The 72089-nt window shown below is 42.3% G+C and overlaps 3 protein-coding genes across 3 annotated transcripts; all 3 read left to right on the top strand.

The window, feature by feature from the left end:
- The first annotated feature begins 16211 nt into the window (after positions 1-16211).
- LOC144283950 (uncharacterized) lies at positions 16212-19145 on the top strand. Its single transcript, XM_077848409.1, has 4 exons — positions 16212-16393; positions 16973-17032; positions 17931-18124; positions 18363-19145. The coding sequence occupies exons 3-4, from the start codon at positions 17944-17946 to the stop codon at positions 18869-18871; spliced, it is 690 nt and encodes a 229-aa protein (XP_077704535.1). The 5' UTR covers positions 16212-16393; positions 16973-17032; positions 17931-17943; the 3' UTR covers positions 18872-19145.
- A 10187-nt stretch (positions 19146-29332) lies between these two features.
- On the top strand, positions 29333-32266 carry LOC144283949 (uncharacterized). The gene is made up of 4 exons (XM_077848407.1): positions 29333-29514; positions 30094-30153; positions 31052-31245; positions 31484-32266. The coding sequence occupies exons 3-4, from the start codon at positions 31065-31067 to the stop codon at positions 31990-31992; spliced, it is 690 nt and encodes a 229-aa protein (XP_077704533.1). The 5' UTR covers positions 29333-29514; positions 30094-30153; positions 31052-31064; the 3' UTR covers positions 31993-32266.
- Positions 32267-42453: 10187 nt separating this feature from the next.
- On the top strand, positions 42454-45387 carry LOC144283948 (uncharacterized). The gene is made up of 4 exons (XM_077848406.1): positions 42454-42635; positions 43215-43274; positions 44173-44366; positions 44605-45387. The coding sequence occupies exons 3-4, from the start codon at positions 44186-44188 to the stop codon at positions 45111-45113; spliced, it is 690 nt and encodes a 229-aa protein (XP_077704532.1). The 5' UTR covers positions 42454-42635; positions 43215-43274; positions 44173-44185; the 3' UTR covers positions 45114-45387.
- The last annotated feature ends 26702 nt before the right edge of the window (positions 45388-72089 follow it).

The raw sequence follows: 72089 nt of genomic DNA, 5'->3' as shown, positions 1-72089 counted from the left end.
CACTGACTTTTCAGTATCCAGATTTTCTTGACTTCCCCTGGTATTTTACCAGTTGGTGTTTTCCATTTTTCTTTCATTCCCAAGGCTTATTTCTGCATATGCTTCTGTTCTCTGTCTGCACTGATTCTAGGTAATCTGTCTAGGTTTAGTAATCTGTCTAGGTTTATGGCTTTTAATATAATATATAGGATGACAACTCCCAATATATAACTCAAAGTCACATAGGTTTCCCAAATTCTAGGCCTGTGTATGCAGGTACATTCTTGACATCTCCCCATGGTTGTCTAGTAACAAATCAAAAAACAAACAAAAATCCCTACTTGAACTCCCATTCTTCTTCTTTTATCTGCTTTACTCACTTTCTTACTATGTTGGTTGATGATAACTAGTTCCAGTGGTTCAAGCCAATGATTTGGCAGAGGCCCCTGGAATTCCTGTCACAGATCACTTTCTACCTGCCATGAATTATCTTTTGTTATGCCCCAGAATCCAACCATTTCTCACCACATCAACTGTCATTATCCTGACTTGACATCATCCCTTCCCCAAATTTCTGTAGTAACATTTATCTACATTAACTGCTCTGTCCTTTCTTTCCTCCAGTCCATTCTCAAGATGTTAGAGTGTTTTTCTTAAATTAGTCATTAGATATACCATCCAAGCACCTTAAGCCTTGAAAATAATTTCCTCTTTCATTCTGTGAAAAGCCATTGTCCTGCCTTTGGTCAATAAGGCTCCTGAGATCTCTTCACCTTGTTACTGTTCTGGTCTCATATTTCACCTCCAACTTCGATCATTCAGCCCCAGCTGCACTGGCTTCCTTGTCCTTTCTCAAATACATTAGGCATATTTCACCTTAGAACCTTTGAACAGGCTCTTCCATCTATTTGGTATACTATTTCCCCAAGATTTGTGTGATTACCTCTTTCTCATTTCCTTCAAAATTTGTTCCAAAGTTGCCTTCTTATAAAAGACCATTCTAGCCACTCTGAAATTACTAACTATGCATGCCCCAGTACTAAACAGTAATCTCTCAGTAATCCTATATTTTTTCTTTTTCTCCATTTCTTTTTTTTTTTTTTTTAAGCCTCTTACAGTGTACTAGTAATTTACTTATATTGTGTGTTTGTTATTTATTGTTTAACTTGCTGGCTGCATGAAAGCAGAGATTTTGTCTATGTTGTTCAATACATCATCTCATTTGCTCTAGACAATAACTAGCACATAGTACTGGCTTATTAATTAACAATAAATAAACATATGATGCAATGAAGAACAAATGTAGGAAACGAATAAAAGTCAATTTACATGATGTTAAGTTTCATCACTTAAGTGCATTCCAGACATAGTTTAAGGAATTCCATTTATATTAAAATGTAGAATGTACTGGGTTCTCCAGAGAAACAGAACCAATAGGTTCTGTTTATATATTATAGAAAGAGACTTATTATAAGGAATTGGCTCAAACAATTTATAGAGGTTGAGATTTGAAGATCTGCAGTCAGCAAGGTAGAGACCTAGGGGAGTCAGTGATATAGTTCCAATATGAAAGTCAGCAGGCTAAGACCCAGGAAGAACAAATGTTTCAATGAAAACCTAAAGGCAGGTTGAAAAAAATCAATGTCCCAGAGCAAAAGCAGTCAGGCAATAGAAATTTTCTCATATCCCTTTTGTTTTATACAGACCTTCAACCATTATGAGACCCACTCACATTAGGCAGGGTAATCTGTTTTACTCAATCTACCAATTCAAATATCAATCTAATCCAGAAACATTCTCAAGAGACACACCAAGAATAATGTTTGACCAAATGTCTGGGCACATAATGTCAAGTAGACACATAAAATTAATCATCTCATAAAAATTTAAAAGTATTGATTTGCTTTTTTGCTCTTCGTGAATGTAGGAATGAATATCATAGAAATGTAGGTAAAAGTCATGGAGTACTTGAATGATTAATTGAGAAAACACAAATCTGTGCATGCCTGATTATATTTTCTGTAACATCAATAACAAAAAAAGTTAACTGATTTGATCAATCACTACTTATCAAACGTGACTAGTTTTCTTTAATTGGTCTAGTGTCTCAAACACTTATTAACTGAATTAAGAGCTATGAGTCATTCATTCCAGGTAAAACATAAAAAAGTCACTCAAACTTTCAACTCTAACCTCATAATAGCAATACAAAAGTAGCAAAATATCAAATGTTAATAAATTATAAGTAACAATTATAATCTGGTTCCTGCTTGTATATGACTACATAGATTAATCCATCAGGAGATAATAACGAGTTGATATGCCAGTTGAAACAACTGATAAGATGAAAGAAATAATATTTTATGGTACCCTATAACCTTGCCTATGAATTTTCCAGAAAGTCACAGTGTAGTACTTCCTCTCAAATATGGATTTATTAGATAATACTGTAAACTTGCTTCTAAAATAATTTTTTAAAGATTTTATTTATTTATTCATGAGAAACAGAGAGAGAGAGAGAGAGAGAGAGAGAGAGAGAGGCACAGACACAGGCAGAGGGAGAAGCAGGCTCCATTCCATGCAGGAAAGCCTGATGTGGGACTCAATCCTGGGTCTCCAGGACCACACCTGTGCTGAAGGTGGCAAGAAACTGCTGAGCCACCCAGGATACCCTAAAATAATTTTGTAAAAGAGCATGTGATTTTGTTTGATACATCAAACAGGAAATGAATATACATTTTTGGAATATCTCTTAACTTCTCCAGAATTTTGAGTGAAGTTACTCTTATTTCTAGTCAAATTATATTAGAGTTCCTAAAATTACTCTACTCATAAAAGTAACTCAGGTATATTAGAAACTTATGTCATTGTCAGCATAGTGTTTTCTGTTTGGTTTCATTGTTGACTATTTTATTTTGAAATGGTATGTATTTCCAGAAAATGAACATCTTCATTTGTTGGAATATTCTTGTCTATAATTTAGATCTTATCAGTAAAATAATAGAAATATGCACAGTGGCCTAAACTGTATCAAAGCAGAGACATCTATACTAAATGGGATTAGTATTAAGAAAAGTAGTATAAGAACATTGATAGGTGTTAGGCACTGGAGGAGAATAACTTTGGCTTAGAAAGATCTTCTGGGAAGTAGATGTGGAAGCAATTGAGATGATTGGTTTACAAACACTGGCATCTTATCAGTAGGCTACTAATAGAAGTCAGACAAAAAAAGATAAGGATCCTCTTGAAATGCAAGCATTGGATTGGAGGCAGATAAAAAGGGTCAAATTTGAGGGCTCAGGTGTAATTCTGATACTATTATATTCCATTATATTATATGAAATACATAACTTTTTAGCCAACTTGTGTTATGCATTCATCGTATTAAACAGGAATAAGGGATGAGTCACCTATTGTACTGCCATGTGATCTGCTATATTGGAATCCTTTTGGTCATGAGGAAAACAACTAAATGTTAACAAGTAAGGCCACAATGATCCAGGATAGTATTTGCCTAGTTGGGTAGCATCTAATCTTGGAGTCTGGTGAACTAACTTTCTATGACTGAAATGTTCTGAGTATCATCTTAAAATTACCATACTTTAAAAAATGATAACTAACCTATGTAATTTTTTGTTGCTTTTTAATTTAATTTTACTTACTTTTATATTCTTCTGCAAATAGCATTCTCTAAGAATTAAGTGTGATAAAGTCAGGGAACAGAATGTTCTTACAGTTAGGGAGAATAGTGAAACTATCATTATTCTGAGAAATATTGGTGGGAAACTTGGTAGAATCAGATATATTATACTTTTTAAAATTTTCTTAATATGATTTAATGATTTGTTTCTCAGAAATTTTTTAAATTTAAAAATCTTCTATTTTCTTCTAAGTGTTTAAGTAAACAGAGAAATGTAAGGTTGTGAAACAGATACCCAAATTATAAAAAGATATTTTAAAAAATCCATAGAATCATGCATTATTCTTTCATGAAGAGCTCAAATTTCTTGGGCTGGTTGGTATGCCCCGTACTGTTGTGAAACATACATAGTTTGACCAACATTTATAGAGAAAGACAGTTAACTGATCAATTGCACATTGAGTAGTATCACTGTAGACTAGGCCTTTAATTGCTTTGAAAACTTACACATGAAGTTAAAGATTTTCACCCTTTCCCAAGTAACTTAAAAATCAAACAGTACCAGTAAAACAAAGACTGCTGAAAATACAGAAATGTCAAATAACCAAATTGTAAGATTGTAAGCTTTATATACATTACTAACTATAGTTTATTAGATAATGTTTGGGTTTAAAATGTGGTATATAATTATATTTAGTAAACATGTATTTTTTACTAGCTTCAAGATCTGGGAAAGGAGTAGAGAGCACATAAGACTTAATCCAACACAGATCTTACCTAAGCTAGTGAAAGAGACAGGCATATAAATATCTAATTGTAATTCTTTTTCATCACCCGCTATTTTTTTTTTTTATCAGCAACCATGTGCATGGCACTTTGTTTATATACATTGGGGATTTTAAAAAACAGGACTTTTTTTTTTTTTTTTGCCTTTAATGAATTTGAAATCTAATTAATTACAGAACTAGTACCCCTGCAATACCTGGGGTGGGATACATTAATTACATAGGCAATGAGAATTTGTGAGCAATGAAGGCAACAATGAGTCTAAAGTATTTTAATGCCCTTCTTCTTTCCCAAGGATTTCATGTGGATTGAGGCCAACACTAGCCTGGCTTACAATGATGCACATGAACAGTAGCACTTAATAAATCTAAAATGGAATTTTCAGAATGAAGGATGGGGAAGGGATAGATTCATCATAGTTGCATGGAAATCTGTAGGTAACTCAGGGGTATCAGCGAGTCACTGGTAAATAAGCAGGGTCAGATCTAGAGATTTGGCTGTTCCTCTGAATTATTTCAGTGAGATTTGGTTACCCTATGTGGTTTGTCATCTCATGTAGGTTGTCACTCTAGTTAGGTAATCATGGTGACTGGAACATCACAGTCCTTCAGGTTGCAATTCTTACATTTATTTAGTTAGTTTTTCTTTTAATTCCAGTTATTTAACATACAGTGTTATATTCGTTTTAGGTATGCAATGTAGCCATTTAACATTTCCCTACATGGCCTGGTACTCATCACAACTGTCCTCCTTAATCCCCATCCCCTGTCTCTCCCATCCCCTACCCACCTTCCCTCTGATAACCATCAGTTTATACTCTATAGTTAAGAGTCTGTTTCTTGATTTGCCTCTTTATCTCTTTTTCCCTTTGCTCATTTGTTTGTTTGTGTTAATTCCATATATGAATGGAATCATATGGTTTTTGTCTTCTGCTGACTTATTTTGCATAGCCTTTTACTCTGTAGCTCCATCCATGTCATTGCAAGTGGCAAGATTTCATTCTTTTTATGGCTGAATAATATTCCATTGTGTGTGTGTGTGTGTGTGTGTGTGTGTGTATCACATCTTTTTTCAGTGAAGAGAGATGATTGATACTCTATTAGAAAATGTATCTTTATGATTAATATTTGTTAACCATATTTATCCTGTAGTTTCAAAAATGTGGTTATGAGGCATACCAAAATGACTTTATATTTAACTAAACAAATTCCTCAGTCCCAGTTAACAGTATTATGTCATGCATTATTGTCTTCTGTATTTTAATCAACTCCAACTGATGGATTAGTTGATGGAAGTTTTGTTGATCACTCACTGGGATCTTCCATTCAAATTCAAGAAAGAAAAGAAAAGAAAAATATTATAACCTACATGTCTATACTTTGAATGAGGGATTCTTTTTCTTTTTTCTTTTTTTAATTTTTTTCCCATTTGAGGAATTTACCTATTTTGATGGAAAGGGCCAATTTATGTTTTGTCATCTAAAGAATTTCTTGTGGAAATCTCAATTGCCTTGGAAACATATTTAAGAGTTATTTCAGTGGTGTTTGAAAAGCCTATATAGAATGTTGCTTCAGTCAGCTGTCTATCTAGCCCTGGCCTTACTGTAGATCTAAGTGCAGGAGGGTGAGTACAATTCTCTCTCAGAATGTCTAGGACTTATAGAGCAGGTGAGACAAAAGCCTGGTTTTAACTGTTAATCAGTTGCAACAAAAGAGAAGTCTCATGATCATTCCATTAAGTGCATTCCATAGAGGCCACAACGCCCATAGTAATCCTAGAAATTTTCAGTCTATGTAGGAGGAAAAATAGTTTAATGGATAGTTATTTAGGATTCTGTCCTTCATGTGGCCAAAACCTATTATTATCACTCATTGGATCTCAACATACTCTAAATTTCAAAAAAAAAAAAAAAAAAAAAAAACCCTATAAATAAACATTCACACATAGTTAGGCACAAATGAACAGAATATCCTGTAGATTCTAATACCCATTTTATCTTCACTGATAACCACCCAATTCCAAGCTACCATCTGTTCTCACCTCAACTATGTAAGAAACTCCTAACTGACCTCCCTGCTTCTGCATTTGCATTCCTAAATAACCATTACACATCATAGCACACCAACCCTGTAGTTCCATAAATTTATTGCCTTCTTAATACACTTGGAATAAAAGCCAAATTCGGAGGGGGGGCAGGACAAGATGGCAGAAGGGTAGGGTCCCCAAGTCACTTCTCCCCACCAACTTAACTAGATAACTTTCAAATCATCCTGAAAACCTACAAATTTGGTCTGAGATTTAAAGACAGAACAGTTGGAATGCTACAGAGAGAAGAGTTTGTGCTTCTAACATGTACAACTTGTTTTTAGCCACTCGCACTGAGCAAAATGGCTAGAAAGAAGAACTCACCACAAAAGAAAGAATCAGAAACAGTCCTCTCCCACAGAGTTACAGAATTTGGATTACAATTCAATGTCAGAAAGCCAATTCAGAAGCACAATTATAAAGCTTCTGGTGGCTCTGGAAAAAAGCATAAAGGATTGAAGAGACTTCATGACTGCAGAATTTAGATCTAATCAGGCCAAAATTAAAATCAATTAAATGAGATGCAATCCAAACTGGAGGTCCTAATGATGAGGGTTAATGAGGTAGAAGAACAAGTGACTGACATAGAAGACAAGTTGATGGCAAGGAAGGAAGCTGAGGAAAAAAGAGAAAAACAAAAGACCATGAGGAAAGGTTAAGGGAAATAAATGACAGCCTCAGAAGGAAAAATCTACATTTAATTGGGGTTCCCGAGGGCACCGAAAGGGACAGAGGACCAGAAAGTGTATTTGAACAGATAATAGCTGAGAACTTCCCTAACTTGGGGAGGGAAACAGGCATTCAGATCCAGGAGATAAGAGATATTTCCCCCACCTCTAAAATCAACAAAAACTGTTCAACACCTCAATATTTAATAGTGAAACTTATAAATGCCAAAGATAAAGAGAAGATCCTTAAAGCAGCAAGAGACAAGAGATCCCTAACTTACATGGGGAGAAGTATTAGATTAACAGAATACCTCTCCACAGAGACCTGGCAAGCCAGAAAGGGATGGCAGGATATAGTCAGGGTCCTAAATGAGAAGAACCTGCAGCCAAGAATACTTTATTCAGCAAGGCTCTCATTCAGAATAGAAGGAGAAATAAAGAGCTTCCAAGATAGGCAGAAACTGAAAAAAAAATGTGACCACTAAACCGGCTCTGCCAGAAATATTAAGGGGGACCCTGTAAAAGAAAGAGGAGGTCCAAGGGAACAATCCACAAAAACAGGGACTGAATAGGTATCATGATGACACTAAATTCCTACCTTTCAATAGTAACTCTGAACGTGAATGGGCTTAATGACCCCATCAAAAGGCACAGGGTTTCAGACTGGATAAAAAAAGCAAGACCCATCTATTTGCTGTCTTCAAGAGACTCATTTTAGACATAAGGACACCTACAGCCTGAAAATAAAAGGTTGGAGAACCATGGACCATTCAAATGGTCCTCAAAAGAAAGCAGGGGTAGCCATCCTTATATCAGAGAAATTGAAGTGTGTCCCAAAGACTGTAGTGAGAGATGAAGAGGGACACTATATCATACTTAAAGGATCTATCCAACAAGAGGACCTAACAGTCATGAATATTTATGCTCCGAATGCGGGAGCCGCCAAGTCTATCAATCAATTACTAACCAAAGTTAAGACATACATAGATAATAAAACACTTATACTTGGTGACTGGAATATAGCGCTTTCTACAATTGGCAGTTCTTCTAAGCACAACATCTCCCAGGAAACAAGAGCTTTAAATGCTACACTGGACCAGATGGATTTCACAGATATCTACAGAACTTTACATCCAAACACAACTGAATACACATTCTTCTCAAGTGCACATGGAGCTTTCTCCAGAATAGACCACATACTGGGTCACAAATCAGGTCTTAACCGATACTAAAAGATAGGGATCGTCCCCTGCATAGTTTCAGACCATAATGCTTTGAAACTAGAACTATATCACAAGAAGTTTGAAAGGATTTCAAACACGTCGGGGTTAAGGACCATCCTGTAAAAGATGAAAGGGTCAACCAGAAAATCAGGGAAGAATTAAAAAGATTCATGGAAACTAATGAGAATGAAGATGCAACCGTTCAAAATCTTTGGGATGCAGCAAAAGCAGTCCTGAGTAGGAAATACATTGCAACACAAGCATCCATCCAAAAACTGGAGAGAACCCAAATACGAAAGCTAACCTCGCACCTAAATGAGCTGGAAACAAAACAGCAAATAGAACCTACACCCAGCAGAAGAAGAGAGTTAATAAGGATTCGAGCAGAACTCAACGAAATGGAGACCAGAAGAACTGTGGAACAGATCCACAAAACCAGGAGTTGGTTCTTTGAAAGAATTAATAAGATAGATAAACCATTAGCCAGCCTTATTAAAAAGAAGAGAGAGAAGACTCAAATTAATAAAATCATGAATGAGAAAGGAGAGATCAGCACCAACACCAAGGAAATGCAAACGATTTTTAAAACTTAGTATGAGCAGCTATATGCCAATAAATTAGGCAATCTAGAAGAAATGGACAGATTTCTGGAGAACCACAAACTACCAAAACTGGAACAGGAAGAAATAGAAAACCTGAACAGGCCGATAACCAGAGGAAATTGAAGCAGTCATCAAAAATCTCCCAAGACACAAAAGTCCAGGGCCAGATGGCTTCCCAGGGGAATTCTATCAAACCATTAAAGAAGAAACCATACCTATTCTACTAAAGCTGTTCTGAAAGATAGAAAGAGATGAAGTACTTCCAAACTCCTTCTATGAGGCCAGCATCACCTTAATCCCAAAACCAGACAAAGACCCCACCAAAAAGGAGAATTAGAGACCAATATCCCTGAGGAACACAGATGCAAACATTCTCAACGAGATACCAGCCAATAGGATCCAACAGTACATTAAGAAGATTATTCACCATGACCAAGTGGGATTTATCCCTGGGATGCAAGGCTGGTTCAACACTCGTAAAGCAATCAATGTGATTGATCAGATCATCAAGAGGAAAAACAAGAACCATATGATTGTATATATATACATACACATATATATATATGTATGTATATATATACACACACTATGTATCTATATCTATATATCTATATATCTTTAATTTAAGATTTTTAGTTATTTATTCATGAGAGACACAGAGAGAGCAAGAGGCAGAGACACAGGCAGAGGGAGAAGCAGGCTCCATGCAGGGAACCCGACGTGGGACTCGATCCCAGGACTCCAGGACCATGGCCTGAAGGCAGGCGCTAAATCGCTGAGCCATCCAGGGATCCCCCACATCTTCTTTTTCCATTATCAGTTGATGGACACTTGGACTGCTTCCATAATTTGGCTGTTGTAGATAATGCTGCTATAAACATCAGGGTGCATGTGTATTTTTGAACTAGTATTTTTGTATCATTTAATACCTAATAGTGCTATTGCTAGTTCATAGTCATTCTGTTTTTAAGTTTTTGAGACAATTCCATAATATATCCATTTTTGAAGCTATTACAATTAATTAAAAAATTTTAAAAACCAATTTTAAAAAATAATTATACTGACTGGACAGTGTTATAGTAAAGTACTGAAAGTTGAGTCATCTTAATGCCTCAGAAATATTTATTTATAATCATGTATATACAAAGACACATAATTGCAAATGTATCCTTTCTATTGCTCATTGCATTCCCCACTGGTGACTACATAAAATATTTAATAATTAATATTTAATTAATTTCATTTAATTTACACAAACCATAATATACAAAGAAACTGGTAGTGGTGTTATAGTAAGTTTGTATTGTTGCCTTCCATATAAGATGAGAGAACAAATAAAGTCTACAGCTAACAATGTACAAGAGTACATTGAACTTTGATTGCTCATCAATATGTATCCAGAATAAATTCAGAGAATGAAGAAAAATTAACCAATAAAATTAATTCCAACTTATTGTTACAATAATTTAATCATAAGTTTTAGGTGATAGAAGTGATTTATACATATCATAAAAAACCTGGAAAATCTTGAAAAAAAAGAGAATAATAACAGTCACCTCAAAATGCTATCTTTCATCTCTCTGCAATATACATATTCTGTTTCAGTTTTTAACCCCTTATTTCATTTAACATTAACTTTGGAGTATTTTCATGTTAATGAATTTCACTAATAAAAGATTTTCGGGAACTCCTTATAATCTCTAACAGTGTTATTTTATCCTGTATTTTTATTTTTGTTCATTTAAGTTTTTATTTTAATTCTTGTTAGTTAAGGCATAGTGTAATGTTGTTTTCAAGGGTAGAATTTAATGCTTTATCGCACATATAACACATAATTATTTTTAAGTGCCTTTGTTTTAAATATGTAATTCCAGCTGTTATCTTACTGATCTAAATAATACTAAATATACATTCTGAATATCTTTAATGGTTTCTTTAGGATAGATTTCTAAATGTAGTCACCGTTCAAATGGTTTCTCATTTTTCATTTAACTCTTGCTGCACTGTGCCAAGTATCTCTGAAGAAGCACTGTGACAACACCATCTCTAGCACTGTATCCAGGTGTCTTTTTCACAAAATATTCTGTGGAGTTCTTTTTTGGATTTATATGCCAATTTAAATATCTTTAAGTTTCTGAAAAAAATAGTTAGAAAATAGAACTAATAATGAATTGATTGAATAGTGTGGGATATGCAGTACAGTGCAGTGCAATCCTTTATGAAAGGAGACTGGTGATTTCAACTAGTATTCCATCCAAAGAGGGATAATGTTGCATCCCCTGCACAGAGACAATATAGAATCTAGAATATGAAGTGAAAGATGCCACCCTTCCTGTAGAAGAAATATGATTGATATGAGCCTAATGGTAACTGGAGGTTGAAACAATTGTCTTGCCAGCCGCAGGTCTGCAAAGAGGATTCTACTACTGTGCAGTCAAACAAAGCGTATTACCAAGTATCATCATCAGCTATGGTTATTGACATCCATCAGATGGGAACTGACCTTGCCCTATAAATGAAAAATAATGGCAAAAAAGAGAATAGTAACATTCATTCACTTAGAAAAATTTTGCTAAAGCTTTTTAAAATAGAGATAGTAGGGGCACCTGGATGGCTCAGTTGGTTAAGCGTTCTACTCTTGATTTTGGCTCAGATCATGTCTCAGGGTCATGAGATGGAGTCCCACATCACACTGGGTGTGGATCCTGCTTATAATTCTCTCTCTCTCTCTCCCTCTGCCTCTCCCTCTCAACTCCTGTGGTTTCTCTCTCTCTCTCTCTCTCCCTCCCTCTCTCTCTAAAAATAAATAAATAAAATAGAATAGAATAGAAATAATAAAAATAATGTAAACTTTTCCCAGAATTTCAGAAGAAATAATTATTTAAAACATCTTATAATAATAACTGAAATAAAATAATGGATAAAAATAAAAAGTAGAGTAAATCCATTGTTAAGTATATTTATTTAAAATGTTTCTAAATATAAAATATTAATAAAATAAAATTATTAATTTCTAAATGAAATCTTAATCCACCAAATCTCATCAATCTTAATCCACCAAAAAGGAAGGAGGACAGAAATTTGAATGAAGCCTTATTATAATGAGAAAGGATGAAGATCTATAAACCTACATATGTAGGAGATTATGAAAATATAAGAATAGAACTTTGCTAATTATTCTGATCATTTAGAAAAAGCAAATATTTCTAGAAAACTTACAATTTATAAATTCAGATTCCTTGTAGTTGAAAAACTCTGAATAGACAAAAACATTAATATAATACTTAGTTTACAGCTCTAAAAGTCATCTTTGGACTTGTGGACTTAATAAAAGTTTGAGATGAAATCCTAGTTCTACGTCCTGCTCTTTGTAAAACTCTGATGAGGTACCTTTTCCTCAATTTCCTCATCTATAAAATGGGCACCATGATACCTATTTTATAGGATTGTCCTGAGGAACAACTGCATTGAGTATCTAGGAAGCGGCACTGTTCTGTACGGTGTGGTACATATAGGAGTCTATTTCACGGTATGGTTAGATGCTTTGGGAATGGATACAATGAAAATTGAAAATGTGTCGGGTATCTTGTCAAGTAATTATCAGCAATTTCTGATCTTCCTTGGATAAATGTCTATTTATATATCCTTTGCCCATTTTTTTTAAATTGAGCTTTTTGTACTTATTATTGACTTATCAGTGCTTTTCATATATTCTGGAAATAAGTTTCTCATTAGGTATATGATTTACAAACATTTTATCCCATTATATGGATTGCTTTTTTATTTTCATTATTATGTTCTTTGAAGAACAAGAGCATTTAACACTGAAGTCCAGTACTTTTTGTGCCATATTGAAGTATTCTATGCGAAAATCAAGGTCAAAAGATTATCTGCATGTTTTCTTCTAAGAGGTTTTAGTTTATTTCCTGCATTTAGATTTAATCCATTTTGAGTTAGTTTTTGTATTTGGTGTAAGGTGAAGATGCACTAAACCGCTGAGCCACCCAGGGTGCCCTCTCTTTCTTAGTAAACAGAAATTTCACCACATTACAAACAGAGTATTCACAATCACTTGTAAATTTTAATTAGCTTAGTCTAGACCCCCCAAGTGACTCAGGGGTTGAGTATCCACCTCCGGCCCAGGGCCTGATCCTGGGGCCCTGGGATCGAGTCCCACGTCGGCCTCCCTGCATGGAGCCTGCTTCTCCCTCGGCCTATGTCTCTGCCTCTCTCACTCTCTGTCACTCTCATGAATAAAGAAATAAAAATCTTTAAATCAAAACAACACAAAATAATCCACTTAGGCCTTTGCTGGAAGGTGCTGCTTGTTGCTTGACTTGTGTTCCGTGGAGTCCGTGAGGCACGATCATCCTGACATTCGAGGCTTGCCGCTTTGTGTCACCGATGTGCTCCTGCCTCTTTATCCCTCTTTCTGTTTTTTGGTTTGATGAATTATTTTTTCATGATTCTACTTTAATTGCTCCATTTTCTCCATTCGAGAATCAGCTTTCTTTCTTTTTTTATTTAATGATCTTCAATGATGTTGCTTCTCCTCTGCCAACTTCCTGGTTCTGCACATGTGTCTGCGTGTGTGTCCGTGTCTCTGTTTCTTGGTCAGTGTGCGTGCACACACCACATGATTTCAGTTCAGTCGGGGTCAGGCTGGAGAGTCAGGGCCTCCTGTCTACGTTCAGTTCTGCGACTGACGGCAGGTTTCCTAGGGCCCAGGTCAGGGCGACCCACTGGGGGCACCGCCGTCCACAGCTCACCCAGGGGAAACGAGGGAAGGGCCCGGAACGCACGACAGGCAGGGGTTCAGGATGAGGACGGCCTCACCCCTTCTAGGCCAAGACCCCGACACCTTCTGTAGGGTTTGCCTTGGATTCAGGAGCCTAGGATCGTGGGGAGCTATTGCCCATCCCTGCCCCGGGGGGACTGTCATCTTCTGGGCCTCCAGAATGAGGGTACCGGTGCCCGTGTGTGTGTGTGTGTGTGTGTGTGTGTGTGTGTGTTAGGAAAATAATCCCTTTATTTAAAATACCAAAAATTCCAACTACTATAAGATACCACATGTAAAAAACAAGACATAGTCTTGAGATGTAAAGGACACTGTCCCTAGAAAGTGCCTCTCTTTTTCTATTATTCTTTTTTTTTAATTTGGCTAATGGTGTCTACTGACACATATTTGGAATGTAATCTATTTATCAGCCAGCTGTTCTGGCCCAATGTGGATTTAGGATGTTAAAACATGTGTGGCTTTAGAGCTGTATAATAAAGTATAACCTTAAAATAAAAGTATCTTTTTAAAAGACTCTTATCATCAACATCACTGGTGACACCAATAAATAGCAGACATTGTAATAGGTAGTTTTTTGCAGTATTTTACAGCTAAACAGCCCTGCCATATAGGTAACATTAGTGTGTTAGTCCTGTGCACACAGGACCTCGTGGGCCTGGACGCATGTACACACCAAGGAAGAACGTGTGGGTGGAGGTATGTCCTGCAGGTGACACCCGCCTCCAAGGACATAGATATGAGGCCACAGTGGCCTGGGGACATCTGGGGGAAGCACCCGCTAGGACACTCCCTATCCCACAGGCAAGATGCAGACCATCCCCGACGGGCACAACAGCTTCTCCGGGGTCAAACCGGGGAAGACTGGACAGTCGTGTCTGAACCCAGGTGTGTGTCCAAGCTGGGGCCCTGGGTGCACACAGTCCTTCCCCGGGGCCTGTGGACAGGGGTGTGGTTGTGTCCCTGTGTGCACAGGCCATTGCCTACAGGGAGGGGGGCGTTGGCAGCACGAGCGCTGCCCCTGCAGCTTCCTCCAGGAGTGGGTCAGGGAGGGGGTCCCAGGAAGTGAGGTCACTGCCGTGTCACAGAGCCCAACAGAACTTGGAACCCCGGTAACCAGGCACCCGCATCCAGTGCAGCCCCAGCTCAGGCTCACTTGGCTGGAGACATCTGCTACTGGAGGATGTTCTCTTGCTGCCGGCCCACGTCTGGGGGCTCTGGCTCCCAGGAACCCCAGGGGTGCGGCTTGTTCCTATGCTGTAGGCAGTGGCTCCAGCATAGGTACCAAGGTGTCAGGGCGGTGATCAGGAGGCGCCGTCAGGTAACCCACGCAGGCCAGGCCAGGCCCCCGGTGCCACCATCCTGGGAGCCCCATCCCCTCCTCCTCAGGTTCAGGGAACCAGGGATGTGTGGGCAGGTCCCATCCAGGCTGGGGGACGCTGCAGGGCGGCAGGTTCCCCGGGGATCCCTTCAGGGTCACCCTGATGTCGAGGTGGGCAGGGGGGAAACAGGGTTCCTGAGGTCCTCTACCCGCCCCGGAGTCACCCCGAAGCCCTGCAGCCGCATCCCTTTGCTGTCCCCGGGGGCGGTGGGTGCCGCCTGCACTGTGGGGTGTCTGGGTGGAGGCAGCTGGGGGTGCGGCCCAGCCGAGGGGGCCAGACCGGGCGCTGAGGCCTCCTGCCTGGCTGCCGGGCACTGTCTCCACAGAGCTCCACCCGGGTCGTGGGGTGCGAGCGGGACGAAGGGGTCGTCTGCCCCACCGCCTCCAGGAGCAGGGAGGTGCCCTGTGCAGCTACCAGAGGCCAGCGCGGGCTCAGGGTGAGTGCAGGGGCTGGGCCCCCCGACACCCGGGCCCCGATGCGGCAGGAAGGGCCCCGGGTCCCAGAAGCCAGCCTGCTACCCCCTGGGCCCCCCGACACTCCTGCTCCCACATGAGTCTGGATCCCCCCTCCCCACACCTGCCCCCCTGGCCCTGCCCCTGCCTGGGCCAGATGCAGAGTCCCTGCGCACAGATGTGTGGGAACATCAGAATAGAGCCCTCAGGGGAGGCCTGGTCCCCCGGGGGTTAGCGCCTGCCTTCCCCCAGGCCTGATCTCCGAGGCCCGGGATCGAGCCCCGCCTGGGCTCCCTGCACGGGCTGCTTCTCCCTCCGTCTGTGCGGCTGCCTCTCTCGGTCTCTCTCTCTCTGTGTCTCTGGAGGTCCTTGTACTGATCCAAATATTTTGAACATTTATCCTCTGAGATTGTTTCTCTATTGCATAGTTGGTCCTGTTTGTGTAAGAGACAGGCAGGGAGCTTGAGCGGGAGAGGGAGCCCCAGCTCCTCAAGCCCACGGGGCCCCAGCGCAGGGCCTGCCGGGGCGGGATCCCAGGCCTCCCGGCGGCTCCCTGCAGGCTGCACGTCCCCTCTGTCCCACCTCAGGGTGCAGGGGCCGCGGCCGGGCAGGGGCATCGGATCGTCCTGACCAAGCTCACCCGGACGGAGCTGCTGGAGCACAAAGTCCGACAACTGCTGCTCGCCTTGCAGCGCAGGGACGTCATCTATGTCCACAGCTTCCTGGAAGATTACCATCAATTCGCCACCACGGACGAGGTGCTGGACCTGCTGTTCACCGAGTGAGCACCTGCCCCTCCGCAGCCCAGGGCTGGGCCACCTGCTGCTGGGGAGGCTGGGGATGGTGTGAGCTTCCCGGCCTCGGGCTGCTCCCCCGCCTGGAGCAGGGTCCCCCAGGGCCTAGCGGGGTCCTGGAGGGCAGCCCCGGGGCCTGGCCTGTGGCGGGTCGGCCAGAGGGGCTGTGCCTGTGCTCAGCAGCCGTCCTCCTCCCCGTGACCAGGCCTGTGCCTCCTCCCCCCCCAGCCCTCTGTCACCAGGGTCCTGAGTGGCCTGTTTCCCCATTGAAAGGGAGGTTTGAGAGTCTATCGGGGGTCTGTGTCCTGGGGCAGCCAGACCGGGGGACCCCGGGACCCCCCAAGCCCACTAGGATATGGGCCATGGGCCTGGCCGGACCCTTTCATGCTCAAGCCTTCAGGAGGCCCCAGCAGGTGCGGGCGCTTCTCCGGGAGCTGCCCGTGGCCTCACGCACAGAGCTGACGGCCCCCGGGGCTCCGGCCTAGTCGGGGTCAGAGGGTGACAGCCCCCATGATGAGACGTCACGTCCCCAGCACGATTCATGGGATGCCCCCACCCTCCTCTAGGTATGGGTACATCGCAGATGCCTGGGGTAACAACGATGTGGTCCTGCAGTGCTGGAAACTGTGAGTGACTCCGGCTCCTGCAGGAGGGCCTTCCCTCTCCAGGAGGGCAGCGAGGGGGCTGTGGGGCTGGGGGGGGGCTGCACCCTCACCCCACACATCTGCAATTCCTGTGACAGGGAAAAGGTCTAAGGCCCCTTCTGGAAAAGAGCGAAGGAGAGCGGTGGATGGGGTGCGGGTTTGGTGGGAGGCACTGGGACCCCTCAGGGAGACCTTCTCCATCCCCCCCAACCCTCTCTCTGCCCCACACCTGGGACCCAGAGCAGAGGGGGTGGGGAGCATCGCACTCTCCAATCTGGTACAGCTGCCCCGGGGGTACAGCAGGTGCTCAGGAGGGCCGGTGAGGGCTCCCGGACCAGGCGGCCCCCGCCCCGTGGGAGAAGCGAGATTAGAGTCAGTGGAAGGACACCCCCGGGGGCCCCTCGGGAGGGAGGCAGCCCAGAGCCACAGGAGGGAAGGTGGCGGTCCTAGGCGGCTCCTGGCAAGGCCTGGCAGGACACAGAGCCCGAGCCCTCCTGCCTTGGAGCTTCCCAGAGCGACAGTGTGTGCAGTGAGGGCAATGACAGGCCAGACGCCCCCCGTCCCCCGATGCCTGCCGGTGGACTCAAGGGGCAGGTGGGCAGGGACCAGGCTGAGGAGGGAGCCCCGCTTCCCCAGGAGAGACGCTGATGGTCACCCCGCTGGGCCTGGGCTCCCCACACAGAGGCTGCATCCCAGCCCCTCCTCGGGGAGCAGGCCTGTGGCAGGCAGGACCACCAGGTGGCAGGGGGACGAGGAGCAGGACTGGCCTCCGACACCCCGCGCGGGAAGCCGGGCCCCGGGTCCTGCAGGGCTTCCCCGGGACACCTGCATGTGACAGAGCCCTGTCTTCTGACGCCTGTGCCCGCCTGTCCCTCCCCAGGGCCATCTCCTTCATGATGCAAATATGGTTGAATTATTATGGGGACGACTTTCATCAGTTCCCAGAATTTCCCTCCCTTATAAAACTCCTCCAAATACTAAGACAGCACATGCCAGGCACAGATGCGCATCTCCGGGCCCTGCGTCACCTGAGGCAATTCAGACGCCTCCATGCAGCGGAGCGAGAGGCTGGGGGTGAGGAGGACTGGGGGTGGCCGAGCTGGGGACAGGGTGGGGCCCGCAGATGCAGCCTCCGTGCAGCTGGGCCAGGAGCAGGGGTGGGCTCACACCCCACCCCACGGGCTGCAGCCTGGGGACACCTCCCAGGGCTCTTGCCCTCACACACGGGGAGGGGTGGGAAGAGTGGCCTTGATTTGGGAGGGACGTGGACAGTCCGTCCTGGTGGTGATACTTTGTCTTCTTGGATCTACAGCTTTGGCCCGAGGAAAACACCCTGAACCCACTCTGCAGCGCACCCCAGCTCCGACCGTGGGGCCTGCTGCCCCGTGGGGCCTGGCTGCTGGGGCTGAGGGCTTGGCCTGCGATGAGCCGCCTGCTGGGGAGGCAAAGCCCCTGCAGATAGTGGTCACTGCTGCCCTGCAGGAGTCCCCTGCACCCCTGGGAGCCCTGGATGAGGAGCAGGCGCCACCCCCTGCTCTCGAGGTTGTGGATGTGCCCCCGCCACCACCTAACTCGATGGAGCAACTGGCCTCGGGGATGGAGCAACCCGTTGAGCCACCCGAAGAGCCCGCCCCATCTCCCACTGTGGAGCCTGGGGAAGGTTCAGGGTCTGAAGGGATAGTGGCTGCTGGAGATGAGGACCTGGTCAAGGCAGAGATGCTGGTTCCTGAGGTGAAGGTGGTGCACGTGTTGGTCGAACCTATGGTTCCTTGCCACGATGAGGAGGAGCCCCCTGCTCCCATGGCCACCCCGGAGGAGTAGGCCCTGGTGCCTGCAATCGGGGTCCCCAGAGGGCCAGACCTGCAACCTGCCTCCGGAACAACCTGCTTTGACCCGTTAGCAGCCCCCTTAGCAGCCCCCTGACCACCTCGGGGGCCCGCCCCAGCTCCCACCGCGGGGCTCGTGATGGCTGCAGCCCAACAGGGGCTTGCCCTCCCCTGTTATTTCACTGTTTCTATATTTTGAGTTTTTCTTTAACCTTTAACCTGTATAATGGCTTATAGAATTTTTTTTTTTTTTTTTTTTTTTTTTTTTTTTTTTTTAGCCAAATCTCCTTCGTTTATTTACCCAAGTCCCATAGTACAAATCCCTGGCTTATAGAGTTTTATTGTAATAAAGGATAAGTTAACTTTACACAAAATTGACTCTGATGCTTTTAAATTACACAACATGGTACTTTAGGTCCATTCACAGTGTTGCAGGCCCGGAGCCCAGGGCACCAGGGGACACAGCCGAGGATCCGGGGCTCCCCCAGGACAGGCAGAGGCTGGGAGGACACAGGACAGCCGGGTCACTCCTGCAGCCAGGCCCAGAGCTGTGCAGATCGTGCCCCTACCCCGGAGCACCCAGTCCCGTGTGCTCTAGGAGTTGCAGTAGTTACTGTGGGAGCTGACTCCAGGGCTGGACAGCTGGCCGCCGCCACTGTGGTTGTCCCTCCTGGTGTCACCCTGTACCTGGGCCTGAGCAAGGGCCTCACAGGATAAAGAATCCCACTGAACTGTAGACCTGGCAGAGGGCTGGGCAGCTCCCCCAGGTGCACACACCTGAGAATCAGCACAGCAGGCCCCTCCCCCAGAAGGCCAGTTGGAAGGTCAGGGGAAAAGCAAGTTATTGACCAAGCACCACTGGAAAGTTCCAGGGGAAGTCGAGGGATTTACAGTATATAGAATCAGAGGATACTCCCTTTGTTCTTTCTTTCCTGTTTGTTTCTGTTGTTTCCCCACCCCCTTTTTTATTCTTTTTTACTTTGTTTTTTCTGTTTTCCTCCTTTTTCCAGTACAACATGTTGTTGGCCACTCTGCACTGAGCAAACTGACTAGAAGGAAAAACTCACCTCAAAACAAAGAATCAGAAACAGTCCTCTCTCCCACAGAGTTACAAAATTTCGAATACAACTCAATGTCAGAAAGCCAATTCAGAAGCACAATTATAAAGCTACTGGTGGCTCTAGAAAAAAGCATAAAGGATTCAAGAGACTTCATGACTGCAGATTTAGATCTAATCAGGCCGAAATTAAAAATCAATTAAATGAGATGCAATCCAAACTGGAGGTCCTAACGATGAGGGTTAACGAGGTAGAAGAATGAGTGAGTGACATAGAAGACAAGTGGATGGCAAGGATGGAAACTGAGGAAAAAAGAGAAAGACAATTAAAAGACCATGAGGATAGGTTAAAGGAAATAAATGACAGCCTCAGAAGGAAAAATCCACATTTAATTGGGGTTCCCGAGGGCGCCAAAAGGGACAGAGGACCAGAAAGTGTATTTGAACAAATCATAGCTGAGAACTTCCCTAACTTGGGAAGAGAAACAGGCATTCAGATCCAGGAGATAGAGAGATTCCCCCTAAAATCCATAAAAATCGTCAACACCTCGACATTTAATAGTGAAGCTTGCAAATTCCAAACATAAAGAGAAGATCCTTAAAGCAGCAAGAGACAAGAAATCCCTGACTTTTATGGGGAGAAGCATTAGGACAACAGCAGACCTCTCCACAGAGACCTGGCAGGTGAGAAAGTGTCAGCAGGCTGTAGTCAGGGTCCTAAATGAGAAGAACCTGCAGCCAAGAATACTTTATCCAGCAAGGCTCTCATTCAGAATAGAAAGAGAGATAAAGAGCTTCCAAGATAGGCAGAAACTGAAAGAATATGTGACCACCAAGCCAGCTCTGCCAGAAATATTAAGGGGGACCCTGTAAAAGAAAGAGGAGGTCCAAGGGAACAATCCACAAAAACAGGGACTGAATAGGTGTCATGATGACACTAAATCTGTATCTTTCAATAGTTACTCTAAACGTGAATGGGCTTAATGACCCCATCAGAAGGTGCAGGGTTTCAGACTGGATAAAAAAGCAAGACCCATCTATTTACTGTCTCCAAGAGACTCATTTTAGACATAAGGACACCTACAGCCTGAAAATAAAAGGTTGGAGAACCATGGACCTTTCAAATGGTCCTCAAAAGAAAGCAGGGGTAGCCATCCTTATATCAGAGAAATTAAAGTGTGTCCCAAAGACTGTAGTGAGAGATGAAGAGGGACACTATATCATACTTAAAGGATCTATCCAACAAGAGGACCTAACAATCATGAATATTTATGCTCCGAATGCGGGAGCCGCCAAGTCTATCAATCAATTACTAACCAAAGTTAAGACATACATAGATAATAAAACACTTATACTTGGTGACTGGAATATAGCGCTTTCTACAATTGGCAGTTCTTCTAAGCACAACATCTCCCAGGAAACAAGAGCTTTAAATGCTACACTGGACCAGATGGATTTCACAGATATCTACAGAACTTTACATCCAAACACAACTGAATACACATTCTTCTCAAGTGCACATGGAGCTTTCTCCAGAATAGACCACATACTGGGTCACAAATCAGGTCTTAACCGATACTAAAAGATAGGGATCGTCCCCTGCATAGTTTCAGACCATAATGCTTTGAAACTAGAACTATATCACAAGAAGTTTGAAAGGATTTCAAACACGTCGGGGTTAAGGACCATCCTGTAAAAGATGAAAGGGTCAACCAGAAAATCAGGGAAGAATTAAAAAGATTCATGGAAACTAATGAGAATGAAGATGCAACCGTTCAAAATCTTTGGGATGCAGCAAAAGCAGTCCTGAGTAGGAAATACATTGCAACACAAGCATCCATCCAAAAACTGGAGAGAACCCAAATACGAAAGCTAACCTCGCACCTAAATGAGCTGGAAACAAAACAGCAAATAGAACCTACACCCAGCAGAAGAAGAGAGTTAATAAGGATTCGAGCAGAACTCAACGAAATGGAGACCAGAAGAACTGTGGAACAGATCCACAAAACCAGGAGTTGGTTCTTTGAAAGAATTAATAAGATAGATAAACCATTAGCCAGCCTTATTAAAAAGAAGAGAGAGAAGACTCAAATTAATAAAATCATGAATGAGAAAGGAGAGATCAGCACCAACACCAAGGAAATGCAAACGATTTTTAAAACTTAGTATGAGCAGCTATATGCCAATAAATTAGGCAATCTAGAAGAAATGGACAGATTTCTGGAGAACCACAAACTACCAAAACTGGAACAGGAAGAAATAGAAAACCTGAACAGGCCGATAACCAGAGGAAATTGAAGCAGTCATCAAAAATCTCCCAAGACACAAAAGTCCAGGGCCAGATGGCTTCCCAGGGGAATTCTATCAAACCATTAAAGAAGAAACCATACCTATTCTACTAAAGCTGTTCTGAAAGATAGAAAGAGATGAAGTACTTCCAAACTCCTTCTATGAGGCCAGCATCACCTTAATCCCAAAACCAGACAAAGACCCCACCAAAAAGGAGAATTAGAGACCAATATCCCTGAGGAACACAGATGCAAACATTCTCAACGAGATACCAGCCAATAGGATCCAACAGTACATTAAGAAGATTATTCACCATGACCAAGTGGGATTTATCCCTGGGATGCAAGGCTGGTTCAACACTCGTAAAGCAATCAATGTGATTGATCAGATCATCAAGAGGAAAAACAAGAACCATATGATTGTATATATATACATACACATATATATATATGTATGTATATATATACACACACTATGTATCTATATCTATATATCTATATATCTTTAATTTAAGATTTTTAGTTATTTATTCATGAGAGACACAGAGAGAGCAAGAGGCAGAGACACAGGCAGAGGGAGAAGCAGGCTCCATGCAGGGAACCCGACGTGGGACTCGATCCCAGGACTCCAGGACCATGGCCCGAAGGCAGGCGCTAAATCGCTGAGCCATCCAGGGATCCCCCACATCTTCTTTTTCCATTATCAGTTGATGGACACTTGGACTGCTTCCATAATTTGGCTGTTGTAGATAATGCTGCTATAAACATCAGGGTGCATGTGTATTTTTGAACTAGTATTTTTGTATCATTTAATACCTAATAGTGCTATTGCTAGTTCATAGTCATTCTGTTTTTAAGTTTTTGAGACAATTCCATAATATATCCATTTTTGAAGCTATTACAATTAATTAAAAAATTTTAAAAACCAATTTTAAAAAATAATTATACTGACTGGACAGTGTTATAGTAAAGTACTGAAAGTTGAGTCATCTTAATGCCTCAGAAATATTTATTTATAATCATGTATATACAAAGACACATAATTGCAAATGTATCCTTTCTATTGCTCATTGCATTCCCCACTGGTGACTACATAAAATATTTAATAATTAATAATTAATTTCATTTAATTTACACAAACCATAATATACAAAGAAACTGGTAGTGGTGTTATAGTAAGTTTGTATTGTTGCCTTCCATATAAGATGAGAGAACAAATAAAGTCTACAGCTAACAATGTACAAGAGTACATTGAACTTTGATTGCTCATCAATATGTATCCAGAATAAATTCAGAGAATGAAGAAAAATTAACCAATAAAATTAATTCCAACTTATTGTTACAATAATTTAATCATAAGTTTTAGGTGATAGAAGTGATTTATACATATCATAAAAAACCTGGAAAATCTTGAAAAAAAAGAGAATAATAACAGTCACCTCAAAATGCTATCTTTCATCTCTCTGCAATATACGTATTCTGTTTCAGTTTTTAACCCCTTATTTCATTTAACATTAACTTTGGAGTATTTTCATGTTAATGAATTTCACTAATAAAAGATTTTCGGGAACTCCTTATAATCTCTAACAGTGTTATTTTATCCTGTATTTTTATTTTTGTTCATTTAAGTTTTTATTTTAATTCTTGTTAGTTAAGGCATAGTGTAATGTTGTTTTCAAGGGTAGAATTTAATGCTTTATCGCACATATAACACATAATTATTTTTAAGTGCCTTTGTTTTAAATATGTAATTCCAGCTGTTATCTTACTGATCTAAATAATACTAAATATACATTCTGAATATCCTTAATGGTTTCTTTAGGATAGATTTCTAAATGTAGTCACCGTTCAAATGGTTTCTCATTTTTCATTTAACTCTTGCTGCACTGTGCCAAGTATCTCTGAAGAAGCACTGTGACAACACCATCTCTAGCACTGTATCCAGGTGTCTTTTTCACAAAATATTCTGTGGAGTTCTTTTTTGGATTTATATGCCAATTTAAATATCTTTAAGTTTCTGAAAAAAATAGTTAGAAAATAGAACTAATAATGAATTGATTGAATAGTGTGGGATATGCAGTACAGTGCAGTGCAATCCTTTATGAAAGGAGACTGGTGATTTCGACTAGTATTCCATCCAAAGAGGGATAATGTTGCATCCCCTGCACAGAGACAATATAGAATCTAGAATATGAAGTGAAAGATGCCACCCTTCCTGTAGAAGAAATATGATTGATATGAGCCTAATGGTAACTGGAGGTTGAAACAATTGTCTTGCCAGCCGCAGGTCTGCAAAGAGGATTCTACTACTGTGCAGTCAAACAAAGCGTATTACCAAGTATCATCATCAGCTATGGTTATTGACATCCATCAGATGGGAACTGACCTTGCCCTATAAATGAAAAATAATGGCAAAAAAGAGAATAGTAACATTCATTCACTTAGAAAAATTTTGCTAAAGCTTTTTAAAATAGAGATAGTAGGGGCACCTGGATGGCTCAGTTGGTTAAGCGTTCTACTCTTGATTTTGGCTCAGATCATGTCTCAGGGTCATGAGATGGAGTCCCACATCACACTGGGTGTGGATCCTGCTTATAATTCTCTCTCTCTCTCTCCCTCTGCCTCTCCCTCTCAACTCCTGTGGTTTCTCTCTCTCTCTCTCTCTCCCTCCCTCTCTCTCTAAAAATAAATAAATAAAATAGAATAGAATAGAAATAATAAAAATAATGTAAACTTTTCCCAGAATTTCAGAAGAAATAATTATTTAAAACATCTTATAATAATAACTGAAATAAAATAATGGATAAAAATAAAAAGTAGAGTAAATCCATTGTTAAGTATATTTATTTAAAATGTTTCTAAATATAAAATATTAATAAAATAAAATTATTAATTTCTAAATGAAATCTTAATCCACCAAATCTCATCAATCTTAATCCACCAAAAAGGAAGGAGGACAGAAATTTGAATGAAGCCTTATTATAATGAGAAAGGATGAAGATCTATAAACCTACATATGTAGGAGATTATGAAAATATAAGAATAGAACTTTGCTAATTATTCTGATCATTTAGAAAAAGCAAATATTTCTAGAAAACTTACAATTTATAAATTCAGATTCCTTGTAGTTGAAAAACTCTGAATAGACAAAAACATTAATATAATACTTAGTTTACAGCTCTAAAAGTCATCTTTGGACTTGTGGACTTAATAAAAGTTTGAGATGAAATCCTAGTTCTACGTCCTGCTCTTTGTAAAACTCTGATGAGGTACCTTTTCCTCAATTTCCTCATCTATAAAATGGGCACCATGATACCTATTTTATAGGATTGTCCTGAGGAACAACTGCATTGAGTATCTAGGAAGCGGCACTGTTCTGTACGGTGTGGTACATATAGGAGTCTATTTCACGGTATGGTTAGATGCTTTGGGAATGGATACAATGAAAATTGAAAATGTGTCGGGTATCTTGTCAAGTAATTATCAGCAATTTCTGATCTTCCTTGGATAAATGTCTATTTATATATCCTTTGCCCATTTTTTTTAAATTGAGCTTTTTGTACTTATTATTGACTTATCAGTGCTTTTCATATATTCTGGAAATAAGTTTCTCATTAGGTATATGATTTACAAACATTTTATCCCATTATATGGATTGCTTTTTTATTTTCATTATTATGTTCTTTGAAGAACAAGAGCATTTAACACTGAAGTCCAGTACTTTTTGTGCCATATTGAAGTATTCTATGCGAAAATCAAGGTCAAAAGATTATCTGCATGTTTTCTTCTAAGAGGTTTTAGTTTATTTCCTGCATTTAGATTTAATCCATTTTGAGTTAGTTTTTGTATTTGGTGTAAGGTGAAGATGCACTAAACCGCTGAGCCACCCAGGGTGCCCTCTCTTTCTTAGTAAACAGAAATTTCACCACATTACAAACAGAGTATTCACAATCACTTGTAAATTTTAATTAGCTTAGTCTAGACCCCCCAAGTGACTCAGGGGTTGAGTATCCACCTCCGGCCCAGGGCCTGATCCTGGGGCCCTGGGATCGAGTCCCACGTCGGCCTCCCTGCATGGAGCCTGCTTCTCCCTCGGCCTATGTCTCTGCCTCTCTCACTCTCTGTCACTCTCATGAATAAAGAAATAAAAATCTTTAAATCAAAACAACACAAAATAATCCACTTAGGCCTTTGCTGGAAGGTGCTGCTTGTTGCTTGACTTGTGTTCCGTGGAGTCCGTGAGGCACGATCATCCTGACATTCGAGGCTTGCCGCTTTGTGTCACCGATGTGCTCCTGCCTCTTTATCCCTCTTTCTGTTTTTTGGTTTGATGAATTATTTTTTCATGATTCTACTTTAATTGCTCCATTTTCTCCATTCGAGAATCAGCTTTCTTTCTTTTTTTATTTAATGATCTTCAATGATGTTGCTTCTCCTCTGCCAACTTCCTGGTTCTGCACATGTGTCTGCGTGTGTGTCCGTGTCTCTGTTTCTTGGTCAGTGTGCGTGCACACACCACATGATTTCAGTTCAGTCGGGGTCAGGCTGGAGAGTCAGGGCCTCCTGTCTACGTTCAGTTCTGCGACTGACGGCAGGTTTCCTAGGGCCCAGGTCAGGGCGACCCACTGGGGGCACCGCCGTCCACAGCTCACCCAGGGGAAACGAGGGAAGGGCCCGGAACGCACGACAGGCAGGGGTTCAGGATGAGGACGGCCTCACCCCTTCTAGGCCAAGACCCCGACACCTTCTGTAGGGTTTGCCTTGGATTCAGGAGCCTAGGATCGTGGGGAGCTATTGCCCATCCCTGCCCCGGGGGGACTGTCATCTTCTGGGCCTCCAGAATGAGGGTACCGGTGCCCGTGTGTGTGTGTGTGTGTGTGTGTGTGTGTGTGTGTGTTAGGAAAATAATCCCTTTATTTAAAATACCAAAAATTCCAACTACTATAAGATACCACATGTAAAAAACAAGACATAGTCTTGAGATGTAAAGGACACTGTCCCTAGAAAGTGCCTCTCTTTTTCTATTATTCTTTTTTTTTAATTTGGCTAATGGTGTCTACTGACACATATTTGGAATGTAATCTATTTATCAGCCAGCTGTTCTGGCCCAATGTGGATTTAGGATGTTAAAACATGTGTGGCTTTAGAGCTGTATAATAAAGTATAACCTTAAAATAAAAGTATCTTTTTAAAAGACTCTTATCATCAACATCACTGGTGACACCAATAAATAGCAGACATTGTAATAGGTAGTTTTTTGCAGTATTTTACAGCTAAACAGCCCTGCCATATAGGTAACATTAGTGTGTTAGTCCTGTGCACACAGGACCTCGTGGGCCTGGACGCATGTACACACCAAGGAAGAACGTGTGGGTGGAGGTATGTCCTGCAGGTGACACCCGCCTCCAAGGACATAGATATGAGGCCACAGTGGCCTGGGGACATCTGGGGGAAGCACCCGCTAGGACACTCCCTATCCCACAGGCAAGATGCAGACCATCCCCGACGGGCACAACAGCTTCTCCGGGGTCAAACCGGGGAAGACTGGACAGTCGTGTCTGAACCCAGGTGTGTGTCCAAGCTGGGGCCCTGGGTGCACACAGTCCTTCCCCGGGGCCTGTGGACAGGGGTGTGGTTGTGTCCCTGTGTGCACAGGCCATTGCCTACAGGGAGGGGGGCGTTGGCAGCACGAGCGCTGCCCCTGCAGCTTCCTCCAGGAGTGGGTCAGGGAGGGGGTCCCAGGAAGTGAGGTCACTGCCGTGTCACAGAGCCCAACAGAACTTGGAACCCCGGTAACCAGGCACCCGCATCCAGTGCAGCCCCAGCTCAGGCTCACTTGGCTGGAGACATCTGCTACTGGAGGATGTTCTCTTGCTGCCGGCCCACGTCTGGGGGCTCTGGCTCCCAGGAACCCCAGGGGTGCGGCTTGTTCCTATGCTGTAGGCAGTGGCTCCAGCATAGGTACCAAGGTGTCAGGGCGGTGATCAGGAGGCGCCGTCAGGTAACCCACGCAGGCCAGGCCAGGCCCCCGGTGCCACCATCCTGGGAGCCCCATCCCCTCCTCCTCAGGTTCAGGGAACCAGGGATGTGTGGGCAGGTCCCATCCAGGCTGGGGGACGCTGCAGGGCGGCAGGTTCCCCGGGGATCCCTTCAGGGTCACCCTGATGTCGAGGTGGGCAGGGGGGAAACAGGGTTCCTGAGGTCCTCTACCCGCCCCGGAGTCACCCCGAAGCCCTGCAGCCGCATCCCTTTGCTGTCCCCGGGGGCGGTGGGTGCCGCCTGCACTGTGGGGTGTCTGGGTGGAGGCAGCTGGGGGTGCGGCCCAGCCGAGGGGGCCAGACCGGGCGCTGAGGCCTCCTGCCTGGCTGCCGGGCACTGTCTCCACAGAGCTCCACCCGGGTCGTGGGGTGCGAGCGGGACGAAGGGGTCGTCTGCCCCACCGCCTCCAGGAGCAGGGAGGTGCCCTGCGCAGCTAACGGAGGCCAGCACGGGCTCAGGGTGAGTGCAGGGGCTGGGCCCCCCGACACCCGGGCCCCGATGCGGCAGGAAGGGCCCCGGGTCCCAGAAGCCAGCCTGCTACCCCCTGGGCCCCCCGACACTCCTGCTCCCACATGAGTCTGGATCCCCCCTCCCCACACCTGCCCCCCTGGCCCTGCCCCTGCCTGGGCCAGATGCAGAGTCCCTGCGCACAGATGTGTGGGAACATCAGAATAGAGCCCTCAGGGGAGGCCTGGTCCCCCGGGGGTTAGCGCCTGCCTTCCCCCAGGCCTGATCTCCGAGGCCCGGGATCGAGCCCCGCCTGGGCCCCCTGCACGGGCTGCTTCTCCCTCCGTCTGTGCGGCTGCCTCTCTCGGTCTCTCTCTCTGTGTCTCTTGAGGTCCTTGTACTGATCCAAATATTTTGAACATTTATCCTCTGAGATTGTTTCTCTATTGCATAGTTGGTCCTGTTTGTGTAAGAGACAGGCAGGGAGCTTGAGCGGGAGAGGGAGCCCCAGCTCCTCAAGCCCACGGGGCCCCAGCGCAGGGCCTGCCGGGGCGGGATCCCAGGCCTCCCGGCGGCTCCCTGCAGGCTGCACGTCCCCTCTGTCCCACCTCAGGGTGCAGGGGCCGCGGCCGGGCAGGGGCATCGGATCGTCCTGACCAAGCTCACCCGGACGGAGCTGCTGGAGCACAAAGTCCGACAACTGCTGCTCGCCTTGCAGCGCAGGGACGTCATCTATGTCCACAGCTTCCTGGAAGATTACCATCAATTCGCCACCACGGACGAGGTGCTGGACCTGCTGTTCACCGAGTGAGCACCTGCCCCTCCGCAGCCCAGGGCTGGGCCACCTGCTGCTGGGGAGGCTGGGGATGGTGTGAGCTTCCCGGCCTCGGGCTGCTCCCCCGCCTGGAGCAGGGTCCCCCAGGGCCTAGCGGGGTCCTGGAGGGCAGCCCCGGGGCCTGGCCTGTGGCGGGTCGGCCAGAGGGGCTGTGCCTGTGCTCAGCAGCCGTCCTCCTCCCCGTGACCAGGCCTGTGCCTCCTCCCCCCCCAGCCCTCTGTCACCAGGGTCCTGAGTGGCCTGTTTCCCCATTGAAAGGGAGGTTTGAGAGTCTATCGGGGGTCTGTGTCCTGGGGCAGCCAGACCGGGGGACCCCGGGACCCCCCAAGCCCACTAGGATATGGGCCATGGGCCTGGCCGGACCCTTTCATGCTCAAGCCTTCAGGAGGCCCCAGCAGGTGCGGGCGCTTCTCCGGGAGCTGCCCGTGGCCTCACGCACAGAGCTGACGGCCCCCGGGGCTCCGGCCTAGTCGGGGTCAGAGGGTGACAGCCCCCATGATGAGACGTCACGTCCCCAGCACGATTCATGGGATGCCCCCACCCTCCTCTAGGTATGGGTACATCGCAGATGCCTGGGGTAACAACGATGTGGTCCTGCAGTGCTGGAAACTGTGAGTGACTCCGGCTCCTGCAGGAGGGCCTTCCCTCTCCAGGAGGGCAGCGAGGGGGCTGTGGGGCTGGGGGGGGGCTGCACCCTCACCCCACACATCTGCAATTCCTGTGACAGGGAAAAGGTCTAAGGCCCCTTCTGGAAAAGAGCGAAGGAGAGCGGTGGATGGGGTGCGGGTTTGGTGGGAGGCACTGGGACCCCTCAGGGAGACCTTCTCCATCCCCCCCAACCCTCTCTCTGCCCCACACCTGGGACCCAGAGCAGAGGGGGTGGGGAGCATCGCACTCTCCAATCTGGTACAGCTGCCCCGGGGGTACAGCAGGTGCTCAGGAGGGCCGGTGAGGGCTCCCGGACCAGGCGGCCCCCGCCCCGTGGGAGAAGCGAGATTAGAGTCAGTGGAAGGACACCCCCGGGGGCCCCTCGGGAGGGAGGCAGCCCAGAGCCACAGGAGGGAAGGTGGCGGTCCTAGGCGGCTCCTGGCAAGGCCTGGCAGGACACAGAGCCCGAGCCCTCCTGCCTTGGAGCTTCCCAGAGCGACAGTGTGTGCAGTGAGGGCAATGACAGGCCAGACGCCCCCCGTCCCCCGATGCCTGCCGGTGGACTCAAGGGGCAGGTGGGCAGGGACCAGGCTGAGGAGGGAGCCCCGCTTCCCCAGGAGAGACGCTGATGGTCACCCCGCTGGGCCTGGGCTCCCCACACAGAGGCTGCATCCCAGCCCCTCCTCGGGGAGCAGGCCTGTGGCAGGCAGGACCACCAGGTGGCAGGGGGACGAGGAGCAGGACTGGCCTCCGACACCCCGCGCGGGAAGCCGGGCCCCGGGTCCTGCAGGGCTTCCCCGGGACACCTGCATGTGACAGAGCCCTGTCTTCTGACGCCTGTGCCCGCCTGTCCCTCCCCAGGGCCATCTCCTTCATGATGCAAATATGGTTGAATTATTATGGGGACGACTTTCATCAGTTCCCAGAATTTCCCTCCCTTATAAAACTCCTCCAAATACTAAGACAGCACATGCCAGGCACAGATGCGCATCTCCGGGCCCTGCGTCACCTGAGGCAATTCAGACGCCTCCATGCAGCGGAGCGAGAGGCTGGGGGTGAGGAGGACTGGGGGTGGCCGAGCTGGGGACAGGGTGGGGCCCGCAGATGCAGCCTCCGTGCAGCTGGGCCAGGAGCAGGGGTGGGCTCACACCCCACCCCACGGGCTGCAGCCTGGGGACACCTCCCAGGGCTCTTGCCCTCACACACGGGGAGGGGTGGGAAGAGTGGCCTTGATTTGGGAGGGACGTGGACAGTCCGTCCTGGTGGTGATACTTTGTCTTCTTGGATCTACAGCTTTGGCCCGAGGAAAACACCCTGAACCCACTCTGCAGCGCACCCCAGCTCCGACCGTGGGGCCTGCTGCCCCGTGGGGCCTGGCTGCTGGGGCTGAGGGCTTGGCCTGCGATGAGCCGCCTGCTGGGGAGGCAAAGCCCCTGCAGATAGTGGTCACTGCTGCCCTGCAGGAGTCCCCTGCACCCCTGGGAGCCCTGGATGAGGAGCAGGCGCCACCCCCTGCTCTCGAGGTTGTGGATGTGCCCCCGCCACCACCTAACTCGATGGAGCAACTGGCCTCGGGGATGGAGCAACCCGTTGAGCCACCCGAAGAGCCCGCCCCATCTCCCACTGTGGAGCCTGGGGAAGGTTCAGGGTCTGAAGGGATAGTGGCTGCTGGAGATGAGGACCTGGTCAAGGCAGAGATGCTGGTTCCTGAGGTGAAGGTGGTGCACGTGTTGGTCGAACCTATGGTTCCTTGCCACGATGAGGAGGAGCCCCCTGCTCCCATGGCCACCCCGGAGGAGTAGGCCCTGGTGCCTGCAATCGGGGTCCCCAGAGGGCCAGACCTGCAACCTGCCTCCGGAACAACCTGCTTTGACCCGTTAGCAGCCCCCTTAGCAGCCCCCTGACCACCTCGGGGGCCCGCCCCAGCTCCCACCGCGGGGCTCGTGATGGCTGCAGCCCAACAGGGGCTTGCCCTCCCCTGTTATTTCACTGTTTCTATATTTTGAGTTTTTCTTTAACCTTTAACCTGTATAATGGCTTATAGAATTTTTTTTTTTTTTTTTTTTTTTTTTTTTTTTAGCCAAATCTCCTTCGTTTATTTACCCAAGTCCCATAGTACAAATCCCTGGCTTATAGAGTTTTATTGTAATAAAGGATAAGTTAACTTTACACAAAATTGACTCTGATGCTTTTAAATTACACAACATGGTACTTTAGGTCCATTCACAGTGTTGCAGGCCCGGAGCCCAGGGCACCAGGGGACACAGCCGAGGATCCGGGGCTCCCCCAGGACAGGCAGAGGCTGGGAGGACACAGGACAGCCGGGTCACTCCTGCAGCCAGGCCCAGAGCTGTGCAGATCGTGCCCCTACCCCGGAGCACCCAGTCCCGTGTGCTCTAGGAGTTGCAGTAGTTACTGTGGGAGCTGACTCCAGGGCTGGACAGCTGGCCGCCGCCACTGTGGTTGTCCCTCCTGGTGTCACCCTGTACCTGGGCCTGAGCAAGGGCCTCACAGGATAAAGAATCCCACTGAACTGTAGACCTGGCAGAGGGCTGGGCAGCTCCCCCAGGTGCACACACCTGAGAATCAGCACAGCAGGCCCCTCCCCCAGAAGGCCAGTTGGAAGGTCAGGGGAAAAGCAAGTTATTGACCAAGCACCACTGGAAAGTTCCAGGGGAAGTCGAGGGATTTACAGTATATAGAATCAGAGGATACTCCCTTTGTTCTTTCTTTCCTGTTTGTTTCTGTTGTTTCCCCACCCCCTTTTTTATTCTTTTTTACTTTGTTTTTTCTGTTTTCCTCCTTTTTCCAGTACAACATGTTGTTGGCCACTCTGCACTGAGCAAACTGACTAGAAGGAAAAACTCACCTCAAAACAAAGAATCAGAAACAGTCCTCTCTCCCACAGAGTTACAAAATTTCGAATACAACTCAATGTCAGAAAGCCAATTCAGAAGCACAATTATAAAGCTACTGGTGGCTCTAGAAAAAAGCATAAAGGATTCAAGAGACTTCATGACTGCAGATTTAGATCTAATCAGGCCGAAATTAAAAATCAATTAAATGAGATGCAATCCAAACTGGAGGTCCTAACGATGAGGGTTAACGAGGTAGAAGAATGAGTGAGTGACATAGAAGACAAGTGGATGGCAAGGATGGAAACTGAGGAAAAAAGAGAAAGACAATTAAAAGACCATGAGGATAGGTTAAAGGAAATAAATGACAGCCTCAGAAGGAAAAATCCACATTTAATTGGGGTTCCTGAGGGCGCCAAAAGGGACAGAGGACCAGAAAGTGTATTTGAACAAATCATAGCTGAGAACTTCCCTAACTTGGGAAGAGAAACAGGCATTCAGATCCAGGAGATAGAGAGATTCCCCCTAAAATCCATAAAAATCGTCAACACCTCGACATTTAATAGTGAAGCTTGCAAATTCCAAACATAAAGAGAAGATCCTTAAAGCAGCAAGAGACAAGAAATCCCTGACTTTTATGGGGAGAAGCATTAGGACAACAGCAGACCTCTCCACAGAGACCTGGCAGGTGAGAAAGTGTCAGCAGGCTGTAGTCAGGGTCCTAAATGAGAAGAACCTGCAGCCAAGAATACTTTATCCAGCAAGGCTCTCATTCAGAATAGAAAGAGAGATAAAGAGCTTCCAAGATAGGCAGAAACTGAAAGAATATGTGACCACCAAGCCAGCTCTGCCAGAAATATTAAGGGGGACCCTGTAAAAGAAAGAGGAGGTCCAAGGGAACAATCCACAAAAACAGGGACTGAATAGGTGTCATGATGACACTAAATCTGTATCTTTCAATAGTTACTCTAAACGTGAATGGGCTTAATGACCCCATCAGAAGGTGCAGGGTTTCAGACTGGATAAAAAAGCAAGACCCATCTATTTACTGTCTCCAAGAGACTCATTTTAGACATAAGGACACCTACAGCCTGAAAATAAAAGGTTGGAGAACCATGGACCTTTCAAATGGTCCTCAAAAGAAAGCAGGGGTAGCCATCCTTATATCAGAGAAATTAAAGTGTGTCCCAAAGACTGTAGTGAGAGATGAAGAGGGACACTATATCATACTTAAAGGATCTATCCAACAAGAGGACCTAACAATCATGAATATTTATGCTCCGAATGCGGGAGCCGCCAAGTCTATCAATCAATTACTAACCAAAGTTAAGACATACATAGATAATAAAACACTTATACTTGGTGACTGGAATAAAGCGCTTTCTACAATTGGCAGTTCTTCTAAGCACAACATCTCCCAGGAAACAAGAGCTTTAAATGCTACACTGGACCAGATGGATTTCACAGATATCTACAGAACTTTACATCCAAACACAACTGAATACACATTCTTCTCAAGTGCACATGGAGCTTTCTCCAGAATAGACCACATACTGGGTCACAAATCAGGTCTTAACCGATACTAAAAGATAGGGATCGTCCCCTGCATAGTTTCAGACCATAATGCTTTGAAACTAGAACTATATCACAAGAAGTTTGAAAGGATTTCAAACACGTCGGGGTTAAGGACCATCCTGTAAAAGATGAAAGGGTCAACCAGAAAATCAGGGAAGAATTAAAAAGATTCATGGAAACTAATGAGAATGAAGATGCAACCGTTCAAAATCTTTGGGATGCAGCAAAAGCAGTCCTGAGTAGGAAATACATTGCAACACAAGCATCCATCCAAAAACTGGAGAGAACCCAAATACGAAAGCTAACCTCGCACCTAAATGAGCTGGAAACAAAACAGCAAATAGAACCTACACCCAGCAGAAGAAGAGAGTTAATAAGGATTCGAGCAGAACTCAACGAAATGGAGACCAGAAGAACTGTGGAACAGATCCACAAAACCAGGAGTTGGTTCTTTGAAAGAATTAATAAGATAGATAAACCATTAGCCAGCCTTATTAAAAAGAAGAGAGAGAAGACTCAAATTAATAAAATCATGAATGAGAAAGGAGAGATCAGCACCAACACCAAGGAAATGCAAACGATTTTTAAAACTTAGTATGAGCAGCTATATGCCAATAAATTAGGCAATCTAGAAGAAATGGACAGATTTCTGGAGAACCACAAACTACCAAAACTGGAACAGGAAGAAATAGAAAACCTGAACAGGCCGATAACCAGAGGAAATTGAAGCAGTCATCAAAAATCTCCCAAGACACAAAAGTCCAGGGCCAGATGGCTTCCCAGGGGAATTCTATCAAACCATTAAAGAAGAAACCATACCTATTCTACTAAAGCTGTTCTGAAAGATAGAAAGAGATGAAGTACTTCCAAACTCCTTCTATGAGGCCAGCATCACCTTAATCCCAAAACCAGACAAAGACCCCACCAAAAAGGAGAATTAGAGACCAATATCCCTGAGGAACACAGATGCAAACATTCTCAACGAGATACCAGCCAATAGGATCCAACAGTACATTAAGAAGATTATTCACCATGACCAAGTGGGATTTATCCCTGGGATGCAAGGCTGGTTCAACACTCGTAAAGCAATCAATGTGATTGATCAGATCATCAAGAGGAAAAACAAGAACCATATGATTGTATATATATACATACACATATATATATATGTATGTATATATATACACACACTATGTATCTATATCTATATATCTATATATCTTTAATTTAAGATTTTTAGTTATTTATTCATGAGAGACACAGAGAGAGCAAGAGGCAGAGACACAGGCAGAGGGAGAAGCAGGCTCCATGCAGGGAACCCGACGTGGGACTCGATCCCAGGACTCCAGGACCATGGCCCGAAGGCAGGCGCTAAATCGCTGAGCCATCCAGGGATCCCCCACATCTTCTTTTTCCATTATCAGTTGATGGACACTTGGACTGCTTCCATAATTTGGCTGTTGTAGATAATGCTGCTATAAACATCAGGGTGCATGTGTATTTTTGAACTAGTATTTTTGTATCATTTAATACCTAATAGTGCTATTGCTAGTTCATAGTCATTCTGTTTTTAAGTTTTTGAGACAATTCCATAATATATCCATTTTTGAAGCTATTACAATTAATTAAAAAATTTTAAAAACCAATTTTAAAAAATAATTATACTGACTGGACAGTGTTATAGTAAAGTACTGAAAGTTGAGTCATCTTAATGCCTCAGAAATATTTATTTATAATCATGTATATACAAAGACACATAATTGCAAATGTATCCTTTCTATTGCTCATTGCATTCCCCACTGGTGACTACATAAAATATTTAATAATTAATATTTAATTAATTTCATTTAATTTACACAAACCATAATATACAAAGAAACTGGTAGTGGTGTTATAGTAAGTTTGTATTGTTGCCTTCCATATAAGATGAGAGAACAAATAAAGTCTACAGCTAACAATGTACAAGAGTACATTGAACTTTGATTGCTCATCAATATGTATCCAGAATAAATTCAGAGAATGAAGAAAAATTAACCAATAAAATTAATTCCAACTTATTGTTACAATAATTTAATCATAAGTTTTAGGTGATAGAAGTGATTTATACATATCATAAAAAACCTGGAAAATCTTGAAAAAAAAGAGAATAATAACAGTCACCTCAAAATGCTATCTTTCATCTCTCTGCAATATACGTATTCTGTTTCAGTTTTTAACCCCTTATTTCATTTAACATTAACTTTGGAGTATTTTCATGTTAATGAATTTCACTAATAAAAGATTTTCGGGAACTCCTTATAATCTCTAACAGTGTTATTTTATCCTGTATTTTTATTTTTGTTCATTTAAGTTTTTATTTTAATTCTTGTTAGTTAAGGCATAGTGTAATGTTGTTTTCAAGGGTAGAATTTAATGCTTTATCGCACATATAACACATAATTATTTTTAAGTGCCTTTGTTTTAAATATGTAATTCCAGCTGTTATCTTACTGATCTAAATAATACTAAATATACATTCTGAATATCTTTAATGGTTTCTTTAGGATAGATTTCTAAATGTAGTCACCGTTCAAATGGTTTCTCATTTTTCATTTAACTCTTGCTGCACTGTGCCAAGTATCTCTGAAGAAGCACTGTGACAACACCATCTCTAGCACTGTATCCAGGTGTCTTTTTCACAAAATATTCTGTGGAGTTCTTTTTTGGATTTATATGCCAATTTAAATATCTTTAAGTTTCTGAAAAAAATAGTTAGAAAATAGAACTAATAATGAATTGATTGAATAGTGTGGGATATGCAGTACAGTGCAGTGCAATCCTTTATGAAAGGAGACTGGTGATTTCAACTAGTATTCCATCCAAAGAGGGATAATGTTGCATCCCCTGCACAGAGACAATATAGAATCTAGAATATGAAGTGAAAGATGCCACCCTTCCTGTAGAAGAAATATGATTGATATGAGCCTAATGGTAACTGGAGGTTGAAACAATTGTCTTGCCAGCCGCAGGTCTGCAAAGAGGATTCTACTACTGTGCAGTCAAACAAAGCGTATTACCAAGTATCATCATCAGCTATGGTTATTGACATCCATCAGATGGGAACTGACCTTGCCCTATAAATGAAAAATAATGGCAAAAAAGAGAATAGTAACATTCATTCACTTAGAAAAATTTTGCTAAAGCTTTTTAAAATAGAGATAGTAGGGGCACCTGGATGGCTCAGTTGGTTAAGCGTTCTACTCTTGATTTTGGCTCAGATCATGTCTCAGGGTCATGAGATGGAGTCCCACATCACACTGGGTGTGGATCCTGCTTATAATTCTCTCTCTCTCTCTCCCTCTGCCTCTCCCTCTCAACTCCTGTGGTTTCTCTCTCTCTCTCTCTCTCCCTCCCTCTCTCTCTAAAAATAAATAAATAAAATAGAATAGAATAGAAATAATAAAAATAATGTAAACTTTTCCCAGAATTTCAGAAGAAATAATTATTTAAAACATCTTATAATAATAACTGAAATAAAATAATGGATAAAAATAAAAAGTAGAGTAAATCCATTGTTAAGTATATTTATTTAAAATGTTTCTAAATATAAAATATTAATAAAATAAAATTATTAATTTCTAAATGAAATCTTAATCCACCAAATCTCATCAATCTTAATCCACCAAAAAGGAAGGAGGACAGAAATTTGAATGAAGCCTTATTATAATGAGAAAGGATGAAGATCTATAAACCTACATATGTAGGAGATTATGAAAATATAAGAATAGAACTTTGCTAATTATTCTGATCATTTAGAAAAAGCAAATATTTCTAGAAAACTTACAATTTATAAATTCAGATTCCTTGTAGTTGAAAAACTCTGAATAGACAAAAACATTAATATAATACTTAGTTTACAGCTCTAAAAGTCATCTTTGGACTTGTGGACTTAATAAAAGTTTGAGATGAAATCCTAGTTCTACGTCCTGCTCTTTGTAAAACTCTGATGAGGTACCTTTTCCTCAATTTCCTCATCTATAAAATGGGCACCATGATACCTATTTTATAGGATTGTCCTGAGGAACAACTGCATTGAGTATCTAGGAAGCGGCACTGTTCTGTACGGTGTGGTACATATAGGAGTCTATTTCACGGTATGGTTAGATGCTTTGGGAATGGATACAATGAAAATTGAAAATGTGTCGGGTATCTTGTCAAGTAATTATCAGCAATTTCTGATCTTCCTTGGATAAATGTCTATTTATATATCCTTTGCCCATTTTTTTTAAATTGAGCTTTTTGTACTTATTATTGACTTATCAGTGCTTTTCATATATTCTGGAAATAAGTTTCTCATTAGGTATATGATTTACAAACATTTTATCCCATTATATGGATTGCTTTTTTATTTTCATTATTATGTTCTTTGAAGAACAAGAGCATTTAACACTGAAGTCCAGTACTTTTTGTGCCATATTGAAGTATTCTATGCGAAAATCAAGGTCAAAAGATTATCTGCATGTTTTCTTCTAAGAGGTTTTAGTTTATTTCCTGCATTTAGATTTAATCCATTTTGAGTTAGTTTTTGTATTTGGTGTAAGGTGAAGATGCACTAAACCGCTGAGCCACCCAGGGTGCCCTCTCTTTCTTAGTAAACAGAAATTTCACCACATTACAAACAGAGTATTCACAATCACTTGTAAATTTTAATTAGCTTAGTCTAGACCCCCCAAGTGACTCAGGGGTTGAGTATCCACCTCCGGCCCAGGGCCTGATCCTGGGGCCCTGGGATCGAGTCCCACGTCGGCCTCCCTGCATGGAGCCTGCTTCTCCCTCGGCCTATGTCTCTGCCTCTCTCACTCTCTGTCACTCTCATGAATAAAGAAATAAAAATCTTTAAATCAAAACAACACAAAATAATCCACTTAGGCCTTTGCTGGAAGGTGCTGCTTGTTGCTTGACTTGTGTTCCGTGGAGTCCGTGAGGCACGATCATCCTGACATTCGAGGCTTGCCGCTTTGTGTCACCGATGTGCTCCTGCCTCTTTATCCCTCTTTCTGTTTTTTGGTTTGATGAATTATTTTTTCATGATTCTACTTTAATTGCTCCATTTTCTCCATTCGAGAATCAGCTTTCTTTCTTTTTTTATTTAATGATCTTCAATGATGTTGCTTCTCCTCTGCCAACTTCCTGGTTCTGCACATGTGTCTGCGTGTGTGTCCGTGTCTCTGTTTCTTGGTCAGTGTGCGTGCACACACCACATGATTTCAGTTCAGTCGGGGTCAGGCTGGAGAGTCAGGGCCTCCTGTCTACGTTCAGTTCTGCGACTGACGGCAGGTTTCCTAGGGCCCAGGTCAGGGCGACCCACTGGGGGCACCGCCGTCCACAGCTCACCCAGGGGAAACGAGGGAAGGGCCCGGAACGCACGACAGGCAGGGGTTCAGGATGAGGACGGCCTCACCCCTTCTAGGCCAAGACCCCGACACCTTCTGTAGGGTTTGCCTTGGATTCAGGAGCCTAGGATCGTGGGGAGCTATTGCCCATCCCTGCCCCGGGGGGACTGTCATCTTCTGGGCCTCCAGAATGAGGGTACCGGTGCCCGTGTGTGTGTGTGTGTGTGTGTGTGTGTGTGTGTGTTAGGAAAATAATCCCTTTATTTAAAATACCAAAAATTCCAACTACTATAAGATACCACATGTAAAAAACAAGACATAGTCTTGAGATGTAAAGGACACTGTCCCTAGAAAGTGCCTCTCTTTTTCTATTATTCTTTTTTTTTAATTTGGCTAATGGTGTCTACTGACACATATTTGGAATGTAATCTATTTATCAGCCAGCTGTTCTGGCCCAATGTGGATTTAGGATGTTAAAACATGTGTGGCTTTAGAGCTGTATAATAAAGTATAACCTTAAAATAAAAGTATCTTTTTAAAAGACTCTTATCATCAACATCACTGGTGACACCAATAAATAGCAGACATTGTAATAGGTAGTTTTTTGCAGTATTTTACAGCTAAACAGCCCTGCCATATAGGTAACATTAGTGTGTTAGTCCTGTGCACACAGGACCTCGTGGGCCTGGACGCATGTACACACCAAGGAAGAACGTGTGGGTGGAGGTATGTCCTGCAGGTGACACCCGCCTCCAAGGACATAGATATGAGGCCACAGTGGCCTGGGGACATCTGGGGGAAGCACCCGCTAGGACACTCCCTATCCCACAGGCAAGATGCAGACCATCCCCGACGGGCACAACAGCTTCTCCGGGGTCAAACCGGGGAAGACTGGACAGTCGTGTCTGAACCCAGGTGTGTGTCCAAGCTGGGGCCCTGGGTGCACACAGTCCTTCCCCGGGGCCTGTGGACAGGGGTGTGGTTGTGTCCCTGTGTGCACAGGCCATTGCCTACAGGGAGGGGGGCGTTGGCAGCACGAGCGCTGCCCCTGCAGCTTCCTCCAGGAGTGGGTCAGGGAGGGGGTCCCAGGAAGTGAGGTCACTGCCGTGTCACAGAGCCCAACAGAACTTGGAACCCCGGTAACCAGGCACCCGCATCCAGTGCAGCCCCAGCTCAGGCTCACTTGGCTGGAGACATCTGCTACTGGAGGATGTTCTCTTGCTGCCGGCCCACGTCTGGGGGCTCTGGCTCCCAGGAACCCCAGGGGTGCGGCTTGTTCCTATGCTGTAGGCAGTGGCTCCAGCATAGGTACCAAGGTGTCAGGGCGGTGATCAGGAGGCGCCGTCAGGTAACCCACGCAGGCCAGGCCAGGCCCCCGGTGCCACCATCCTGGGAGCCCCATCCCCTCCTCCTCAGGTTCAGGGAACCAGGGATGTGTGGGCAGGTCCCATCCAGGCTGGGGGACGCTGCAGGGCGGCAGGTTCCCCGGGGATCCCTTCAGGGTCACCCTGATGTCGAGGTGGGCAGGGGGGAAACAGGGTTCCTGAGGTCCTCTACCCGCCCCGGAGTCACCCCGAAGCCCTGCAGCCGCATCCCTTTGCTGTCCCCGGGGGCGGTGGGTGCCGCCTGCACTGTGGGGTGTCTGGGTGGAGGCAGCTGGGGGTGCGGCCCAGCCGAGGGGGCCAGACCGGGCGCTGAGGCCTCCTGCCTGGCTGCCGGGCACTGTCTCCACAGAGCTCCACCCGGGTCGTGGGGTGCGAGCGGGACGAAGGGGTCGTCTGCCCCACCGCCTCCAGGAGCAGGGAGGTGCCCTGTGCAGCTACCAGAGGCCAGCGCGGGCTCAGGGTGAGTTGCAGGGGCTGGGCCCCCCGACACCCGGGCCCCGATGCGGCAGGAAGGGCCCCGGGTCCCAGAAGCCAGCCTGCTACCCCCTGGGCCCCCCGACACTCCTGCTCCCACATGAGTCTGGATCCCCCCTCCCCACACCTGCCCCCCTGGCCCTGCCCCTGCCTGGGCCAGATGCAGAGTCCCTGCGCACAGATGTGTGGGAACATCAGAATAGAGCCCTCAGGGGAGGCCTGGTCCCCCGGGGGTTAGCGCCTGCCTTCCCCCAGGCCTGATCTCCGAGGCCCGGGATCGAGCCCCGCCTGGGCTCCCTGCACGGGCTGCTTCTCCCTCTGTCTGTGCGGCTGCCTCTCTCGGTCTCTCTCTCTCTGTGTCTCTGGAGGTCCTTGTACTGATCCAAATATTTTGAACATTTATCCTCTGAGATTGTTTCTCTATTGCATAGTTGGTCCTGTTTGTGTAAGAGACAGGCAGGGAGCTTGAGCGGGAGAGGGAGCCCCAGCTCCTCAAGCCCACGGGGCCCCAGCGCAGGGCCTGCCGGGGCGGGATCCCAGGCCTCCGGGCGGCTCCCTGCAGGCTGCACGTCCCCTCTGTCCCACCTCAGGGTGCAGGGGCCGCGGCCGGGCAGGGGCATCGGATCGTCCTGACCAAGCTCACCCGGACGGAGCTGCTGGAGCACAAAGTCCGACAACTGCTGCTCGCCTTGCAGCGCAGGGACGTCATCTATGTCCACAGCTTCCTGGAAGATTACCATCAATTCGCCACCACGGACGAGGTGCTGGACCTGCTGTTCACCGAGTGAGCACCTGCCCCTCCGCAGCCCAGGGCTGGGCCACCTGCTGCTGGGGAGGCTGGGGATGGTGTGAGCTTCCCGGCCTCGGGCTGCTCCCCCGCCTGGAGCAGGGTCCCCCAGGGCCTAGCGGGGTCCTGGAGGGCAGCCCCGGGGCCTGGCCTGTGGCGGGTCGGCCAGAGGGGCTGTGCCTGTGCTCAGCAGCCGTCCTCCTCCCCGTGACCAGGCCTGTGCCTCCTCCCCCCCCAGCCCTCTGTCACCAGGGTCCTGAGTGGCCTGTTTCCCCATTGAAAGGGAGGTTTGAGAGTCTATCGGGGGTCTGTGTCCTGGGGCAGCCAGACCGGGGGACCCCGGGACCCCCCAAGCCCACTAGGATATGGGCCATGGGCCTGGCCGGACCCTTTCATGCTCAAGCCTTCAGGAGGCCCCAGCAGGTGCGGGCGCTTCTCCGGGAGCTGCCCGTGGCCTCACGCACAGAGCTGACGGCCCCCGGGGCTCCGGCCTAGTCGGGGTCAGAGGGTGACAGCCCCCATGATGAGACGTCACGTCCCCAGCACGATTCATGGGATGCCCCCACCCTCCTCTAGGTATGGGTACATCGCAGATGCCTGGGGTAACAACGATGTGGTCCTGCAGTGCTGGAAACTGTGAGTGACTCCGGCTCCTGCAGGAGGGCCTTCCCTCTCCAGGAGGGCAGCGAGGGGGCTGTGGGGCTGGGGGGGGGCTGCACCCTCACCCCACACATCTGCAATTCCTGTGACAGGGAAAAGGTCTAAGGCCCCTTCTGGAAAAGAGCGAAGGAGAGCGGTGGATGGGGTGCGGGTTTGGTGGGAGGCACTGGGACCCCTCAGGGAGACCTTCTCCATCCCCCCCAACCCTCTCTCTGCCCCACACCTGGGACCCAGAGCAGAGGGGGTGGGGAGCATCGCACTCTCCAATCTGGTACAGCTGCCCCGGGGGTACAGCAGGTGCTCAGGAGGGCCGGTGAGGGCTCCCGGACCAGGCGGCCCCCGCCCCGTGGGAGAAGCGAGATTAGAGTCAGTGGAAGGACACCCCCGGGGGCCCCTCGGGAGGGAGGCAGCCCAGAGCCACAGGAGGGAAGGTGGCGGTCCTAGGCGGCTCCTGGCAAGGCCTGGCAGGACACAGAGCCCGAGCCCTCCTGCCTTGGAGCTTCCCAGAGCGACAGTGTGTGCAGTGAGGGCAATGACAGGCCAGACGCCCCCCGTCCCCCGATGCCTGCCGGTGGACTCAAGGGGCAGGTGGGCAGGGACCAGGCTGAGGAGGGAGCCCCGCTTCCCCAGGAGAGACGCTGATGGTCACCCCGCTGGGCCTGGGCTCCCCACACAGAGGCTGCATCCCAGCCCCTCCTCGGGGAGCAGGCCTGTGGCAGGCAGGACCACCAGGTGGCAGGGGGACGAGGAGCAGGACTGGCCTCCGACACCCCGCGCGGGAAGCCGGGCCCCGGGTCCTGCAGGGCTTCCCCGGGACACCTGCATGTGACAGAGCCCTGTCTTCTGACGCCTGTGCCCGCCTGTCCCTCCCCAGGGCCATCTCCTTCATGATGCAAATATGGTTGAATTATTATGGGGACGACTTTCATCAGTTCCCAGAATTTCCCTCCCTTATAAAACTCCTCCAAATACTAAGACAGCACATGCCAGGCACAGATGCGCATCTCCGGGCCCTGCGTCACCTGAGGCAATTCAGACGCCTCCATGCAGCGGAGCGAGAGGCTGGGGGTGAGGAGGACTGGGGGTGGCCGAGCTGGGGACAGGGTGGGGCCCGCAGATGCAGCCTCCGTGCAGCTGGGCCAGGAGCAGGGGTGGGCTCACACCCCACCCCACGGGCTGCAGCCTGGGGACACCTCCCAGGGCTCTTGCCCTCACACACGGGGAGGGGTGGGAAGAGTGGCCTTGATTTGGGAGGGACGTGGACAGTCCGTCCTGGTGGTGATACTTTGTCTTCTTGGATCTACAGCTTTGGCCCGAGGAAAACACCCTGAACCCACTCTGCAGCGCACCCCAGCTCCGACCGTGGGGCCTGCTGCCCCGTGGGGCCTGGCTGCTGGGGCTGAGGGCTTGGCCTGCGATGAGCCGCCTGCTGGGGAGGCAAAGCCCCTGCAGATAGTGGTCACTGCTGCCCTGCAGGAGTCCCCTGCACCCCTGGGAGCCCTGGATGAGGAGCAGGCGCCACCCCCTGCTCTCGAGGTTGTGGATGTGCCCCCGCCACCACCTAACTCGATGGAGCAACTGGCCTCGGGGATGGAGCAACCCGTTGAGCCACCCGAAGAGCCCGCCCCATCTCCCACTGTGGAGCCTGGGGAAGGTTCAGGGTCTGAAGGGATAGTGGCTGCTGGAGATGAGGACCTGGTCAAGGCAGAGATGCTGGTTCCTGAGGTGAAGGTGGTGCACGTGTTGGTCGAACCTATGGTTCCTTGCCACGATGAGGAGGAGCCCCCTGCTCCCATGGCCACCCCGGAGGAGTAGGCCCTGGTGCCTGCAATCGGGGTCCCCAGAGGGCCAGACCTGCAACCTGCCTCCGGAACAACCTGCTTTGACCCGTTAGCAGCCCCCTTAGCAGCCCCCTGACCACCTCGGGGGCCCGCCCCAGCTCCCACCGCGGGGCTCGTGATGGCTGCAGCCCAACAGGGGCTTGCCCTCCCCTGTTATTTCACTGTTTCTATATTTTGAGTTTTTCTTTAACCTTTAACCTGTATAATGGCTTATAGAATTTTTTTTTTTTTTTTTTTTTTTTTTTTTTTTTTTTAGCCAAATCTCCTTCGTTTATTTACCCAAGTCCCATAGTACAAATCCCTGGCTTATAGAGTTTTATTGTAATAAAGGATAAGTTAACTTTACACAAAATTGACTCTGATGCTTTTAAATTACACAACATGGTACTTTAGGTCCATTCACAGTGTTGCAGGCCCGGAGCCCAGGGCACCAGGGGACACAGCCGAGGATCCGGGGCTCCCCCAGGACAGGCAGAGGCTGGGAGGACACAGGACAGCCGGGTCACTCCTGCAGCCAGGCCCAGAGCTGTGCAGATCGTGCCCCTACCCCGGAGCACCCAGTCCCGTGTGCTCTAGGAGTTGCAGTAGTTACTGTGGGAGCTGACTCCAGGGCTGGACAGCTGGCCGCCGCCACTGTGGTTGTCCCTCCTGGTGTCACCCTGTACCTGGGCCTGAGCAAGGGCCTCACAGGATAAAGAATCCCACTGAACTGTAGACCTGGCAGAGGGCTGGGCAGCTCCCCCAGGTGCACACACCTGAGAATCAGCACAGCAGGCCCCTCCCCCAGAAGGCCAGTTGGAAGGTCAGGGGAAAAGCAAGTTATTGACCAAGCACCACTGGAAAGTTCCAGGGGAAGTCGAGGGATTTACAGTATATAGAATCAGAGGATACTCCCTTTGTTCTTTCTTTCCTGTTTGTTTCTGTTGTTTCCCCACCCCCTTTTTTATTCTTTTTTACTTTGTTTTTTCTGTTTTCCTCCTTTTTCCAGTACAACATGTTGTTGGCCACTCTGCACTGAGCAAACTGACTAGAAGGAAAAACTCACCTCAAAACAAAGAATCAGAAACAGTCCTCTCTCCCACAGAGTTACAAAATTTCGAATACAACTCAATGTCAGAAAGCCAATTCAGAAGCACAATTATAAAGCTACTGGTGGCTCTAGAAAAAAGCATAAAGGATTCAAGAGACTTCATGACTGCAGATTTAGATCTAATCAGGCCGAAATTAAAAATCAATTAAATGAGATGCAATCCAAACTGGAGGTCCTAACGATGAGGGTTAACGAGGTAGAAGAATGAGTGAGTGACATAGAAGACAAGTGGATGGCAAGGATGGAAACTGAGGAAAAAAGAGAAAGACAATTAAAAGACCATGAGGATAGGTTAAAGGAAATAAATGACAGCCTCAGAAGGAAAAATCCACATTTAATTGGGGTTCCCGAGGGCGCCAAAAGGGACAGAGGACCAGAAAGTGTATTTGAACAAATCATAGCTGAGAACTTCCCTAACTTGGGAAGAGAAACAGGCATTCAGATCCAGGAGATAGAGAGATTCCCCCTAAAATCCATAAAAATCGTCAACACCTCGACATTTAATAGTGAAGCTTGCAAATTCCAAACATAAAGAGAAGATCCTTAAAGCAGCAAGAGACAAGAAATCCCTGACTTTTATGGGGAGAAGCATTAGGACAACAGCAGACCTCTCCACAGAGACCTGGCAGGTGAGAAAGCGTCAGCAGGCTGTAGTCAGGGTCCTAAATGAGAAGAACCTGCAGCCAAGAATACTTTATCCAGCAAGGCTCTCATTCAGAATAGCAGGAGAGATAAAGAGCTTCCAAGATAGGCAGAAACTGAAAGAATATGTGACCACCAAGCCAGCTCTGCCAGAAATATTAAGGGGGACCCTGTAAAAGAAAGAGGAGGTCCAAGGGAACAATCCACAAAAACAGGGACTGAATAGGTGTCATGATGACACTAAATCTGTATCTTTCAATAGTACTCTAAACGTGAATGGGCTTAATGACCCCATCAGAAGGTGCAGGGTTTCAGACTGGATAAAAAAGCAAGACCCATCTATTTACTGTCTCCAAGAGACTCATTTTAGACATAAGGACACCTACAGCCTGAAAATAAAAGGTTGGAGAACCATGGACCTTTCAAATGGTCCTCAAAAGAAAGCAGGGGTAGCCATCCTTATATCAGAGAAATTGAAGTGTGTCCCAAAGACTGTAGTGAGAGATGAAGAGGGACACTATATCATACTTAAAGGATCTATCCAACAAGAGGACCTAACAATCATCAATATTTATACCCCGAATGTGGGAGCTAGCCCTGATGTATATCAATTAATAACCAAAGTTGAGACACACACAGATAATAACACACTTATACTGGGAGACTTCAACACAGCATTTTCTCTAAATGACGGGTTTTCAAAGCACAACATCTCCAAAGAAACAAGAGCTTTAAATGCTACACTGGACCAGATGGACTTCACAGATGTTTACAGAACTTTACATCCAAACACAACTGAATACACATTCTTCTCAAGTGCACATGGAACTTTCTCCAGAATAGACCATATACTGGGTCACAAATCAGGTCTTAACCAGTACCAAAAGATTGGGATTGTCCCCTGCATATTTTCAGACTGTAATGCTTTGTTAAGATTTTTTTAAAGATTTATTTATTTATTTATTTATTTATTTATTTATTTATTTATTTATGATAGACAGAGAGAGAGACAGGCAGAGAGAGGCAGAGACACAGGCAGAGGGAGAAGCAGGCTCCATGCCGGGAGCCTGACATGGGATCGGGAGCCTGACATGGAACTCGATCCCAGGACTCCAGGTTCACACCCTGGGCTGAAGGCAGGCGTGGATGGAACTGGAAGGTATTATGCTGAGTGAAGTAAGTCAACCGGAGAACGACAAATATTATGTGGTCTCATTCATAAGGGGAGTATAAATATAATGAAAGTGAAAAAAGGGTAAAAGAGAAAAATGAGTGGGAAATATCAGTGAGGGATACAGAACATGAGAGACTCCTAAATCTGGGAAACAAATGAGGGATAGTGGAAAGGGAGATGAGCTCGGGGTTGGGGTGACTGGGTGATGGGCACTGAAGCGGGCACTTGACAGGATGAGCACTGGGTGTTATACTATATGTTGGCAAATTGAACTCCAATAAAAAAATAATTTAAAAAAAAGCCAAATTCCCCATCACTACATTGTTCTGCATAAATCAGCCCCTGTTAATCCCTCCATTTTTAATTTTTTTTCTTAATTATTACTATTACTTCTGAGTAAATAGACATTATTTAAGTCTGTTGAATTTCTCAAGCTATTTAAGGCTCAAGGTCTTTGTGTTGGTTATACCCATTGCTTAGAACACTTTTCTCCTTGATCTTCATTTGGTGAGCTTGGCCTCACACACGTTTCCATTTTTCTGATCTCAGCCTGATTACTCCCTTCTCAGAGAAACTCTATTTGACCACTATACCCTGGGTAGTTACTTGAAAGCACTATGCCCCAGGAATAATGCTCCCTATGGCATCACTTCATTTATTTATTTATTTTTCATGGCACTTGTCACCACCTGCAATTACCTCAATATCCATGTTTGTTTTTCATTGTCTTCCACAATAAAAATATCCTACAGAACACGGAGTGTATTCCAACGAAGAAGGAAATTATTCGCAAAATATGGTTTATTAAATGCAGAATCTAGTGATGACAATTTGACTATGATGTGTAGGATGGTTTGTGAGAAGATTAAATGAAATAACAAATAAAAATGTTATGTGCTAAGTCCCTAGCATTTGGTTCAGACTTTTTAAATATAAGCTATCACTGTTATTATGAAGATCATAATGTGGCCATGAAGAAGGAGCCAGAAGGAAAATGGAAGAAGAGAATGTAGAGAGGAAACTAGTTCTGGACATGCTGAAACCTTAATAGGATGCTAACAGTGGAAGAGCAAGGAAGCAAAAAGCTGGGACACCTAAAGGTGGTAGAATGATTTGAAGGGGCATGAAAATGTATGAGAATGAAAAAAATTAAGTTTGAATTCTAAATTATTACTTGTTAATGTGACCTTGAGCAATTTGCTTAACTTTTCTGAACTACAACTTCTTCACCTATAAACAGGAGGTGTGTCTTAATGATCTATTTCTATGTAACATAACCCCAAAGTTTAATGACTTGAAGTGACTATTCATTATAATCTCTCATAGTTTGGGAGTTTGGGCTCAGCTGGGTGGTTCTTAGTTGGGGTTCCTTCTGAAGTGACAGTAAGATAACGGGTAGGGCTGGAATCATCTGACAGCTTTTTCATCCCTATCTCTGACATCTGAGCTGGGATGGCTGGACACATTAGCTAGTCAGGCACCTCTTTTTCAACATGGCTATTACTCCATGGCTAACTTGGACTTCTTCACAGCATGGCGGTCTCAGGGATTTGGACTTCTTTCATGGCAGCTGGCTTCATGCAGAGCAGGCTTTCCAAGAGACCCAGGTGGATGCTGCCCAAGAAGCCTCAGAACAGCAATTTACTAATAATGGGCATTAAAATGTTATTGAAAAGTCAGTTAATTTTATGAGAATCTCAATGAGATTATTGCCATCTGTATTATATATTTCTTTTTGTAAGCCAGTATATTTCCTTGTTTCTCAATACATTAACTCTTTTGTTTCACACAAAGCACTATTATAATTTGTTCTATTTTTTGGTTAAGACATAAATGAGGAGTTCCTAATTTCTCCATGTATTTTGTTTTATCCAGCCAATAAATAAGCCAATCATTTGCTTTAGTCAATTTTCTTTCTATGTTGTCTCTTCAATATACAGTTAATAAATATAGATCAAAAATGAAAATCATTGGGATGCCTGGGTGGCTCAGCGGTGGAGCGTCTGCCTTCAGCTCAAGGTGTGATCCTGGAGTCCCAGGATTAAGTCCCACATCATGCTTGCTGCATGGAGCCTGCTTCTCCCTCTACGTCTCTGCCTCTCTCTCTCTCTCTCTCTCTCTGTGTGTGTTTCATGAATAAATAAATAAAATCTTAAAAAAGTTAAAATCATTTCACAAGTGATAAATAAAGATGAGACATTTGAGTAAAGTATGAGTTTAAGGGAAGTCATGAACAGTAATTACTAATAGTCCACAAATTTTTAACGATTTTACAATGAATGGGATAAGGGATACTATGAAATTTCATACTGCATTTGATACAAATGAAAACACCCCATGCTCTTCCAAGCTCTCATTTTTAACTCTTTTAAATGGAAATGAATTTGTCCACAGAGTTTAATTTTCTGCATGGTCCAAGGACAGACTTATACTTAGCAACTTCAATTCATACGTTTTGTAAGCTTAAGCCCTTGAACCAGGATCTGCAAATGGAAAATCCTTGAAATACTTAATGATGAGTTATGTCAGGAAGGAGTAGTAGGCTGAATAATGGTAACCCAAAGATTTCAGGTTCAAATCCCTGGAAACTGTAAATGTTACCTTAAAGGGAAAAGTCTTTGCTGTGTGGTTAAGGATCATGGCATGTGGAGATCATTCTGGGTTTTCCAGGTGATCCCAAAATCCATCACAAACATCCTTATGAGAGAGTAGCAAAGGAGCTTTGACACCCAGACACACAGAAGCAAAGGCCACTTAAAAATCGACACAGATTGAAGGGATACGGCCCTAAGCCAGGAATGCCAAGGAATGGCATCAGCTGCTGGATGCTAGAGGCGACCAGGAGCAGAACCTTGCACAGACACATGGAATTCAGACTGGAGGAAAACTGAAAGAGAATATGTAGCACTCCAGAGCCAATGGAGAATAAATTGCTATTGTCTTAACCCATCAAGTTTGTGATAACTTAGTAGAGCAGCCACAGGAATCTAATATAGGATGAACATAAGCTAACGTGGACCAAATTAGAATATACAGGAAGTTTTTAAGATGCCTGGATTTGTAAAAAGTATTAGAGAAAGCCCCATCCTACTAAATGATGCTAAAATTCTCCATCATATTTTCTTATTTGCTTTTGATCCATCTATCCACCCCTGTGAAGGAGCCATTCATTTATACAACGAATATTTATTAAAAGCAAATACAAGCCCACATTCTGGAGAATATAAAGTGGCCATGGAGTTTATTTTCCACCAGAGCACATAGACATTAGGTAACAATCTCTAACTTAATAATTGATTGAATGGAATCGTTTTAAATACTATGAGGAAATGTAGGATGGTTCAAAGATGAGCTGTGTGATATTGCAAAACTTATTTAAAATGACTGAATTGTTTTTTTTTTTTTTTCTGCTTTGTTTCAACTTGCTTGGCAAGGTTTGTAAGACATGTAAATGAGATTATGTCTAGCACATAGTAGCTTAATAAAAAAACAAAAACAAAAACCCTCCTCTTGCATTATTTTCTTTGTCCTGTGTGGATTATCATTTCTCTCCATAGACAGGGAATTACAGCTATGGTATTAGAATGTATACTCTCTTCACAAATATGCTTGTTTTTATATCATTATTCATTTATGACTTTACCAGAAAATGTAATTAAAGTTCATAATATATTTTTCTATATCAGATCCCTTAGTGTATATTCTTCAGGGCTATAAATTATGTGATAGTGTACCTTGGGCCCTTTAAAATAAACTATAAGAAGCTATCAGAAAAAGTTGTCTGTAGGATATGGACACTTGTCAGATTTACCTGGTCATGAATAATATCCAGGAAATACGGCATCATAGTTTAACTTTCCTATCTACTTAAAGCAAACCCTAAAGTCAACTCTAAAGTATGCATATTTTAATCATAATGCCATCATGTATTAGAAGTAAACTTCAACTGAACAATGTGTATGCCACAAAATCCAAGGATATAGATTTATTAATCTGGATAGTTGCCAATAAGAAAGCATTTTAAAAGTGGCTGAGACAAATGAACATTGTAGAGAACTCTACAATTTTTTAAATAGTGATTTTCTACCTCCAGTTAAATCAACCATATGAAATGAATATTTTGTCTTAGATTAACATTGATTTATGTGAATCTAAAACCAGTCAAACTGGGTCAAAATCATTGGGTAATCTATCTTTGAAAATAATGTAGCCGACCTTGGATTAAGGTATTCTATTTTAACTGGTTTTCCTTCTTATTGAACTGTTATGTTGGTTGATGTAGGTTAAATAGATTTAGTATATCTATAGCTGTATTAGAAAACCATCTGCTTTTATATCCAGTACAGTAAAATTATCAGCTCAGAGTATTTACAAACTTCTCTTGTTATTCCACATTATTTCTGGGGCTTCTCAAAATGCTAAGATAGTAAATTGCACCACCAACAAAAAATATTCAATGAATATCTGCCAAGACAGAATTAGATCACATCTATTTCCTGAAAAAACTTAAATAAGAAAAATGAAATTTCTTATTTGAGAAATAAGAATTAGCTTAAATGCTCAGCTAGTCATTGAAGGGAATGATGGTGGTTATAGCTTGCAAAACCCCTATGTGTAAAAAGAAATACAGAGTTAGCTCATAAAATATTTTAGCTTTTGATTAGGGAATTGAAGGATTGAGAAGTAGAAATATTTCAAATCAAGAGAGAACAATCTCACTGTTACTGTTCTCTAAATGACAGTAGATTTCTGTTACCTTTCTTACAGGAGAACATAATCCAGCCTAATTATAATTTAAGGCATGCTATTAAAAATGAATAAAAATTAGTTCAGATTCTCAGAAATATCATGGAACATGCTTTTATTTGCATTATATGTACCCTACTTATTGATAGATGCTGGATGGGATCCCTGGGTGTCTCAGTTGGTAACTTGGCCAACTCTTGACTTTGGCTCAGATCATGATCTTAGTAGGGTCCTGGGTGAAGCCCTGGGCAGCAGGCTCCATGCTCAGTGGGGAGTCTACTTGAGGATTCTCTCTCTCCCCCTCTCCCACTCCCCTCCCCACTCCAATGCTCTCTCTCTCTGAATCTCAAATAAATATTTTTTTAAAAGAAACTGAAGAAAAATATTTTTAAGCATACAGTGTTTTATTAGTGTCAGGTGTACAATATAGTGATTCAACAGGTCCATACACCACCAGGTTCTCATCACAAGTGCACTTGTTTTTCTTGTTTCTTTTTAAAGATGTATTGGGCTTATTTACAAAAAAGAGAAAGCACAAGGAGGAGGAGGGCAGAGGGAAAGAATCCTCAAGCAGACTCCCTGCTGGATCCGACAGCCCAGTGGGGCTCGATCTCAGGACCCTGAGATCATAACCAGAGTGGAAACCAAGATTCAAAGGCTTAACTGACTGAACCACTCAGGTGCCCCACAAATGCACTCCTTAATCCCCATTACCACTTAAAAAAATCCCCATTACCTACTTAACTCATCCTCAACCTCCCCTCAGGTTGTTCTTTATAGTTCAGAATCTGTTTCTTGATTTTTCTCTTTCTCTCTTTTTTCCTTTGTTCATTTGTTTTATTCCTTAAAATCCACTTATTGAGGGTTTTTATCATGAATGAATTTTGAACTTTGTCAAATGCTTTGTCTGCATCTATTGAAATGATTATCTGGTTCTTATCCATTTCTCTTATTGATGTGATGTATCATGTTGATTGATTTGTGAATTATTGAACCACCCTTGCAACCCAGGAATAAATCCCTCTTGATTGTGGTCAATGATTTTTTTTTTTTTTAATGTATTGGTAGATTTGCCTTGCTACCATTTTGTTGAGGATTTTTGCGTGTGTGTTCATCAAAGGTATGATCTTGGAGTTCTCTTTTTTTATGGTATTTTTATCTGATTTCGGTGTCAGGGTAATGCTGGCTTCATGAATTGAATTTGGAAGTTTTCCTTCCTTTTGTATTTTGTGGAATACTTTGAGAAGACTAGGCATTAACTCTTCTTTGAATGTTTCATCGAATTCACTTGTGAATCCTTCTAGTCCTGGACTTTGGTTTATTAGGGTTTTTTTGATTACTGATTCCATTTCTTTTCTGGTTATCAGTCTGTTCAAATTTTCTATTCCTGTTTCAGTTGTGGTAATTTATGTGCTTTTAGGAATTTACTCATTTTTTTTGAGTTATCCAATTTGTTGAAATGTAGTTTTTCATAATATTTTCTTATATTAGTTTATATCTCTGTGGTGTTGGCTGTTATTTCTCTTCTCTCATTTGCAATTTTGTTTATTTGAGTCCTTTTTCTTCTTTCTTGATAAATCTAGTTATAGGTTTATCAGTTTTATTGATTTTTTTTTTTCAAAGAACCAGCTCCTGGTTTCATTGATCTGTTTTTTTGTTTTTGTTTTTGTTTTTGTTTTTTTAGTTTCTATAGTATTTATTTCTGGTCTAATCTTTATTATATCTATTCTTCTGGTTTTAGATCTTGTTTATTGCTCTTTTTCTAGTTCTTTTAGGTATAATATTGGTGTTTGAGATTTTCCCTGCTTCCTGAGGTAGCCCTGTATTGCTGTAAACTTTCCTCTTAGAACCACTTTTGCTGTAACCCAGAAGTTTTGAGGCATTGTGTGTTCATGTTCATTTGTTTCTGTGTACTATTTTATTTTTTCTTTTATTTCCTGGTTGGCCCATTCATTGTCTAATAACACATTATTTAGTCTCATTATATTTGTGCTCTTTCTAGATCTTTTTTTTCATGTAGTTGACTTCTAGTTTTGTACTTCTGGGGTCAGAAAAGATGCATGATATGACTTTAATCTTCTTGAATTTGCTAAGGCTTATTTTACAGGCTAATATCTGACCTGTTCTGGGGACTGTTCCATGTGTACTTGATAAAATGTGTGTTCTGCTGTTTTAGGATGGAATGCTCTAAATATATCTGTTAAATCCATCTGTTCCATTGCTGTAAATGGCTTATAAAAATCCCCTACTATTATTGTATTATTATTGATTACTTCCTTATGTTTGTTATTAACTGTTTTAACTATTTGGGTGCTCCTATGTTGGGTGCATAAATATTTATAGTTGTTATATCTTCTTGTGCCGTCCCCTTTATTATTATATAGTGTCCTTCTTTGTCACTTGTAACTACCTTTGTTTTAAAGTCTAGTTTAGGGATCCCTGGGTGGCGCAGCAGTTTAGCTCCTGACTTTGGCCCAGGGCACGATCCTGGAGACCCGGGATCGAATCCCACGTCAGGCTCCCGGTGCATGGTACCTGCTTCTCCCTCTGCCTATGTCTCTGCCTCTCTCTCTCTCTCTCTCTCTCTCTGTGACTATCATAAATAAATAAAAAATAATAAAAATAAATAAATAAATAAAGTCTAGTTTATCTAGGGTGCCTGCATGGCTCAACCATTTAAGCATCTGGCTCTTGGTTTCAGCTCAGGCCATGATCTCATGAGTCATGGGGTGGAGCCATATCTGGCTCCGTGCTCAGCAAGAAGTCTGCTTGAGATTCTCTTCCTCCTCCTCCCGCTGACTCTCCCTGCAACTCTCTCTCTCGCTCGCTCTCAAATAAGTAAATAAATAAATAAATCTTAATAAAATAAAGTCTAGTTTGCCTGATGTAAATATTGCTACTCTGACTTTCTTATGACAACCATTTGTATGATGGATGATTCTCTAACCACTCACTTCAATACACACGTGTCTTTAGATCTAAAATAAGTCCCATAGGCAGGATTTAGAAGGGTTTGGTTTTTTATCCATTTTGTCCCCCTATGTCTTTTTAAAAAAATATATCTATTTATTTTTTTTTAGAGAGAGAGACCATGAGTGGGAAAGGCAGAGGGAGGGAGAATCCAAAGCAGATTCCATGCTGAGCAGGGAGCCCAACATGGAGCTCAATCCCAGGACCCCAAGATCCTGATCTGAGCTGAAGTCAGACCCTTAATGATCTAAACTACCCAGGTGTGCCTGTCACCTTGTGTCTTTTGATAATTATTGATAAATATTTATTGTCATTTTATTATTTGTTTTGTCATTGTTTCTAAAGATTTTCTCTGATTTTTCTTCTCTTTTTCATGTTTTGCTGATTTTCTTTAGAGATATATTAGAATTTTTCTCTTTATTCTTTTTATACTTATTAGTGGGTTTTTTTGTTATCTAGTTACCATGTGGTTTGTATATAATATCTTCTGTATATAGCAGTCTATATTAAGTTGATGGTCATTTAAGTTTGAAACCATTGTTTACTCCTTTCCTTTCTATGTTTTAGATATATGTTGCCATATTTTACATCCTTTCATTTTGTGAGTTCTTTGATTTTTCACAGAAATATCCAGTTTTACTACTTTTGTGTTTCCTACCTTTATACTGTCACTTTTGGTTTCTCCTTTCCACTCAGAGTCCCCTTTAATATTTCTTTTAGGGCTAATTAGTGGTCATGAACTCTTTTAGCTTTGTCTCTTTATCTCTCCTTCTATTCCGAATGATAGCCTTGCTGGATAGAGTATTCTTGGCTGCAGATTTTTCCCATTCAGCACTTTGAATATATGGTGGTACTGCTTTCTGGCTTGGAAAGTTTCTGCTGAACCCCACGCCCCGATGGCCTTATGAGATTTTCTTTGTATGTGACTATACTTTGGTCTTACTGTATTTATTTATTTATTTATCTATTTATTTATTTATTTATTTATTTATTTATTTATTTATTTATTTGATAAAGATTTTATTTATTTATTCATGAGAGACATAGAGAAAGACGCAGAGACAAAGGCAGAGGGAGAAGCAGGCTCTATTCAGGGAGCCTGACGTGGGACTCGATTCCCGGTCTCCAGGATCACACCCTGGGCTGAAGGCAGCACTAAACTGCTGAGCCACCTGGGCTGCCCAGTCTTGCCGCTTTTAAATTTTTTTCTCTATCATAATCTTTTTCGATTTAATTGTAATGTGTATTGGTGTAGGTCTGTTTTTGTTGATTGTTTTGAGGGGTGTTCTGTGCTTCCTGGATTTGGAGATCTGTTATTTATCCTCAATTAGGGAAGTTTTCAGCTAATATTTCTTCAAGTTAATTTCTGCCCCTTCTTCTTTCCCTTCTTCTAAAACTTCTATACTACAAATATTATTACATTTGTTGGAGTCACTGAGTTCCCCTAAAGTCTATTCTCATTTTGCATTGTTCTTTGTTCTCTCTTCTGTTTGGCTTGATTACTTTCCATTACTCTGTCTTCTAGGTCATTAGCTCATTCCTCTGCTTATTTTAGCCTGTTGATCATTCCAGCAAGCATATGTCTTATTTTGTTTATTGAGCCCTTTATCCCTGCTGTGTTATTCTTTATCTCTGTGTTATGGGTCCCATTCATGTTTTCTACTCTTAAATCAAGTGAGTATCCTTCTGATGATTGCTTTCAATTCTCTATCAGGCATGTACCTATATCTATTTCACTTAGATATTTGGCCATGGCCTTGTCCTGTTCTTTCATTTGGGAAAAAATTTTCTGTCTTCTCATTTTGTCTAAGGTCTCTGCTTGCTTTTTTGTTTGTTTGTTGTTTGTTTTTTGTTTTGTTTTGTTTTGGGTGTTTTATTTTGTTTTGTTGTTGTTTTGATTTGGTTTGGTTTGGTTTTATACATCAGCTACCTCTCTTATTCTTAAGGGTAATGGCTTTATGAAAGAGAAGTCCTTTAGTGCCCTTCTCTATAGTTTCTCCTGTTCCCCAGGGTCTGGCACATTTGGGCATGTCTCCATTTCTGGATGTGCTCTGCTATTTTGTAATGGCCAATTTACCCTTCAGGCCAGTTATCTGTAGATTCTCTCTTGGTCTGTGGTGGGCAATGTTTGGTCCCTTGTCTGAATGTGGTATGTTTTTACTAGGTGTGCTCTGGTCTATTTGTAAAATGAGACCTATTGCCACCACTGCCAAAAGTTAGGCTCTGCAAAAGTCCTGAGTCAGGAGGCATAGTGTGAGCAGGGATTTGGGGCAATCCTCTAGGGGAGGAGGCTAACCTTACTAGGACTGAGGCAAAGGAGACTAAGAAGGGTGCTTCTCTTTGGACACTGGGGGTGGGGCTTAGTATAAGCAAGTTAGGTAGTGAGTGTTAGTCCTGTATTGGTTCCTGCAGGTGGCCCTCTGCTTATACTCAGGAACAGTGGAGGGAGATGACTCTGGCCAGTTCATTTGTTCCTGGAGGACTCTCTCTGTGAATGCTTCTTCCCTAGGATGTGCTCTGAAATGAGCAAACAACCTTCCCACTCTATTCCCCAGGCACTTTTCAGATCACTCTTTCCACTGTATGTCAGTGAGTTGTTTGCATCCCTTCTTTCCAAGAGAAGTGTAATGCTCTTTGGGCTCTATTCAGCCAAGTCCACTGACCTTTAAAACTACAGCTTTTATGCCCACTGGTTCCCAGAAGTCATGATTCAGCACCTCTTACTTTCCAAGCCAATTGCTATGGGGATTTGCTTTCTCCTTGTGCTCCCCTGTGTGTTAATCTGTCTCTGGCCCTTTTCTATGACCCTGGCTCTCTCTGTTCCACAGCAGCCACATCTGTTTTTCTCCCAAACTGCATCTCCATACTTTCCACTTTCTTTGATGTGACCTCTTTTCTGTGGAGTTTGTTCTTCCAATCTTCAGGTCAATTTCTGGGGGATTTAAGATGATTTGACAGTTAGCTAGTTGTATTCATGGGAGGAAGGCAGCGTGGGGTCTCCTACTCTGCCACTATCTTCCAACCATAAAGAACTCTTTCAATGATTTATTCCCAAATAACAATTAATTGAAGCAACTCAACTTTAAAGGTGAAAAAATATATATGTTTTGGTCTTTAAGCTAGCTAGTGTGCCAGCAAATTAGAGTTATTCTTGAGTTCATATTTCTCTGAATTGGAGTAATGTGCTAATACATTATGGGGAAAGTGGGGGAGAAGGAAGAAGTAGAAATATTCAATTTGGCCATGGCATTGCAATATTTCCTCTCTACAGCATAGCAACCAGATTAAGAAAGAAAAATAGAGTAGGTGAACTAACTTTCAGAACTGTAATAGCACCTGTGATAAAGGGTGATTATGGCAAAATAAACATCAATTTCCAGTTGGAAAAAAAGGCAATTATTTTTCAAACTCCTTAGAAACAATTAATTTAGAATCTCTAAGACAAACCTTTGTCATTTCATACTGGACTTTGGTCAATACAAAATGACAGATCATTTTTCTCCCTCCTCCTTTCTGCTAAGTCTATTACACATACTGAAAATAAGGCAAGATAGAACTAAAAGAGAAATCTGGAAAGGGGAATTCTCTCTCACTGTAAAAATTATGTCAAACATTTTTAGATGGAACATTTCAGGAGTTATGTGCAGAAATATAGCGACTATTTATAGCTTTGTTAATGTAAGATTTTACTATGTTGTTGCCATGGGACTGAAAAGAATATATAGATTTGAGAAGAATATGTATTAATTTCTAATATATTTTATTAGGATGTTTAAACATATGATGATCCATTGAAATAAAATTTGCCTGAAAAATTTATTTGATGAATGTTCACATTAACAACTGTTCTCAGATATAATTTTTCAGAAATTAATTCAGGAAATTTGTGATATTAATTTAAGAGCAATAGGTTAATTGATTTTAAATAAACCTGCCTATCCATTTAAAGTTGAGCATTCATGATTCATTCTATTATTTTTCCAATTTTAAATGTTAAAATTTTAAATATAATAATTATTCATGCATTAATTTTAAATCTGGCATTTTTAAAATTCATATATGAGTAGCATATATGATTAGTGTAGAAAACATATTACTCAGCTCTTTTCTTTTTAATAAAATAAGCTTAAGGGAATTTCTAGGGTGATAGAAATATCTTTTAGCATGTTTTTGGTGATGCTTACATTAGTGTCTATGATTATCAATATTATAAACTTAAAAATGAAAACAGAACACCTAGCACTGAAAGCTTAAGATCTATACATTTAATTTCCTGTAAATTTTATATTTGATAAAAGAATAAGCACATCACACACATAGCCCTACTATACCAAAATTTCCCTACAACTTTAAATAGTCCTGAAACCTGAAGTTTACCCCATGATTCATAGTAAGAAATCCTTTCTAGTTAATATATGAATTCACACATATAATACTTGGCATTACAACCAAAAAGAGAAAGAGATACATAACACTATAAAGTCATTTTGTTAGTAGAATGGAATAGAGAATATGAAGGAATGATAGGAAATGAGCATTGCCAAAATTTCTAGGTCCCCTTTGATAAATAAAATATTAAAACTAGGAAAAACAGCACTACTGAATACTAGGAAATTACATTTTATCCACATGTACAAACTCAAGAAAGTCACCAAAAATAATGCAGATGGAACTAAATTATAGAAAAGAACTGCCTTTAGAAATAGGTATATTTTCCAGAGAGGAGACTTTAATCTTTTAGATGAAGGTTCATATCAAGAGCAGGAAAGAAAAGCAAGATGTCAAATCTTACTTAATGTGACATAGTTACAGAAGTCAATTCCGGAGACCCAGGGAACATCAAATCAGCCTAGCCAATATAGCACAAATCAGCAGGGTTTTGGATGAAATTCATCATAAGATGATAAAAGAGGAGACCTTGAGTGACTCTTCTAACACCATGGAAAGAGGATCAAGAAAAAGAGAGAAGAAACCATGAAGTGATGTTTAACACACATTAGAAACACTTGAAATGAGAGCCATTAAGAAACAATCTAGGGATCTTGTGATAACAATATCAAAGAACAAAAAATATCAGATGTGTAATCAAATGCAATAGGAAGCAACACCTGAAAGAGTAATTGAGAGTAGCTACAGTTTGTATCTTACTGGAAGGTCTCTCCAAAGGTTAATCTCAGAAAAAAAAAAAAATCACTTGTAGAAAAGATATGAGACACAGACAAAAAAATCAAAATGAGTGATGTAGATTTTTTATAAAATGTGTGGATTTCTAGTCCTTACAGGTGACTGAAACACACCAGTTTATAGTACTTCCTATGTTACAAATATCCGTTAGAATGTTTAAGAAATATAATAAGAAAAGGATAATTCATTGCTAGAAACTATAGAAGTATTCTATGTCTATGACAAACTCTAATATATATGTAAAATTGTAACTAGATTAAAGGAAAGACAAATAGCTCTATTTATCTATTAGAAGATAAAGCAATTTTGGAAAATAATTTGAAGAGTCTCTGTGAACTTGTTAATCCAATTGAAAGTACAGAGCGGCAAACTTCTAAAATTTGGGGAAAGTGAAAAAGCAGGATTCAGTTATTCGGTTGTTGGTCATAGGGACAAATATTGATCTTAATATTAATGTTGGTACAGCTTCAGGATATCAAGAATAAATCCGGGGGTAAATAATTAAAAACCCAACTCAAATGATAAATGGGTTACTCATTCTTTCTAATTGCCTTCTACTAGGCATTTAGTGTGTGGTCTTGTGTTAAAACAGGGGAGTGGGCTGGTTTTGAGCTCTGTTGTTATGGTTACCCTTAGCGTATCAGGGGCTTCAAATTCTTCTAATAACACCTGTATTTGATTCTCTATTTGTTCTTGGGCCTCTCCTTGCTTTGGTTCCCAGAGCTATCTCAGAATTCTGAATGGACATTCTACTGGCCTTTTTACTGGGCTCAATGATGTTGTGATGGGGGTTGAGGGACTGGGATGCACCTGGGTGCTCTCAGTAAGTCTCAGTCTCAGACTCTGCAAAAATAAGTCTCTGTGCTGTGGCCTTTATGAATGTTCTTGCACCTTCCCCAGTTGTGACACTCTGCCTACCCTTTCTTGCAGATGCAAAATTTTTTTCTTTTTTATTGTTCTCTTGACTATTTTTGATGCCTTTACGCATGTTAAGACTTTTTGTTCCTTAGAAGAGATACGGAAAATGGGTCTGTGTGGCGTTTTTGCTGGTGGTTGACATTCCCTCTCTGGCTTCAGTGATTTTCTCCCATTTTCCTCAGGCTACAGATACTGGTAGCCTCCCTCAGTATTAAGTTTTCTGTTCCTTAGGAAAGTGTACTACAGTAGTAACAATTTTTCCCCTCCAGCAGCACCTTAGGGGAAGTTTCTCAGGATGTTCCCCGATATTCTCCGTGAGCAATTTGTTGGGATCCTGGAGGAAAAATCTGCAAAAGGATGCAATGCTTCCTTATAAGCCTCAGGAGTTTGACACTTTGATGCTAAGCAAACCTCGGCTTTTAAAGATTTGTTAAAAATTTCTAGCTGGATTTTTTTACTGAAAAATATGTTATTTAATGGTATTTGTCCCAGGTTGGCAAATGTTCACTCCTGTTTTTTATCTACACATACCTTTCTTCCTTTTTGGAGGTAATTCTTTGTCCTTTCTCCATTCTTTAAATCTTTCAAGTTAGAGGCATTTATTTGTAACTTATCTTTTTTTGTTTGTTTTGCCCTAATTATGAGAGGAAGTGATGTTCTTTCCAGCTCTCTAAGTCTCTGAGCTAAAGCTGGTTTACTTTATTATTATTCAAATTTGACTGCCTGAGACTTTTAATGGACCAGAAACTAGCAGGAGTTTCATGTGCACAGGCTGATACTCTGGTCCAAGCCTAAAATGCTTTTCGTAGGAGAGAGAATTATATATGCAAATACATCCTTTATTAAACTTTAATTGAACCCAATAAACTTTGATTGCCAGCTTTTGTTTTGTTTACAATGTAGATTACTTCTCTCTAAACCTTACTTCTAGACTACTTTCTACAAATACCCCTTTTTGCCCAAATCTTCAATCACTACATTGACTCTTCTTTCTTCTTGAAAACAGTGTTGGAAACCTTCAAGGCTATGAAATACTTTGTTGTAGCAAAGAAAATATAGTTAGTTTTACACCTCTAGATGTGCTAATTATGTGAGAAAGTGCCCTTTTGCAGATTTTCTCATATCTACAACCATTAGTGTTTCTATTCAGATGGTCGGGCATATCTATTCACTGCTCTTAGAAGGATGACCCTTAGTTTCATACACAAATTAATTTGTAATTCTGTTTCTTGTCTGATTGCTTTTGTTTCTTTTAAGATAACTTTATAGAAAAGGCAATGCTACTCTATTAAAAATGCAAGCTTAATTATTGATTTATTTTTAAAGGAATTTTATAATTTTCCCTGTAGTAAGTTTTGCTAAACATAATTCTCAAAGGAATGAATGAAATTTTCTTTTATCAATTGCTGCAGCCAAAATAAATGTCAATATATGATAAATTCTTTAACAATTTATTGGCAAATAATGCATTATATAATACATTTAAAATTTATATCTATTTCAATGGAAAGACGTTAATATCATTATGACACACATTTCTTTTTCTGGAGGCTGTCTCATGGATTTTTAAAAATATTTTCCTCTACGTTTTCTAATTTTTGTATTGATTCATAATAGTTTTATGAAGATGAATATTTTAGCATTTAAGAAAGGATTTTATGGTAATCATTATGATTCTTTCTTTGATTATAGCACGCTTTGAAAAATTGTCTTTCCTCAAATATGTTCACAAGTAATCAAACACATTTCTTAAAGTATCTTTGTAGTTTAAAATTAAAGCTAATGCATTTGAGCCCCTTAAAAAATAGTTCAATATTATAAATAAGGTGCATGTGTTTTGTTTATTATAGTTTCCTCAAATAATATTTGGTGGTACTCTTATCAAATCTGCTTTCCTAACAAGAAATCCCACCAACATATACAGGACCTTCTGCATTCTACTGACCTATTCTTTTTTAAGGAAATGATGACAACTTAAATCACATTACCATTAGAATGTATTAAAAAAAAAAAAACAGTTGGAAATCAGCTTTTTCTCTTTTTTAACTTCTTACCTGTTTATTTTTTATGGTGAAAATTGGATGGTTTATTTCTAATTCTAAAGAATAGTATTAGAGTAGACTTCTAGTTTCAGATTTTGCATGGAAAGAATTTAGAAATTGCCACTCTGTCCTAACTAGTAGTAAAGCTAAACAGATTAAAAAACCAGCAACTTTCCTTGGATCCATAGAGAAGAGAGGACACAAGGCAAACTACTACCCCCGAGATTGGAGAGACTAACAGACAAATCTAAGGAGTTGCTGCGTCCCTGAGCAGAGACTTACAAGAGGAAGCTGCCTAAGAAATTAGGGCATGGTAGGAAAACCTGAATGGTAGTTGATGAAGAGCTTGTGGCTTAGTGCAGATAACAAATAGAGTGAAAAACTGCACAGGTCCCAAACAAAGGAAGGCCCCAACCATATTGTGAGGTTAACCTCCGGGAGCTCAACCAGGTGCCAATAATAAGTATCTGAGAAAATCCTCTTGGACTTTGGGATGGTTGGGGGAAACCATTCTGAAGTATACCATACCAAAACTCTATTCTTCTTAATACAGGGAAAACTAGAGCCTACCCTGCTTATGAGAGCCCAAATGACTTGGAAAGGTGGAAATAGCCACTAGAGGCCATCCCTAGCCATCCTGTCACACCTTAGAATGGAGGAAAAAAAAAAAAAAAACCTGAGAAGTGCTTGTGAAGTTCATAGTTTAGAGGCACAGGCTTCACTAAAACACTGAGACCTAATCAGAAAACTGTAGCACACTTCCCTCCCCGCACAGCTTACCCGCACATTACTAAAAGCCTATTTGCAGCAGTCCCTTTCATCCAGCCTATTTGCAGCAGTCCCTAAACATCATGTTTAGCTACCAAGAAGATACTATAAGCATACCTAAAAGGCAAATCAACTAAACAAAACAAAATTTGAAGGGACAAAGCAAGCATCAGACCCAAACGTGGCAAGGATGCTGGGAGTATCAGGAATTTAAAACTATAATTAATATATTAAACTAAGCATTCTAATGGATAAAGCAGACAGCATGCAAGAACTGATGAGCATTATAAGCAGATGTGGAAATCCTAAGGAAGTACCAAAAAGAAATTTTAATGATCAAAATCATTGTGACAGAATTAAATCAATCTCTTTGATGGGTTTATTAGCAGACTACAGAGATTGAACAATGCGGTTCTACATAATTCATGGTTCAAAGATGAAATCTCAAGAGAAATTTAGAAATATTTTAAAGTAAATGAAAAAAAAATATAACCCAATTTTTGTGATGCAGTGAAAGCAGCATTTGGAGGAAAATTTATAGCATTGAGTAGATGCACATATTAGAAAAGAAAATATAAAATATTCTAAGCTCCAATCTTAAGAAACCAGAAAAGCAGTGCAAATTAAATCCAAAATAAGCAGAAAAAAAGACAAATAACAAAAACTACACAAGAAATCTATGAAATTGAGAGACGACTGGGTGGCTCAACAGTTAAGTGTCTGCCTTTGACTCAGGGCATGATCCTGGGATCTGGGATCCAGTCCCACATCGAGTTCCTGTGGAGACCCTGCTTCTCCCTCTGCCTGTGTCTCTGCCTCTTTCTCTCTCTGTCTCTCATGAATAAACAAACAAACAAAAAACCTTTTAAAGAAAATCTATGAAATTAAAAACAGAAAATCAATAGGGGAAATCAGTGAAACCAAAACTTAATGAACCCATGACATGAGAATACATTTTCCTGGGATAGGTATTATGCATTTACATTCCTTATTCCTTATGCTCTACTATCTAAAATCACTCACAATTCTTGGGAAAGGTGAAAAGAACAATGTTAAAACTAAATTTATCTAAACTGTCATACATCCTTAGTCTCTGATGATACTACTATCATTAATTCCGACATCCCTTCATTATTTCTTATAAAGAAGTCATAGATTATGCACTATGAACCCATCACTGGCCAACTCACGCAAATAAAAATGAATCTATACATACTTGTTTCCAATCTTTGGAAGCTGATTAGCTAAATATTTTAAAGCACTAATTCATATCAATCCTATCATAGACTTCCTTTCCTTCATCTGTCTAATCATCCCCTACATGACCTAAATCAGGTGATTTGGTATTCTGGAAAAGACATCAGAGAAATATTGACCTTAAACATCACCAGAAAAAATATCATACCAATTATTCTTGACTACTTTGTAAGCGATTAAAGCACGAGCAATTTATCCTTGGGTGTATCTTAACCAACTAACAAAAGTTCACACATTATCAAGGTAAAAGATTATACCCATAGAAGTAAAAACAGAGGTTCTTCACAGAATTTCTGCAAATAGGTTACAGAAATAAACTATAGATCAAATCTTTGAAATATGCATGAGGTGGCCAGTGTTTGCTAAATATCACTGAAACAAGATTCTTAGATGTCTGGAACCATGATTGTAATACTTTCTTTGCATATATTTGCACTTTAGCCTTTCAGTTGTATTTTTTATCTGCCTTCTTTTTAAGGCTACACACTTAATCTAAATACTCCTCCCAGCCCCCTTACTGCTAATGATAACTTGCTTAGGTCTTAGTCTTACTAGGGATAATACATAATTCTACTCTCTCAAACTAGAGCTAGTACATTCAATGTATGCAATTTTGTATATGCTAACAACTACAAAATACAAATGAATCAACAAAAAATAGTAGGTTGTATCTATCCAAATTGTTCAAGTGTAGAAAAAAAATAAGGATTAAGACAAAGGTGTCTCAGACCACTTTACTTATAATGATACTTTTTGGAACATATGGGAAATTATATTTGCATCGAAAGAAGGTAAATGAGTATTCTGGAGGTGTAACAGTGATTGTTTTTCAAGATAATTCCCAGAGACAGTATATCTGGAACTCCACAAAAATTGCATTTTTTATGCATTTCTTAGTTTCTTCTCTTATGTGGGAATCACTTCTTTTCTTTCTTTCTTTTCTTTTCTTTTTTTCTTTTCTTGTCTTGTATTTTTTATTTATTTGAATCCCAACCTAGGAGTGAAGGAATAAGGCTTATTTCTCTGTGGGATGAAATATTAGACAATTACAAGTATGTGAAGTATATCCCTTTCCAACTTTCTTAGAGGACGATTTTCTTGAACAGATCAGAGGAATAAAACCATTTTCCAGTGGTGTAACTAATAATTTTTAAAACAGGCTCCTGATAATTGTGATCCTAACCATAAGATTGCACAATGCAAGGTACTAAACAACAACAACAAAAAGTTTCCTCACTTTATGTAATTAAAAAAAAATACTTAAGCTTATTTCCTGTGGGCACAGCCCACAAATTTAGTTCCTTAGCTTAAATAATTATGAATGAAAAAATAGCCTCAGATTTTCTTTTGGCCAACCAGCAGGAAGTCTGCACTATTGCTAGACTTCATGTACCCAAATGAATATCACAATTAATATGGAAGAGCCATATCTGTATGAATGGAATGGCAGCCTGGCTAAGCAATAATTTGAAGAAAAGATTACATGCAAGTTAAAAAGAGATAGAGTTAGGGATTCATTGACACCTGTTTTCTTGATTAAGCCTGAAAAATCTTATAATAGTTTGTTATTCTTACATGTCTCATATTCATTTGATATATTATCCAGAACCCTGATGCTTTTGTGCAGCCATTATCCCTACATGATACACTAAATTATTTATTTTTTAAATTTTTTTTTAAAATTTTTATTTATTTATGATAGTCACACAGAGAGAGAGAGAGAGAGGCAGAGACACAGGCAGAGGGAGAAGCAGGCTCCATGCACCGGGAGCCCGACGTGGGATTCGATCCCGGGTCTCCAGGATCGCGCCCTGGGCCAAAGGCAGGCGCCAAACCGCTGCGCCACCCAGGGATCCCCACTAAATTATTTAAAGGGGAAAACAGTATGCAATTGTGCTGACCAACAGGCAAATGAAACATTTTTTTCTGGTAGAATCAACAACCTGGTGAGGTTCTGGACACTGCCTGATAATATCTCCTGCAGCTTTGTCTAAAAAGGACAACGAGGTGGATTGAGGACTAAAAGTTCTGACCTATGGGAAAGGACTGATTGTCCTTTGACTCCAGTAGCATCTAACCACCAGAACTGTAGAAGTAGTTCTAAATGATCCATGACAACTCAGCATCACTAGCCAGGCTTCTGAGAGCCAGCCAAGGAATTACAACCTCATACTTCTTTTTTTTTTTTTTTTTTAAACGGAAGTTCTTTTTTTTTTTTTTTTTTTTTTTTTTTTTTTTTTTTAACGATAGTCACAGAGAGAGAGAGAGAGTCAGAGACACAGGCAGAGGGAGAAGCAGGCTCCATGCACCGGGAGCCCGACGTGGGACTCGATCCCGGGTCTCCAGGATCACGCCCTGGGCCAAAGGCAGGTGCAAAACCGCTGCGCCACCCAGGGATCCCCACAACCTCATACTTCTGAAAGTCAGCCAATCTATAAAGCATCACTCCACTTTACACACTTCTGAAATCTTTAAATATCATGTTTCCAAAACTTTTTTTTAATGTTTCCAAAACTTATATACAAGCACTCATTCACTTTGTTTAGACAAACGGTGCCTTATAAGTGTGCCTGACAGCTCTCTCTTCATTATCAACAAATTCAGCTTGCTTTCTTTTTCCATCCTTCCTTCCTCTTTTCTTGCATTCCTCTTATCCCTTCTATTAAGGTCAGACCTTTTTATCATCTATATTTAACATGCAACTTAGTTAATACCAGGTTATAGCTCTGCAAAACCAAAGGTGAAAGTATGTTACCCATTCCTTTATTTTTATATTTACATATACATAGATATAAGATTTTTATATAAGTGATAAAAATTTTAGTAGTTACACAGTATAATTCATGCATGAAATTTTGTTTTGCTTTCATAAATCAAAGAAATAACACATCTTGATTCTGTTTCAAAAAAGAACTATAAGTCAGCAGTCTTGTGAATGTCAAAGAGAGTCAGCAGTGCAGACAATACAAAAGGAAGGTTGTGTTTCATTTTGTCAACATTGACTACTGGAAATTTAGAGAAAATTTTGAGAAAGACAGAAAAATTTCATCATAGCTTTGACCTATCTTAACATATCATTGACACTTCATTAAGATCTATTTCTTCCCCTTTAGGATTTTCTCAGAGAATCTATTTTTCATCTGTAAATGAAAGAAAATTAAAGCTATATATGAAATGTTTGAAAGCAGAGAAATATTTGGGGGGTCATGTGTGTGTTGGGAGAAAAGAGCATATCTGGCAAGGAATTTGCTCATGTAATGTGGTTGCAAGTTGAAATATATCAAAGGAAATACAATCTCATGATCTTATCCTAGAGAGATGCCAGCAACTGAGGAAGAAACCACTTAAGGGCTTTAGTAAAACTCACAGTATAGTTCAGTTAAATGCAAATTATAAAACACAAAGGTTGATTTTAATCCACTTTGCTTGCTTGGAAGAAAGCTTTAAGCCTCTCAAAATTCAGAGAGGCTCATATATTTAGAGCTAGTTAAAATCCTATTAAACCAAAGAGGGATTATGTAGATTAATAAAAGAGGGGGTTTATTTTTTGTTTGTTTTAATATAATATTCTCTGAACCATTCTTGATTATTGGAGTCCTCTGTTTGAGTCCCTTTCTGAAATTACTATTCATACAACCCTTATAAAATGGATAAGGGAGATTGATAGTTAATACTTTCTTGTGACAAATTTTACCAGGAATGAAGTTATTAAAAACTATTTTGCTTGTAGCTGCATATGATAGAAGAATGTATTAAGATTAAAAATAAAGTGTGCAGAAATAGCTGCCTAGGCTAGATCCACCAGAGAATTGCATTTGTTTGTAAGATGGGAAATTTTGCCTGGTTTACTTAAACGTTTTGATTTTGTTGATGGGGTCTGTGTTTTTCTTTGGTAAAAAGGTAGGTAGATAGATAGAGATGTATCTTTATAGATTATCTATCTATATATATTTGATCTCTTGTTTTTTTCACCTTGTTTTTTTTTATTTTTAATTTTTTTAAAATTTTTATTTATTTATGATAGTCACAGAGAGAGAGAGAGGCAGAGACACAGGCAGAGGGAGAAGCAGGCTCCATGCACCGGGAGCCTGACGTGGGATTCCATCCCGGGTCTCCAGGATCGCGACCTGGGCCAAAGGCAGGCGCCAAACCACTGCGCCACCCAGGGATCCCATGATCTCTTGTTTTTTGAACCAATTTTAAAACAATATTCTTAATGTACTAATGACACATTGACAATTCTTAAAAAGGTTTTTAATTCTGGGGCACCTAGGTGGCTCAGTGGTTGAGTGTCTGCATTTGGCTCAAATCATGAACCCAGGGTCCTGGGATCAAATCCCACATTCGGTTCCCCAAAAGGCAGCCTGCTTCTCTCTCTGCCTATGTCTCTGCCTCTCTCTCTGTGTCTTTCATGAATAAACAAAATCTTTAAAAAATATTTTTAATTCTTCAAAAACATGTGTATTGCCCTTTATGATAGGATAAAGACTAATAAATGCAGGGTTGATCTATCATCTATCTATCTACCTATCTATCTATCATCTATCTATCTATCATCTATCTATCATTTCTATCATATATCTATCTATAGTTTCTTCACCTATACTTCTTTAAATCCAAGATAGATGATTTAAATAGAAAATTCACATTTTTATTATATAAAAATGTAGATTTGAAAGGTGTAGTCTCTTTATTTAATGATTTTTTTATGAGTCCCTACTGTGTTTCAGGGATGGTACTATGTACCATGTATGAACATGGACTCTGTCTTTGAACCATCTACTAAAGGAAGCTGGTCATTGATCTTTTTATTCATATATATAAATAAAGGTCTGTATTACAGAAAGATATGAAAGCATAAGCAGGTGGAACTGTCAATATTGAGTATAAAATGTAGAAAAGATTCAGAAAAATATAAATGTATAGATAAAAGCTTTGTGTGAGATATACTTAAATATTTAAATTAAGTTGGCATTTAAAAACAAATTGGGCTCCTGTCTTAATTCCATTCCTGGGCTGTATTATTCCTAAAGAGGAATATGATTAAAGTCTTATTTAAAAATATATTCCCAAAAAAGACAGTGTTATTTATTTTTTTTTTTTAATTGCTGTGTAAGCCAACTGGGGAAAAATGGTAGAAAGAAATACCTTAGAGGACACTTTTGTTGTACAACATTTGGCCTTAAATAAATGCACAGGCCTGCAAGTGAAAATGTATTACATATGTCAAAGGAACAGTAATTAACCTGCTCCCTCTAAGCTGTTTTGATAGGCCATTTTCAGAATGAATGGTTGAGGCTGAGAAAGGGCACTTGGCATTTAAGATCCCTGCCTTTAGGATATTATTCTCCTTGATTTTTCTATTCAACATGATTTCTTTTTTCACATTTATGCCAACTTAGAAGGAAGCTTCCTGCTATTTTAGCAAAAGAAGACTTTAGAACCCCATAGAAATCATAAGTTGTTCCTAAGGTATATTTAATTAATTTGGTCATTGAACAGAAATGATTAATGATGAGGATGTATGTAGATCCTAAAGAATGTGACAGATTTCTACAGGCTGTCATGGTAAAGATGACAAATTTTATATTTTATAAATTTTATATTCCATTTTATATATGGAAATTAATATATGCCACAGTGAGTTACAAAATAGTTTAAAATTATCTGCTTAAAGTTGTGTGTGTTCTTTTGTTAAATTTATTTTATTTTTTTAAAGATTTTATTTATTTATTCATAAAAGACACAGAGAGAGAGAGAGAGAGAGGCAGAGACACAGGCAGAGGGAGAAGCAGGCTCCATGCAGGGAGCCCGATGTGGGACTCGATCCCGGGTCTCCAGGATCACGACCTGAGCCAAAGGCAGATGCTTTAACCACTGAGCCACCCAGGCATCCTGTGTGTGTTCTTGATATGTACACACATGCATATACAAATATGTGTGTAGATGGGTGCATGTGTATACATATGTGTATATATATATATATATATATATATGCATATATATATACTATATTTTCTGATCACAACCTACAATTTTTGGGGGGTAACAAGTAATTCATGTCGAATCCTCACTAATCTTTAAAGAAACTGCTAAAAGCTGAATTATTTCTTTATTTAAAATCAGTAATCGCTTTCAAAATCTCACTTATGAAAATTA

This window comes from Canis aureus, chromosome 15, assembly GCF_053574225.1.
Source record: "Canis aureus isolate CA01 chromosome 15, VMU_Caureus_v.1.0, whole genome shotgun sequence".
NCBI classification, from domain to species: domain Eukaryota; kingdom Metazoa; phylum Chordata; class Mammalia; order Carnivora; family Canidae; genus Canis; species Canis aureus.
This window is presented reverse-complemented; position numbering and strand designations above follow the sequence as displayed.

Excerpts from the sequence above, each read along its gene's own strand:
- LOC144283950 (XM_077848409.1), top strand. The coding sequence starts at position 17,944 with ATGATGCAAATATGGTTGAATTATTATGGGGACGACTTTCATCAGTTC. Across the intron at positions 18,125-18,362 it reads AGCGGAGCGAGAGGCTGGGG|CTTTGGCCCGAGGAAAACAC; the intron begins GTGAGGAGGACT and ends TTGGATCTACAG.
- LOC144283948 (XM_077848406.1), top strand. The coding sequence starts at position 44,186 with ATGATGCAAATATGGTTGAATTATTATGGGGACGACTTTCATCAGTTC. Across the intron at positions 44,367-44,604 it reads AGCGGAGCGAGAGGCTGGGG|CTTTGGCCCGAGGAAAACAC; the intron begins GTGAGGAGGACT and ends TTGGATCTACAG.
- LOC144283949 (XM_077848407.1), top strand. The coding sequence starts at position 31,065 with ATGATGCAAATATGGTTGAATTATTATGGGGACGACTTTCATCAGTTC. Across the intron at positions 31,246-31,483 it reads AGCGGAGCGAGAGGCTGGGG|CTTTGGCCCGAGGAAAACAC; the intron begins GTGAGGAGGACT and ends TTGGATCTACAG.